This window comes from Taudactylus pleione, unplaced genomic scaffold, assembly GCF_031769625.1.
Source record: "Taudactylus pleione unplaced genomic scaffold, aTauple2 ptg000522l, whole genome shotgun sequence".
NCBI lineage: Eukaryota > Metazoa > Chordata > Amphibia > Anura > Myobatrachidae > Taudactylus > Taudactylus pleione.
Window position 1 is genome coordinate 4,844,575 of NW_028284924.1, and position 72,089 is coordinate 4,916,663.

A 72,089-nucleotide genomic window follows, 5' to 3' on the forward strand; every position below is an offset into this window, starting at 1 on the left:
TACATAGTACAAAGTGGTGCATATAACACCACAATAATTAATGGAAATAACATTGTGCTACATAAAAATAAATTATATTCTGAAGCCGGGAAAAAATTGCATCATATTCCTGTAAATGTAAAATGCACCTTTTCACAGTAATACATATATACTATCATAAATAAATCCATGCGTGTAATTCTAGAGTCATAAATTGGGATTATTGTCCCAGTCTCCTCAGACCATCAGAAATAATCAAATTAACCAGCAAAGCACATTGCAATTATACAAAAGAACATAGTACGACTTATGTAACAGATGTTTTTAAAGGCCGTAATTGCATAAAGTACAGACATCTCTGTATCACATATTAATGTTATGTGTCTTCATAGCAAAGATAAAGTAGTTGTATGGTCGTAACCAAAAGCCCAAGTCTGGCTGTGTGCCCGAAGGCAGGGAACAGGCAGCTCAAGGGGTCAGGTAGACGGCAGTTACAAATGGAAGACAGATAGGTCACCTCTGCTGTCCATGTAAAAGTTAACCGGAATGGTCCCTGATACCGAGCATTGCAGGGTACCGCCACCAGGCTGGATGAGAGGGTGACTAGCGAGGAGAAGAGGAGTAACTGTGTGTAGCAATGTCTGCATTACCAGCGGGGTTCTACAAGTGCCAAAGAAGTGTGAGTTCCCGTCAGCGCCGACACGACCTGCTGGACACGTGTTTCACCCTGTATCTGCGGGGCTTGCTCACCAGTATCAGCCTAACCTGCTAATGCATCGGTCTTGGTGGAAGTATAGGTAGTGAGAAAATCATATTTCACATTTCAAAGATAGGCATTTCTAGTGACCAATAAGAGACTCCTGCAACTAAACCGGTATTCATGAACCAACATGTCAGCACGTTTAGACAAATAGATAATTGATAATTAATGCCACCATGGCAGCATATGTAACACAAATCACCGTAGTTGGAAAGAACTCAGAAAATGATAAGACAAACATCAAGACCATAAATAACATATAAGATAAGTCAAAGTAAAAAAAAATTACTGGAAGGTGATAAGGATAAACATATAAATAAAAATAAATATAGACGCTGATTACTAATGATGAGTTCAGGGTATATCCATAATGTGAGAGGAAACATACCTGGTAAAGGACACACCAAAACTGTGCTACTGTATGTGGGGAGGAGATAATGAGATAAAAAGAGAAGTAACAGCATAAAATGTGCTGTAACCCATAGCAACCACTATATTTTGATAACTTATTGACCAATGAAAAGGATGTACCTAAATAGTTGCATAGCATAACCGGACAGATGAAAATGAGGGAGGTAAAATAAGTGAACTACAAAATAAGAAAAAGATTAAGGGCCGTATTCAATTAGCCGCAAAAAGTGCCGTTTGGAGAAAAGTTTTCACCGATTTGGGCTTTTTGCCTGTTTTCAACTCATCTCCGTATTCAATTACAGGAGTTTTCGCCTAAGCGGAAAAAAAACAGGAGAAAAGTTTTATCTATGTATAGGCAGGCGAATTGGAAGAGCAAAATCCCTATTTTTGGGTGCAAATGTGGGGATTTGGTCCAGGACCCTTTGGACAACTCCCCTAATGATTACTCAGTCCAAAAAAGTAAAAAATTTTTTGAGAAGACCCCAAAAATAACATGTCATTTTTTGGGGCGAAAATAAAAGTGTTGGAAAATGGCCAAAAAGTGGGGGGCCGGTACTTTGCGGGCTACATGGATGGGACAGGTTTTTTTGGGATTGCATGAGGCTGCAGTAGGTGTCTTTTTAAGATATTTTAAATCTTCGGCTAATCGAATTTGGCCCTCAACGTATTGAATAAAGAGAATTAATTTTAAAAGTAAAATAACATGTTTATTAAAAAAAATTGATGACTTCATACTGTATGATGCTGAAACACCATTATACACTCATAACGGGTGGCTAAAGGTATTATGATGTGCGATACAAAATCCAAAGTAAGAAACAATTTTTCTATATTGGACTTACAAATTGACGGTATCAACTGGATCTAGCTAAATGTAAGTTACCAATAAGTTAAGATGCAGGGAGGGTAAAAGGGAGATAAGGTATTAGTTGGGGCAATTGTGAGAAGGCAGCAAAAGTAAATAAAATATTCAAGACTTACCAACAGTTAGAATAGTGGCATATAGTGATTATGTGCTAATAGAATATAGGCTAATATGTAGACTGTGCAATGACAAAACAAAGGCTAAAGATAAGAATAAAAATAGAAATACAAAATTATAAAAATAAATATAAATATGATGCGCTAACATAATATCCATGCATAAGGATAATAAATGGAATCTCATGAATGTCTAGTGATGAAAAGTAGAGTCAAATAAAGTTAAATAAGAAGCAAGGGATAAGAATGATAAAAAGGGTGAGGGAGGGAAAAGGATAAGGGAGTGATAATATATAAAATAAGTATCAGGGATAATAATTAAAAAAGGAAAATGTAAGTGCAGATAGTGTACTCATCATATTACTGCGTTGAAAACCCCTTGTGAGAGGTAGTGTAAGATAACTAACAATCACGAAAAAATTTAATGATGATAGTGTGTAAAGTGAACATCAGCAGTTTCCTGTATGTAAGATGGTACTGTAATTCAAGCACATGTTGCCTAGGATGTACATCCAGGAAGTTACTAGCATTTTCCAAGAGTCCACCTATCCTGAACACAATGGGTCTGCCAGGTGGTTCAAGCAGGTTCTTGTGTATTTTCGGAAGTAGGTAAAAAGTTGGCATTATTGGGTTATTTACCCTCAAGAAATCATATTCAGATTTATCGATAATGCCATCCTTAAGTTCCTTATCAATAATTCTGGTATAATAGATCCTGAAAATACACAAAAACTTGTCAGTTTAGGTGAGGAAGCACATTATACGATTCGATCACAATCAGGGCATCAAGACTATCAAATATTTTTTGACCATAAAGTATTTTAAAGAATTTCATGAGTCCCTGTTGGAGTTATTACATTGCGTATTATATTTTAACTATTTCACTTTTGATGATAAGTTCTTTGTACAACGCCAGGGCACGGCCATGGGAAGTACCTGCGTTCCACCTTTTTTTAGGTTGGTGGGAGAGAGAGTATGTATTTTGTAATTGAAATAAACCCCATACAAAAAACATCATTACCTGGCTAAGATACACAGACAATGTGTTCCTGATATGGGAGGGTGATGACAACTCTTTTAAAGATTTTGTGAAGATTTTGAATGACGATGTCAACCTGAAGTTGACCTTTCACATCAACAAGGACAAGATATCGGATCTCGATCTCATTTATAGGGGTAAAACAAATACGATCGAAACATCTCTCTACGAAAAAGAAACAGCTACCAATAGTCTTCTACATTATTCTAGTTACATTTCCCCCCCACCTTGCACAACATTCCATAAGTAGCATTCCTCTGGCTGAAGAGGAACTGCTCGTATGAAGGATTGTATAAAATCAAAAGTCAGGACCTCACCTCAAACATTAAAGAACAAGGGTACAGTGGAAGGTCTATCAAAAAGGCTAAAGCCCTCACAGACAATACTGATAGAGAATCTCTCATATTCAGAAAAATGAAACAACCTGCTTACAAGAGCACCACTATCAGATTTGTAGGTGATTTCTGTGAAGAATGGACGACTATACAAGACGTCATACAAAGGCACTGACCCATCTTTCTTACCGACACAGATCTAGCCAAACACAGGACAAAGTGGCCATGAGCTGGAGGAGGTCTTGTAATCTTAGGAATAAACTAGTTCGCAGTCGTTACACAAAAGCTCTCCCAAAAAGCCACTTAGAACAGGCACATTCCCCTGTGGATCCTGCAATGTTTACGAACATATACTCACGAAGAACTCAATATCAGATAAATATGGTAATACCATTCACATCAGACAATTTATGAACTGTCCTGCAATGAATGTGGTGTATTGCATCACCTGTGATTGTCAACAAATGTTATGTGGGAATGACAACTCGCATGCTCAAAGGGCAGTAGAGCATATTGGTTCCATTAGGAACGCTGCCTCTGATTTGTTGAAGAACAAACAAAAATCCACCATGGCGAGTCACTTCCATTATGAACACAAAAACACCTGTAAGGATCTAAAAATATTTAGCCTGGAGAGAATCTATCTAGGAATAAGAGGTGGAAACGTGACCACCGCACTATTTAAAAACGAGAGTATGTGGACTTTCAAACTGGGGGCTTTATCCCCTCATGGTATAAATGAACACATCAATTTTGGAGTTTTTCTCCCTACTTGATACCTTTGTTTTATCCCCTTTTTAGTGACTCTACCTTTTTGAGTTTCAGGCTGGTTTTACCATCTCTTCCTAACCTTGGCTTCTATTTACTATATCATGTGTGCAACATGCGTGCGCGAGCCCCGTAGTGAGTGAGACCTTCACTCGCTCGGGAGCTTGCAGTAAAATGGGTCAGTTGTCGATGTTGATCGACAGCTTGCCCCATTTGTAGGCAGGTAGGGGGGGTGGCTGAACAAACGGAGGCGTTCCCGAAGGAACGCCTGCCGTTTGTGGGTGTCCCTACTGACACTCGTGATATCAGTAGTGGACTTCCGGCTCTATTAGAGCTGGAAGTCCACTCGGCATTGTGAGTGCTGAGACCCTACCTTAGGGTCTCCTCACAATGCCAATGGTTGCAATAATCGCGACCATCTCCTGCCCGCTCGCACTAGCTGTGGGTGGGCACCCACAGCTTAGCAAGCGGACAGGAAAAAATAAAAATAAATACTCCCCATCCTGATTCAGAGCATGCGCTCGCAAATAGCGAGCGGCTCTGAATCAGGCCCTTAGTTTTATGTTATGTTTATTTTTTGTTCTCAAATAAAACTAGCTACTTGTACCAAGGCCCTGAACTGGTGTGCTACTAATTGGCTGCTGCATGCAAGGTGCCCTAACCTGATCTTGGGACATTGGACCTCATTCAGACCTGGTTGCAAGCGCGGAGCGCTCGAAAGCGGGTCAATGTTTAGGCCCTGCGCACGCGCAGCGGCCGCACTGCGCGTGCGCAAGCCCCGGAGCGAGGGAGAAATTCTCTCGCTCTGGAGCACACTACAAAAGGGGAGGCTGTCGATGTTGATCGACAGTTCGACCCATTTTGTAGGCGTGGCGAGGGGGTGGTTTCACAAACGGAGGCATTCCTTAAGGAACGCCTGCCGTTTTGTGGGCGGCCGCACTGACATCAGCAGTGATGTCAGTGGGAGCTTCCTGCTCGATCAGAGCAGGAAGCACCCTGGGGCTTACGGTTGCCGAGACCCAACCTTAGGGTCTCGTCGCAAGCCCCGATGGTCGCGATAAGACCATCGCGACCATCAACCTGGTCGGTCGCTAAAGCTGTGGCTTGCGACCGCCTCTGAATGAGGGCCAACATCTCTATTTATCCTAAGGCTGCATGCATTTTGAAATAAGTTTTCTCGTGGCCACTTATATTGAGCCACTTGTAAAAAATAATTAATGAACCTGAAAAGTATCAGTGTGTTTTAATCAACAAGTGGATATTACAAGCCGTGATCAAATGTGTTGCTTTTACAATATCCTTGAAATGCTTTTTCAAATGTAGGCAAGTATGGTACACTATCTGCCAGACAGTTCCATGTGTACACTATCTGCCTGACATGTTAGCTCTCAGCGTAGGGGTGAAGCAGAATCTGGCTTCCCTAAGCAGCTGATGATACCACCATGGATTTTACAGTATAATAGTCTTTTCTAGTAGCAAAAAAACAAAAACAAATGGGAGTCTGTCACGTGGATTTTTATGGCTGCAATGAAAGTGCAGTGCTCGCATTCTCCACCATGTGTGCCAAGATCAGGGTAAGGATTCCGTCTCCTGGGGGTAGAGGGGTGAACTATATGATCCCTGCAGAATATGTGCATGTTTTCCCTTTGAGAGGAGATGGCTAGTGATAATAAAAAAGATTATTTAACCAGCAGATCTAATAAACTTTGTAAATAAATGTTATTGCTTTTTGGCAACTCTTGTAATAACCCTTATAGATGTGTCACAAATTGTTTTCTTGCTATAATGCATTTTAATTTGTTTTTGAAAGATGCTAATTAACTGCAACAATGCTATATGGTCCTACATGATCCTACGGTTACCTTTACTATGCCCAGCAAATTTTAATAAGGATTCTTCATTATGAAAATCCAGTGGCTGTCTCCAACACTTTATTGCAATGGATGTGACCTTTAAGAATAGTAATAATATTTCCGCTTTAATTGGTGTCAAGTGTACAATAAAGTAGCATTTTTATTTGAGCTTAAAGGAAATATTGATTTCACATAAACATTTACTTTCATTTTCTTTCATTCAGAACGCAAAGGCCAGGGGTGAATTTGTCATAGGCAATGAAGCATGGATTCTTCATTAATAATTACCCAGAAAATCTGACATTTGTTGCCCGGTCCCAGGTTCCACCTGCTAGAGGCAGGAGATGTGACCGAATTTTGGCCCTGATTCAGAGCCGGACGCTCTGACCAGAGCGCTCGCTCTGAATCAGGGCCCTCCTCCATTAATATGGAGCGTCCTCCTGGACGCTCGTATAGCTGTGGGTCACCACCCACAGCATATACGAGCGTGCAAAAAGATGGTCGCGATGGTCATGACCATCGCGACCATCGGACTTGCGAGGGAAACCCTGCGGTCGGGTTTCCCAGCCGCAAGGCCCGGAGTGATTTTGGCTCTATCAGAGCCAAAATCACTCCCACTGACATCACTAGTGATGTCAGTGGGGCCGGCTTCAGACGGGAGACGTTCCCATGGGAACGCCTCCGTCTGGCAGGCACGCCCCCGGCACGCCCACCAAATTGGGCGTGCTGTCAATCAACATCGACAGCACGCCCCCTTTGGTGCTGTATATGCATGTATATATGTATGTGTGATCCTCCCTGTATGTATGTGTCTGTGTGTGCCTCCTTGCCTGCCTGTATGTATGTATGTGTGATCCTCCCTGTATGTATGTGTCTGTGTGTGCCTCATTGCCTGCCTGTATGAATGTGTGATCCTCCCTGTATGTATGTGTCTGTGTGTGCCTCCTTGCCTGCCTGTATGTATGTGTGATCCTCCCTGTATGTATGTGTCTGTGTGTGCCTCCTTGCCTGCCTGTATGTATGCATGTATGTATGTGTGAACCTACCTCCCTGTATGTATGTGTGAGCCTTCCTGTATGTATGTATGTGTCTGTGTGTGCTGCCTGCCTGTATGTATGTATGTGTGATCCTTCCTGTATGTATGTGTCTGTGTGTGCCTCCTTGCCTGCCTGTATGTATGTATGTGTGATCCTACCTCCCTGTATGTATGTGTGAGCCTTCCTGTATGTATGTATGTGTCTGTGTGAGCTGCCTACCTGTATGTATGTATGTATGTGTGATCCTCCCTGTATGTATGTATATGTCTGTGTGAGCTGCCTGCCTGTATGTATGTATGTATGATCCTCCCTGTATGTATGTGTGAGCCTCCTTGCCTGCCTGCCTGCCTGTATGTAAGTATGTGTGATCCTACCTCCCTGTATGTATGTATGTGTGTATGTATGTGTGAGCCTTCATGTATGTATGTGTCTGTGTGAGCCTCCTTGCTTGCCTGCCTGCCTGTATGTATGTATGTGTGATCCTACCTCCCTGTATATATGTATGTATGACTGTCCGTATGTATGTGTCTGTGTGAGCCTCCTTGCCTGTATGTATGTATGTGTGAACCACCCTGCCTCTATGTATGTATGTATGTATGTGCCTATGTGTGAACCACTCTGCCTGTACGTGTATATGTGTGACCCTCCTTGCCTGTATGTATGTATGTGTGAACCACCCTGCCTGTATGTATGTATGTATGTGCCTATGTGTGAACCACCCTGTCTGTACGTGTATATGTGTGACCCTCCTTGTCTGTATGTATGTGTCTATAAGCGACCCTGCTTGCCAGTGTGTGTATGTATGTGTATATGTCTGTCCTCTCCTCCATGTATGTCTGTGTGACCCTGTTTGTATAGGGGATGGGGCAGGTGCAGCGTAGGAGAGGATCGATGGAGCTGTTGAAGCTGCTGCACTACAGTCTATCACCAGTCTCCAGTAAGTACGTAGCCCCCCTGCCCCTGACAACAGCACTGGTCTCCACTGCCCTCACCCCCTCCCCACGTGTGCAACGCCCCCCTCTGCGATCACCACCCGCAGCTGCACCTTCGCTGTCTGATGCCCGCACACCCCCCCGCAATCACAGGATTGCCCAACACTGGTGTTCTCCCCGCCCCCTCGATCACAGGTCTCCATCATAGGTGCACCCCTTCCCCCGCACAAGTTGCCCCCCCATTTTTATGTATGTATGTGTATGTATAAGTGTGTCTAAACATATATATGTACGGGTGTGTGTGTGTATATATATATATATATATATATAAATATAGAGTCCGCAAAAGAGAAAAGTGCGGCGGCACTGAGGGTCTTTAGTATATGCAATAAATTTCTTTAATCCAACGTTTCAGGGCTGGATCGCCCTTTTGTCAAGGTAATAAAAAAGAATTAAATTAACTAAAGAAATTTATTGCATTTACTAAAGACTCTCAGTGTCTCCGTACTTTTCTCTTTTGCTGACTATCCATCAATAATTGAGGACACGAGGGCTATTCAACATTTTGACAGTAGTGCTGGACCATTGGACGTGTGTGTGTGTGTGTGTATGTATATATATATATATGGATGTAGTCAGGATGGATATATATATATATGGATGTAGTCAGGATGCTGGCGGTCGAAATGCCGACCGCCGAAATCCTGACAGTGAATGCCCACCATAACATTTTTGATTTTCACCAACTATTGTGTGTAGGGGGAAAGTTCCCTCGACTGAACGATAAGTAGGCGGACACTGGCCGGCAGTGTCCGCCTACTTTTGTCACACTCACCTTATAGCAGAACAGGGTCCTGTCTCCCTTGTCTTCAGCTCCGTAGGGTCCTCTGTCATCAGCGCCAGGTCCTGTGTGTCTAGCGCCGGCAGCAGCGGGTCCTCAGTCCTCAGCAGCAGGTCCCGTGTTTTCAGCACCAGACTTGTCAGGAGGTGCAGGAGCCGGATCCACCGCAGTAGCGGTGGATCCAGGTGGGTAGCACACCTCTCCGCAGCACCTTCAGTCTCCCATGCCAGCCTGTTATCAGCTCCCCCACCATCACACTCCCCCGTCCCCCTCAGTACAAGTGATACTGACCACTGACCCTCCCCAGTACAAGTGGCACTGATCCCTGACCTCCCCTAGAGGCGGCACCACTGCTCCTGGTACCTCACCGCCTCAATCTCCGATCGATGGATGAAGCCAGTGCACGTCGGACTATCCTCCTGCCACTTCTGTGACACTTGCCGAGGTGCTGCCTGACCGACTTACGATCCCTGTAGTAGAGCCACTGGGGTGCTGTGGATGTCCTCCCTCTTCAGGTTGTTGTACCTGCTGCTCATTGGTACCATATTGTGTGTATATTATATATATCTGTATCAGGCTTGCCTACCCTCCCGATTTGGTCGGGAGCCTCCAGAATATCGGGTGCCGGTCCCGACCCCCCAGAAAGGCAGGCAAGCCTCCCGGCTGCCGCCTACCCCCCCAGACTACTAGTAAAAACCCCCGCTGCCGGGGGGCCCGATGACGCGATTCACGCTGAATCGCGTCATCGAGGCTCCGCCCCCTGCTTTAAAATGCCTTTTTTCCGGCATTGTGAAGAGGGGGCAGGGCCACGATGACGCGATTGGACGGTCACGCCCCCAGCCCCGCCCCCAAAATGGCATCACAGTCCGGCCACGCCCCCCACAGAATGCAGGCATTCAGCTCCCTCCCGGAAGGAGGGAGCTGAATGTCGGCAAGTATGATCTGTATATATAGATATATATAATATATGGATCGGAATGGAATTGAAATGCCAGCAGCTGAAATCCTGACAGCAGATGCCCGATGGAGGAGATCCCGACTGGAGTAGGTAAGTATACTAACCCTCCCCTCTCCTTCCCCTAACTCTCCCCGACGGGTGCCTAACCCTGATCTCCCCCCCTAGTGCCTAACCCTAACCTCCCCCACATGGGTGCATAAACCTAACCCCACCTCCCTGCACCCTAACCCTCCTGGGGGGGGGGTTTCCTAACCCTAATCTTGCCCGGGGGGGTGCATAACCCTAACCTTGAGTTACCTTTGCGGTTCTCACCATTTACTTCAACGGTGAGAGCCATTCATTGGCTGAGAGGCGGAGGGCTCACGTCTCAGCCAATGAATGCTCAGCATCGGGGTTTCCATGGTGAAATCCCGCCGCTAAGCTCTCATTCGGGAAGTACCGTTCCTAAAGAACGGTACTTTAGTTCGTGGCTCCGTGATTTCTGGAATGCCTGCTTTGGAACGAAGAGGACCGAACTTCGCATAGGAGATTGTGCGTGTGTTTTTTTTAACAGGTCCCCTATGGATACTCTACTGGACAAGTGGACCGATGCTATAGGGATACATAGGGGAGTATGAGTACATGTATGTGTACATGTGAGTGCATGTATGTTTAATAAACTTATACTTTGTATGGTGTGTGTGTGTCCTGTGTTTATTTTAATATTGCTTTTGCAGTGGAACTACAGGTACGAGCGGGACCTGTAATGATCCGAATGCTGGCACTTGTGGTTCTCCAAGTACCAGAATGCCGAGGAGGCTTGCTGGGACCTGCAGTTCCACAGCAAAAGACAATATTAGTTAATCTATTTTTTACACACGCTATACACAATCAACCCGGCACCCACCACCCAGGTGTGCTGGGGATAGCCCCGGGCTATCAGCCTGTGCCTGGGGTGCCCTGGAGAGGGGGACCCCTTTATTGGGGGTGTCCCCAGCTCCCCAGGGATCCCTGGCCTGGGCTGACTAGCGGTCAGGGTTAATGCTTTGGCTGGGTGGCCCGGTCAAAGGGCTCCCCCGGCTGTGGCATTAGCCCCCCGCTAGAAAAAGTCCGGTGCTGGTTCTGGATAATACAAGGGGACCCTACTCATTTTTCCCCCTGTATTTCCAGAACCAGCACCGGATCACAGCCCAGTGCTGGTTGCACACAATACGGGGGACCCCTACGTCGTTTGGCTACCATATTTTGCGCAACCAGCACTGGGTCACTAAAGCCCGGGGGCTGGTTGCTCTTTTGGGGGAGGGGGTCACGCCATTTTTTTTTTTTTACACAGGTCTTCATTTTTTTAAACGGCACTGTTCCCGTCCGTGCATCTATGTTTTATTTCTTTACAGACAGATACATGCATCACGGATATCCCTGATCCGTGCAAGCATCTGTTTGCTATCCTGCACGATCTAAAGATCGACAAATCTTTAGATCGTGCACGATAGATCTTGTGACACATCATGCAGCTTTTGCTGCACATAATGTCCTGGAGTGCCGGGGAAAGTTCAAGGGAAATCGGACATGATATCAGATCGTGACCACATTGCCTAGTGTGTAAGCACCTTAAGTCCCCCCAAGTGGTTCCTAAACCTAACCCCCCATCCCCGGGCTAAGTATTGTACTTAACCGGCAGGAGGGCGAATGGTCCGGCGTTGGGATTAACATAGGCGTCGGAATTTTGCCGCCTATGTTAAATCTCCTGCCGGGATTCCGCAGTTGGAATTGAGACCGCCGGTCTCATAATTATATCCCTATGTGTGTGTATATATATGTGTGTGTGTGGCCCATTTAGTAATGATCGCATTTGAAATGCGATCTGGGCACCATATTAGCACCCATGATCGCATTGCAGGATGTGATCATACTGCCTGGATGTATGAAGTTCCACCTTTAGAGACAGCGGTCACTTCACTACTGTGCTTGGATCCTGCGCATGTGTGGTCTGCAGATCACGCATGCGCTGTGGCCATTGCCAAGGGATGTTTCCTATGGAACCCTCTTCCAGACAGATTTGTGATGTGTAGCCCATAGGCTATAGTGGCTTACGCCATTTTCAGAAGGCTCATGCTGCGTGCATCAAGGTTTCAGAATGTTTTGCATTCTGGAACTTAATAAATCTGTCAGCATTGCATCCCCTATAGAAACTAATGGGGGTTGCGTTGCCGACGGAAATGGAGGGATAGCAACAGATATCGAAGAATACTTAATATTTGTGGCTATACCCCGAAAATGGTTTTCGGGGAATACAGCGCAAATATTGAATGATAAATAGGCCTCTATATATTTTATGACCATCTGACTTCTACTGCATCTGGCCACCCTCCCCCCGACCATCACGGATCCATACCCGCCGATCCACCCAACTCTCCTCCCCTCATTCCACTGTCCAATGTCACACATATATATTTTATGTGTGTATATATATATATATATAGTTATACATGCACAGATGTGTGTGTGTGTGTGTGTATTTATATATATATATATAAAATATATTTGTGTGTGTTCAATGTATTTATTCAAAACATGCAGAAGTAGGCAGGCAGTATCTGCCTACTTCTGTGACATCACAAGTTGGACAGAAGTTGGCTGGTCTTTTGAAAAAGTTGTCAGGTTGCCTGGTTGGATGAAAAGTTGGTTAGATGTGTGGGGAAGCGTTTTAGTTGGACAGACAAGTTGGACGGTTGGTCAGTTGGCTGGTTGGACAGATAATCTTTAGATGTGTGGCCAGCTTTAGAATCAGCCAGAGATATGGAAAGATGAACATGTTCGCTAAAGTACGTGCGTAAAATTCACTAGGTGCGGCCGCATGTGGAGCTCCCTGTGGATTAGAATCAGGCCTGGTATATACACTGCTTTGTGCTGCTTGCCCTGACCAGTTTGCTGAGTTGCTTTTCCTGTTTGGCACACATTGTCAATATACTTATATCTCTTCCCTCTCTTGCTGTGTGTATGCAGTGAACGCCTTCCCATAAAAGTAAACTAAAAACTGGAATTGGAAAGAAAAAGTGGCTTCAACACTAGTTAAAGTTCCATACATGCCTACCCTCCCAGTTTTCGCGGGAGGCTTCCGATTTTTTGGGTAACCCCCCCACACCCCCGGAAGGGTAGGCACTTCTCCCGCATTCTGCCCACTTCACTAGGAATGGGGAGAATTTCCATGGCGATCGCAGGTCCCCATGTAGGAGGCAGGGCTTAATGACGCGATTCCTCATGAATTGCGTCATTTAGCCCCGCCTCTATGTAAAAGTGCGCCAATTGCGGCTATTTACTGCGATGGGGCAGGGCTTAATGATGCGAACCGTCAGGCCCCGCCCCCGTCACAACTCACTTGCTTCTCCCCCCCCGAAATCTCCTGGGGAGGAGAAATTAAAGGTAGGTAACTATGAGTTAAACCCGTCTTTCCTAATAGCGGAATGGTAGAGTCTGTATTTGAAATCCTTCGGTGTGAGGCTGGATAGTCAGCGATTACATGAGTAAAATATCAGTCAGTGAATTGTTAGGTATTTCCATTTGCTTCATTAGTTTGCAAATTTCACACAATTGGTGTTAATTGACCGAAATAATGCTCACATTACAATGACAACAGCGATTACAACATTATGACAGTCTATGAATATTCTGTTACAGACCTTAAAGCTGGAACGCAGTAGCCAATCAATTCACTAGAAGCCCTGGCAGCACACACAGCGTAATGGTTAGCATTACTGCCTTACAGTGCTGAGATTGTGGGTTCGATTCCCACTACGGCCCTAACTGTGTGGAGTTTGTATATTCTCCCTGAACTTGCGTGGGTTTCCTCTGGGTGCTCCAGTTTCCTCCCCCACCCCAAAAATATACGGGTAGATTAATTGGTTCCCTAGTGTGTATGCGTTAGGAAATATAGATTGGAAGCACCACTGGGGCAGGGACTGATGCGACTGGCCAAATATTCTCTGTACAGCGCTGCTGAATATGTCTGTGCTATATAGATATCTGATAATAAATAATAATAAAATATATAATAAATAAATGAGGCAACTAATACGAAACTGGGAAAACTTTGGCTAAAGACTAAGCTGACAAAGGGCCTGATTGAGAGGTGGACATTGGTGCGTCTGTTGCTGGAGTTGTGCACCTCTGAGTATGCAGCAAATGTTGCAGATGGAATGTACTGAGGCCTATGGCATCTGCGTACAAAGATGAAGCATCTGTCGCAGATCTTTCTATAATCAGCCACCTGAGTAAACCTACGGGCGCATATATTGAGATGCTGGAGCCATGCAGGATGTGAAATGATTGCGATACGCCTGCTTTCTTTGCTGTTACTTCATCTTTCCTCCCTCAAATGCTCCCTGACTGTCAATCACAATAGTCACTGTGAGCAACTACTGTAACGTACCTGGATGCAGGTGTAGTGTTACTTTGGTGCATGTGCAATTTACCATTGATTGCTCAACTGCAAAAATATCGGCCTAGCGTGCATCTCTCAATCAGGCCTAGCGTACGGACATGCTATAGGTCCTTTGTGATGACACTGCATCTGGCTAGTAGGGTGCATGGAATGGCACCCTGCAGCCAGAATCAATGCTGCAGTTCCACCCGGAGAGTCCTTTGAACAGTATAGCCTAGCAAACTGCAATATATACAGCCCCCCCCCCGAAGCATCCTGGACAGGGCTGTTCTTACCGCTGTTGGGAGACGCGCCCCTTCCGCATGACGTAATGCACTCACGGAGCGTGGCTGGCAGAGGGCACTAGTCAAACTTGTTATGCCACTGTGTACATGCATCCTTATGATTACCACCATGAAGTCCTTCACTTTGGCATTTTCATAAAGACAGTCACGCTGCGGCAAAGGAAACAGTTGTGGCTGCAATAGCGTGTACTTCTGAAATAGGCCCAGGACCTGTTAATTGAAGAATTCAAACCCACCAACCTTTACTAAATACAAACAAGACAACAGCTTTAATTTATTCTGAATGATAAAGTTATGGTTTGATATATATATATATCCAACACAATGTATGTCACTCAGGACCTTAAGGTACACAGCAGCCCGACTCGTGCGGTAGTGTTGTCAATTTTCAGGGCACAAACCCCAAGGGAAAGTTGTTGTTATGATAAGGATGATTAAGATATATATATATATTTTGTGACGTTCAGTCGGGTTAGGGGTCCCTCTCCTGGGGTAGATGGACTCCTTCCTTACACACACAGCAGCCGGGAAACAGCACACCAGTCTGGATGCGAGTACAAGCTGGTTGGTGCCAGTCTTTATTGTACAATATCAGAAATTACATAAAGAAAACAAACATAAATCCTAGCCCTGTCTGGGCACTAACTTTACAAGTGATTTTCTCACTACAAGAACCTGGCAGGACCGAATACCCTCACCAGCAACAAAACACAGGACAGTACTCACTGCTAGGATTCCAAGTGTCTCTGAACAAACTCCCTGGCTGCTCTCCCAGGTAAGACACTCAGCCCCAAACAAACCAAGCATATCTTGGCCACTCTCAGCTGGAAGCCCAAATGAGCCTGTTGCCAGGCTGAAAGGCCCAAAACCTGGAGTGGCCGTGGGTGGAGCTCACCCTCTCCTCACACCCACACCCCCAGGTCCCAAACCGGCTTTTCCAAAAGCCGACATTCTAGTCTGCTCACAACACAGACTTCTCCTGTTTTTTTTTTTAGAACACATAGGACAGGAATCTGGGACAAATGTACCTGCCACAGATCACTTTACCAGTGATCCTATCACATATCCCCCCCCCCTTTGTTTCGACCTGTGGAGCAGAACAACTGAAGCCCCCAAACAATGAACGCGTAACAGAGTATCTGCATTGACCAGCTGGTGCCCTGTCCAGCTGTGGCTTTATTATACCTCTGCCAACGGTGTAACCAAGACACTTTGCTTCCTCCATCCCTAGGCAACATTTCTCTGGGCTGGCTGTCAATCCTGCCCTATGGATGGAACCCAACACTGCTTGCACCCTGGACAAATGAGACTGCCAATCAGGACTATGAAGGACTACAACACCTAGACAAGCAGCAGCATACCATCTATGGGGTCTTAGAACTCTGACTAACATCCTTTGGAAGGTCGCTGGTGCCCCACGTAACCCAAAGGGCAACATCTTATATTGGAACAACCCTTCTGGCGTCGGCAAACCGGTCTTTTCTTTGGCACCCTCAGCCAGCGGCACTTGTCAATACTCTTTGGATAAGTCTAGCATGGTAAAATACCTGGCTGTTCCTAGCCTTTCAATTAGCTCATCCACCCTTGGCATTGGGTTGGCATCGAATTTTGACACACTGTTCAACTTTCGAAAATCATTGGCGAAACTTACACTCCCGTCAGGCTTTGGAATAGCACAACAGGACTTCACCACTCACTATGCAACTTTTCAATTACAGTGTCAAATTTTTTTTAATTTCTCTAGACACTGATTCCCTTTGGGCTTCTGTGAACCTACAGTGCTTTAGGTTAATCTTAACCCCTGGGTCAGTGATTATGTCATGTTTAACGACTGTGATTTTGCCTGGTACATTTGAGAACAAAACCATATTCTGCTAAGAAATTCGTTTACTTCCTGCTGTTGAACTGCTGACAGGGTTTTTGCTAATGTCACTTCAGGAACCAAAGGCCATAAGTTTACTGGCTTTCTTCTCCTAGGCTTAGTGACAGTTTCATAGGGACGGGACTGCTCCCCTGCCAAGATCTCTTTTCTGACCTCAAGACCAGTCAGACAACCAACTGGTTTAACAATACTACCCATCTCAGTAATCTCTGGTTCAAAAATCTCGCTAGAAACAGGGAACTTCTCGGACTCGGAAGAAACTTCCCTTGCTACTGCGTCAGCAACCTTCTCAAATGGGTCGGGGTTAGTTACTTCGGTAACAAATCGGCTTTCACACAACTTCCAGAAGTGAGTAAAGTCTCTCCCCAACATTATATCATACTTCAAGCCAGGTACCAAACCTACAGAGACTATAGTGGAACCACACTGTGTTTCTATGTTCACTTCTGCAGTAACATAATGCTGAGTATCCCCATGTATGCAGGTCACACCAACAGCTCCTCCCTTGCGCTTTAAGGGGTTCACTAACTCAGCTTTCATAAGCGTAACCAGGCTGCGAGAATCTAACAGAGCCGCTACTTGTTTGCCTTCTACAGTCACCTTACACATTTGCGTATCTATCTCAGCCTGACGGTCAGTAGTACAGGCAGGCTGTGCAAAGAAAGACATTCTGCGATGGACATAAGCAGTATCACATTGCATAGGTTCAGAAGTGAGTGGACAATTAGCAGCAATATGGCCCAATTCACTACATCAGAAACATTGTATCGTTTTATTATCAAGTCTCTTATGGGGTAAGAGCCTTCCTGGCCTGGCAGGCCTGTCTCCAGGTTCTACATCCCCAGTCTTAAGTTCATTCCACTGCCCAGCACCCTTCTACCCAGGAACAGTCTTACCGATAATCACGGCATATCCCCGTTGCAGAATCGGGGCTCGGTGGGATACACTCAACAGTTCCTCAGCCGCCACATACCTCTCCACCAGCTCGACCAACTGGTCTGCGGATTTAGGGTCTGCATGGCTCACCCACTTGCGCAGAGATGCAGGTAGCGATCGCAGATACTGGTCCATCACGACTCTTTCCACGATCTGCGGTCCCGTCAGCGTCTCAGGCTGTAGCCATTTTGTGGTCAGATTGACGAGGTCATGCATCTGTGAGCGTGGAGGTTTTTCTATTTGGAACTCCCAGCGGTGGACTCGTTGGGCCCGAACAAATGAGGTGACTCCCAAGCGATCTCCCGTTTTAGCTTTGCATAATCCTTGGCATCAGCCAGGCATAAATCATAATAAGCCTTTTGTGGTTCTCCAGACAGTAAGGGTGCCACAAGACTTGCCCACTGTTCCTTCGGCCAACTCTCCCTTTCTGCGGTTCTCTCAAAGGCCACAAGATACGCTTCCACATCATCACTCTCGGTCATCTTTTGAAGAAAGTGACTGGCGCGTATGGAGTGAGTTTTGGTTGGAGGGTCAGCGGATGCATCTCCAGACCGGACTACTAACTGTTGTACCACGTCTTTTAAGGCCTGGCGGGTTTCCTCTATGACGACTTGTTGAGTCCTGTTTGTTTCCTGCTGAGCTCTGATAGCTTCTTGCAGAGTTTTGTTAGACTGGAGCAAGGCCTTAACTATGTCCTCCATGCTGTCCTTAGGTGTAAGTTTGTAGCAAAACCTGGCTTCTCTCAGCATCTGCCGACAACACCACTATGGACCTCAAAGGACACAGTTTTTATCCACACTGAGGAACTGGTGTCTGTCCCTAAATTTTAAACGTAAAATTGTTTCTTGCTGCACCTTTCAGTGTGTAGTTGCCCGCAATCTCCACCATATGTGACGTTCAGTCGGGTTAGGGGGCCCTCTCCTGGGGTAGATGGACTCCTTCCTTACACACACAGCAGCCGGGAAACAGCACACCAGTCTGGATGCAAGTACAAGCTGGTCGGTGCCAGTCTTTATTGTACAATATCAGAAATGACATAAAGAAAACATAAACATAAATCCTAGTCCTGTCTGGGCACTAACTTTACAAGTGATTCCCTCACTACAAGAACCTGGCAGGACCTAATACCCTCACCAACAACAAAACACAGGACAGTACTCACTGCTAGGATTCCAAGTGTCGCTGAGCAAACTTCCTGGCTGCTCTCCCAGGTGAGACACTCAGCCCCAAACAAACCAAGCATATCTTGGCCACACTCAGCTGGAAGCCCTAATGAGCCTGTTACCAGGCTGAAAGGACCAAAACCTGGAGTGGCCGTGGATGGAGCCCACCCTCTCCTCACACCCACACCCCCAGGTCCCAAACCGGCTTTTCCAAAAGCCAATATTCTAGTCTGCTCACAACACAGACTAGTCCAGGGTTTTTCTAGAACACATAGGACAGGAATCTGGGACAAATGTACCTGCCACAGACCACATTACCAGTGATCCTATCACAATATATTAGGGGTGTGCACCGGCCACTTTTTGTTTTTTGGTTTTGGATCTGGATCTTTCTTCGTGTTTTGGATCAGGATTGGTTTTGCCAAAACCACCCTTCCGTGTTTTGGCAACATAAAAACAGCTAAAATAACAGAATTTGTGTGTTTTTCTGCTCCTGTGCTATTATCAACCTCAATAACCTTAATTTCCACTAATTTCCAGTCTATTCTGAACACCTCACATCTCACAATAGTCTTTTATGTCCAAAAGGTTGCACCGAGGTAGCTGGATGACTATCCTAAGCGACACGACTGGGCGGCACAAACACGTGGCCTATCTAGGAGTGACACTGCAGTGGCAGACAGGATGGCAGTTTGAAAAACTAGGCCCAAACAGTACATAATGCAAAGAAAAAAAAGAGGTGCAAGATGGAATTATCCGTGGGCCCTCCCACCCACCCTTATATTGTATAAACAGGACATGCACACTTTAACAAACCAATCATTTCAGTGCCAGGGTCTGCCACACGACTGTGGCTGAAATGATTGGTTCATTTGGGCCCCCACAAAACAAGCTGGCAATTAATCTGTCCCTGCACAAACTGGCTCTACGGAGGCAAGATGTCGTCCTCATCCACCGATTCCTCACCCTCTTCAGTGTTGTGTAAATCCTCATCCTCACAGAGTATTAAATTGTCCCCGCTGGAATCCACCACCACAGGTCCCTCTGTACGTTCTGAAGGCTCCCTGGAAGAGTTGATAATTCATTTTTATGAACAACATCTTCTCCACATTTTGTGGAAGCAATCTCCTAAGCCTTTCGCTGACAAGGTTCCCGGCTGCACTAAACACTCTTTCGGAGTACACACTAGAGGGGGGGGGCAACTCAGGTAAAATAGAGCCAGTTTGTACAGGGGCCTCCAAATTGCCTCTTTTTCCTGCCAGTACAGGTACAGACTGTCTGACATGCCTACTTGGATGCTGTCACCGAGGTAATCCTCCACCATTCTGTCAATGGTGACAGTATCATATGCAGTGACAGTAGACATGTCAGAAATTGTTGCCAGGTCCTTCAGTCTGGACCAGATGTCCAAAATTGGTCCTGCCTGCCCTGCATTACCGCCAGTGGGTTGCTTAGGATACCTACGTTTTTTCCTGGCAGCCCCAGTTGCGGGAGAAAATGAAGAAGGAGCTGTTGACGTGTCACGTTCCACTTCAGCTGACAGTGTTTTCACCAGCAGGTTGAAAACACTGTCAGCACCTCTGCAGGCTTGTGTCGGCTGGAAAGAGAGCACCTCTGCAGGCTTGTGTCGGCCGGAAAGAGACACACCACATAGGCTTTAAACACAGGATCGAGCATGGTGGCCAAAATGTAGTGGTCTGATTTCAACAGATTGACCACCCTGGAATCCTAGCAAAGCGAATGAAGGGCTTTATCCACAAGTCCCACATGCCGAGCGGAATCGCTCCGACTTAGCTCCTCCTTCACTTTCTCCAGCTGCTTCTGCAAAAGCCTAATGAGGGGAATGACCTGACTCAAGCTGGCAGTGTCTGAACTGACTTCACGTGTGGCAAGTTCGAAGAGATGGAGAACCTTGCACAACACGGAAATCATTCTCCACTGCGCTTGAGTCAGGTGCATACCCCCTCCTTTGCCTATGTCATAGGTGGATGTATAGGCTTTAATGGCCTTTCGCTGCTCCTCCATCCTCTAAAGCATATAGAGGGTTGAGTTCTACTGTGTCATAACCTCTTGCCTCAGGTGATGGCGGGGCAGGTTCAAGAGTGTTTGCTGGCGCTCCAGTCTTCGGCACGCAGTCGCTGAATGGCGAAAGTGGCCAGAAATTTTTCGGGCCACCCAAAGCGTCTCCTGCACGCCCCTATCGCTTTTCAGAAAATTCTGCACCACCAAATTTATTGTGTGAGCAAAACATGGGACGTGCTGGAATTTGCCCAGATGTAATGCCCGCACAATATTGGTGGCGTTGTCAGATATCACAAATCCCCAGGAGAGTCTAAGTTGGGTAAGGCACTGGGCGATGATTTCCCTCAGTTTCTCTAAGAGGTTGTCAGTGGTGTGCCTCTTACTGAAACCGGTGATACACAGCGTAGCCTGCCTTGGAACGAGCTGGCGTTTCTGAGATGCTGCTACTGGTGACGCTGCTGTTGTTGCTGCGTAAGGTGATACATCTACCCAGTGGGCTGTCACAGTCATATAGTCCTTAGTCTGCCCTGTTCCACTTGGCCACATGTCCGTGGTTAAGTGGACATTGGGTACAACTGCATTTTTCAGGACACTGAGGACACCTTTTCTGACGTTTCTGTACAGTCTCGGTATCGCCTGCCTAGTGAAGTGGAATCTAGACGGGATTTGGAACCGGGGACACACTACCTCCATCAATTGTCTAAATCCCACTGCACTAATGGCGGATACCTGACACACGTCTAACACCAACATAGCAGTCAAGGCCTCAGTTATACGTTTTGCTTCAGGATGACTGCTGTCGTACTTCATACTCCTCGCTAAGGACTGTTGGAGGGTCAATTGTTTAGTAAAAGTAGTGGTGTTCCTACTTCCTCTCTGGGATGATGAACGACTCCCAGCAGCAACAGCAGCAGTGGCAGCAGTAGGCAGCAGTAGGCGTAGCAATGCAGGATCCTCCGGATTGACATGGCCTGCAGGACTACTTCCGATCCTGACTAAGGAAGAAATTGACGAGGAGGGAGTGGACGTGTGGTTTGCAGGCGCTTGGATACAACATGACAAAGGGATTTAGGTGTCCCTGGACTGCTTATGGTCATAGAAAAAGGTTCTGAACTTGACAGTAACTTTTTATGAACACGCTGCAGGTGACGTATAAGGGAGGATGTTCCTAGGTGGTTAACGTCCCTACCCCTACTTATTTCACCTTTACATATGGTACATATGGCAAGACAGCTGTTGTCCGGATTTGGATAGAAATATTGCCAGACCAATGAGGTGGAATGTTTGGTCTTCTGCCCAGGCATGACCGTGATGGTCTTTTTCATCCCACGGACAACAACTGTCTCCCCTGGAGCCTGATTTAAACAAACCACATCACCATCAGAATCCTCCTCGCCAACTTCCTCCTCAGCGCCAACTACACCAGTATCCTCATCCTGTTGTACTTCAACAGTGACATCTTCAACTTGCATATCAGCAAGTGGACTGTGGGTGCTCCTTTCAGCACTTGCAGGGGCGTGCAAATGGTGGAAAGAGCCACCTCTTCCCGTCCAGTGCTGGGAAGGTCAGGCATCGCAACCGCCACCACACTTGGACTCTCCTTGGGGATTTGTGATATCTTCTTAGAACGCACAGTTCATCGCTGTGCTTTTGCCAGCTTAACTCGTTTGATTTTTTTAGCGGGAGGAGAACTTCCATTGTCATGTGAAGCTGAACCACTAGTCATTAACATAGGGAAAGACCTTAGCCGTTCCTTGCCACTCCGTTTCGTAACTGGCATATTGGCAAGTTTACGTTTCTCCTCAGATGATTTAAATGTTTTTTTTAAGGTCATTTTCCTGAACTTTGTCATTTGGGATTGTATATGCCCTCTACTATGACATTGGGCATCGGCCTTGGCAGACAACGTTGATGGCATGTTATCGTCTATGTCATGACTAGTGGCAGCAGCTTCAGCACTAGGAGGAAGTGGTTCTTGATCTTTCCCTATTTTATTTTTATCGGAGAAAGTTTGGTCCTCCATTTATGTTATATTGATATATACGTGCGGCTAAGGCAGTAAATAATTTTTTATTTTTGTTGGAGACTAATGCACTTTGTGGGTTACACCACCCTTTAAGAAATGAGCCAGCCAGCTCTTTACTTATGGGACACAGGCGAACGCTTGGCGCTGCTCCTTTGTTGATGCACGTGCAGCTACAGTGCACACAATTCACAAAGACAGAACAAAAAGTAGAATTTTTTATTTTTTGTTGGAGTGCACTTTGGAGGTTACACCACCCTTTAACAGACAGACGCACGCTTGTTGCTGCTGCTTTGAGGATGCACTTACAGTTCACACAATTCACAAACACAGAAAAAAAAAATATATTTTTTGCAGTGCACTTTGGTGGGTTACCGCACCCTTTAACGGACAAGCCAACCGGCCCTGTACTTATGACACAGGCGCACACTTGGCGCTACTCCTTTGTTGATGCACGTGCAGCCACAGTGCACACAATTCACAAACAGAGAGAATCATTTTTTATTTTGTTTGGAGTGCACTTTGGGGGTTACACCACCCTTTAACAGACGAGCCAGCCGGCTTTTACTTATGACACAGGCGCACGCTTGGCGCTACTTTGTTGATGCACGTGCGGCCACAGTGCACACAATTCACAAACACAGAAAATTATTTTTTATTTTGTTTGGAGTGCTGCACTTTGGGTGTTACATCACCCTTTAACAGATGAGCCAGGCGGCCCTTTACTTATGACACAGGCTCACGCTTGGCGCTACTTTGTTGATGCACATGCGGCTACTGCGCACACAATTCACAAACACAGAAAAAAATAGGTATTATTTAGAGTGCACTTTGGGGGATACTGCACCCTTTAATGGACGAGCAAGCCGACCCTTTACTTTTGACACAGGCGCACGCTTGGCGCTACTTTGTTGATGCACGTGCGGCTACTGCGCACACAATTCACAAACACAGATTTTTTTTTTTTTCGCACTTGGGGGGAGCACCCCTGATGGACAGAGCACCCCCTGGACAACACTACAGCACCCCTTTAGGACTGGGATACTGCACAGGACTTTGGAGTGGACACAGCCCCTATGGACAACTGACTGCACAACACAGCCCAGCCAGCCCCTATGGACTTTGGAGGAGTGGACACAGCCCCTATGGACAACAGCAGCACAGCACAACACAGCCAGCCCCTATGGACTTTGGAGGAGTGGACACAGCCCCTATGGACAACAGCAGCACAGCGCAGCACAGCACAACACTACACTGCACTACACTACACTACACAGCCAGCCCTAACTCCCACCCTCCCTCTTCACTGTCCACAGCCAAGTGAGAAAATGGCGCTGACGCGGGTACCTTATATAGGATCCAAAACCCGTGAGACCCGGAAGGCGGGATGATGACGTTTTGCCTCGATTTCAGATCTGAGTCAGGCGGGAAAAGTCGAGCCTGACTCGGATCGGCCTCGGATCGGGGGGGGCTCAGGGGGGTTCGGATTTCAGAAATCCGAACCCGCTCACCCCTACTATATATATAGGTATCTGGGATCTGCCTGTTTGTCTGAGCTAATCTCTTTAACCACTGGATGGATTTTGATTAGTTTTTTACTGTTCTATACAACATTGGTCGAGGAAAGTTTAGGTGTATGAATCATTCATCTGTGACAAATGGGAGCCCATCAAGCTGTTGTATAGCAGCTGGCAATGGTTCTAAATCAGCAAGAGAGCATCTGAAACTGAGTCAATCAGAGATATGTGCTCTGTTGCTTAGCAGCAGTCTGGAGTGGGGGGGAGAGGGGGTCAGGGACTGAGCAGAGTCACATCTGAGGCAGACAGAGAGTTTGAGACAGCCTACACCGAACCCGTGAAGATGCCCTGATGCAGTCACAGGAACCATTAAGTAGCCAGTGGAGGCATAGCTATCAGGAATTGAATAAAAACAAACAATCCTCCAAACAACATTGAATGATTTCCATTTGATGGTGGCAAACATTGGACTACCACCGTCAAATGGTAAAAACACTGCCATTGGAACCAAAACATTGATGGTTAGTAACCATTGGATTCCAATGTCCATACCTACGGTGAACCTGCAGGCAGACTCCGACCACCACTCCTCCATCCTGAAGTGCTCCCTCTCCAGTGTGATGTTCCTGTTCAGCCACATGCCCTCTGAGAACATGAGTTACCTTCCGTTTAAGTCAGCTCTGTTCTTGGACAGGGGCACCACAATGAGGAAGCTCAACAGGAAGCCCAGGAAACACAGGGTACATTGTGCAAAGAGGACATTGCTCATCGCAATGTACACAGCCAGGGAGGGATGCACATGGAAGCTGCAGAAATATGCACACTTTGTACAAGTGTCCCAACCCTGGGGGCATGCTGCTGATAATGCTTACAGTAGCTGAAATACAAATCACTAATACATGAACATCCTGCCCTTCCAGCACATCCCAGTGGTCAGACCCCAGCCAACTGTAGGGCAGTAGCAGGGGGGGTTGTGGTGAGACTGGTGAGATGCCGTGGAGTAAGAAGCAGGAGGCTGTTGTGAGATGCAGGGGCCAGGAGTGAGAGGCAGGAGGCTGTTGCGAGATGCAGGGGGCAGGAGTGAGAAGCAGGAGGCTGTTGTGAGATGCAGGGGGCAGGAGTAAGAAGCAGGAGGCTGTTGTGAGATGCAGGGGGCAGGAGTAAGAAGCAGGAGGCTGTTGTGAGATGCAGGGGGCAGGAGTAAGAAGCAGGAGGCTGTTGTGAGATGCAGGGGGCAGTAGTGAGAAGCAGGAGGCTGTTGTGAGATGTTTGGGGGCAGGAGTGAGAAGCAGGTGGTTGTTGTGAGATGCAGGGGGCAGGAGAAAGAAGCAGGAGGGCTGTTGTGAGATGCAGGGGGCAGGAGTAAGAAGCAGGAGTTGTGAGATGCAGGGGGCAGGAGTGAGAAGCAGGAGGCTGTTGTGAGATGCAGGGGGGCAGGAGTGAGAAGCAGGTGGTTGTTGTGAGATGCAGGGGGCAGGAGTAAGAAGCAGGAGGCTGCTGTGAGATACAGGTGGCCGGGGGTAAGAAGCAGGAGGTTGTTGTGAGATGCAGGGGGCAGGTGTAAGAAGCAGGAGGCTGCTGTGAGATGCAGGGGGCCGGGGGTAAGAAGCAGGAGGTTGTTGTGAGATGCAGGGGGCAGGTGTAAGAAGCAGGAGGCTGTTGTGAAATCTAGGGGCCGGGGGTAAAAAGCAGGAGGCTGTTGTGAGATGCAGGGGGCAGGAGTAAGAAGCAGGAGGCTGTTGTGAAATGCAGGGGGGCAGGAGTGAGAAGCAGGTGGTTGTTGTGAGATGCAGGGGGCAGGAGTAAGAAGCAGGAGGCTGCTGTGAGATGCAGGGGGGCAGGAGTGAGAAGCAGGTGGTTGTTGTGATATGCAGGGGGCAGGAGTGAGAAGCAGGTGGTTGTTGTGAGATGCAGGGGGCAGGAGTAAGAAGCAGGAGGCTGCTGTGAGATGCAGGGGGCCCGGGGTAAGAAGCAGGAGGTTGTTGTGAGATGCAGGGGGCAGGTGTAAGAAGCAGGAGGCTGCTGTGAGATGCAGGGGGCCGGGGGTAAGAAGCAGGAGGCTGTTGTGAAATCTAGGGGCCGGGGGTAAAAAGCAGGAGGCTGTTGTGAGATGCAGGGGGCAGGAGTAAGAAGCAGGAGGATGTTGTGAGATGCAGGGGGCAGGAGTAAGAAGCAGGAGGCTGTTGTGAGATGCAGGGGGCAGGAGTAAGAAGCAGGAGGATGTTGTGAGATGCAGGGGGCAGGAGTAAGAAGCAGGAGGCTGTTGTGAGATGCAGGGGGCAGGAGTGAGAAGCAGGAGGCTGTTGTGAGATGCAGGGGGCAGGAGTAAGAAGCAGGAGGATGGTGTAAGATGCAGGGGGCTGTGGTGAAATGATATTGCTCCTGTGCGAACCTGGGGCGGATCTCTAGTGTGTATGTATATGTATATATATATATATATATATATATATTTTTTTTTTTTTTTTTTTTTTTTTGAGAAAATTATTTCACACTAATGAAAATATAAGCTAAAATAGTTATCAGCAGGCAGTAATACATCACAAGAATAATCACACCAAGTATTTAGCAATGCATGCCGCTCTGCAGTGACAAGCATGCTGATTAAAGGCTCTTACTGTTAGACATATATGACTTCAAAACCGTCAGCTATCCAACAGCACTGAGTACAGTGTATTAATAGGATATTAAACAATAAGAGATTTCAAAGGAAACTAACAACCAACATTTCCTTTGCTTCTACATGACAAAGTTACTTTCTTGAAGAAGTAAGATGTGCACTACAACAAATAGATATCTTTCGCCAATTTACAATTAGATGCATTTACATACCGAGCGTACGTAAGATAGGACGCATGCCATAAAAAGTGTATGTACTGTTCAGGTGCATAAATATTGGGACATTGACAGAATTTTCATATTTTGGCCTCTATTCACCACCACAATGGCTTTGAAATGAAACAAACAAGATGTGCTTTAACTGCAGACTTTCAGATTTAATTTGAGGGTAATTACATCCAAATTAGGTGAACGGTGTAGGAATTACAACGGTTTCTATATGTACCTCCCACTTTTTAAGGGGCCAAAAGTAATGGGACAAACTAAACAATCCTAAATCTAACTTTCACTTTTTAATACTTTGCTGCAAATCCTTTGCAGGCAATTACAGCCTGAAGTCTGGAACGCATAGACATCACCAGACGCTGGGTTTCATCCCTGGTGATGCTCTGCCAGGCCTCTACTGCAAATGTCTTCAGTTCTTGCTTGTTCTTGGGGCATTTTCCCTTCAGTTTTGTCTTCATTAAGTGAAATGCATGCTCAATCGGATTCAGGTCAGGGGATTGACTTGGCCATTGCATAACATTCCACTTTTTAGCCTTAAAAAACTCTTTGGTTGCTTTTGCAGTATGCTTTGGGTCATTGTCCATCTGCACTGTGAAGCGCTGTCCAATGAGTTCTGAAGCATTTGACTGAATATGAGCATATAATATTGCCCGAAACACTTCAGAATTCATTCTGCTGCTTTTGTCAGCAGTCACATCATCAATAAATACAAGGGAACCAGTTCCATTGGCAGCCATACATGCCCACGCCATGACACTACCACCAACATGCTTCACTGATGAGGTGGTATGTTTTGGATCATGAGCAGTTCCTTTCCTTCTCCATACTCTTCTCTTCCCATCACTCTGGTACAAGTTGATCTTTGTCTCATCTGTCCATAGGATGTTGTTCCAGAACTGCAATGGCTTTTTTAGATGTTGTTTGGCAAACTCTAATCTGGTCTTCCTGTTTTTGTGGCTCACCAATGGTTTACATCTTGTGGTGAACCCTTTATATTCACTCTTGTGAAGTTTTCTCTTGATTGTTGACTTTGACACATATACACCTACCTCCAGGAGAGTGTTCTTGATTTGGCCAACTGTTGTGAAGGGGTTTTTCTTCACCAGGGAAATAATTCTTCTGTCATCCACCACAGTTGTTTTCCGTGGTCTTCTGGGTCTTTTGGTGTTGCTGAGCTCTCCGGTGCGTTCTTTCTTTTTAAGACTGTTCCAAACAGTTGATTTGGCCACACCTAATGTTTTTGCTATCTCTGATGGATTTGTTTTGATTTTTCAGCCTAATGATGGCTTGCTTCACTGATAGTTACAGCTCTTTGGATCTCATATTGAGAGTCGACAGCAACTGATTCCAAATGCAAATGTCACACCTAGAATCAACTCCAGACCTTTTACCTGCTTAATTGATAATGAAATAACGAGGGAATAGCCCACACTTGTCCATGAAATAGCTTTTCAGTTGATAGTCCCATTACTTTTGGCCCCTTAAAAAGTGGGAGGCACATATAGAAACCGTTGTAATTCCTACACCGTTCACCTGATTTGGATGTAATTACCCTCAAATTAAATCTGAAAGTCTGCAGTTAAAGCACATCTTGTTTGTTTCATTTCAAAGCCATTGTGGTGGTGAATAGAGGCCAAAATATGAAAATTCTGTCAATGTCCCAATATTTATGGACCTGACTGTATGTTGTGCCAGACATACATCATGAGCACTGCAGGAGGTCAAAGAGGAAAACAGCGGTGAGTTTCTGACACTGGGAGCCGGAATCAGGGATTGATGATGTCATCATACAGGGGTTACGATTACATATTAAGCTCTGACCCTCCAAACTATGGACCTGATTCAGACCTGCTCGCTAGCAAGCGATTGCTCGTTGCTGGTGATGTTTGCAAATGTGCGTGCCCAATGTTCGCAGTGCGTGTGCGCAAACCAGTACGAGCGATCGGGATGTGCTCGCTCGCCTTACAAAGACAGCCCAATGGAATGTTACAGGAGAGGCCGTTTGTGGGTAGTAACAAGCAGGGCAGTAGTAACAGGGGAGTGGAGTTGCGGATGCAGGCGTGCCTGAGTGTTCCAATGCCGTTTCTGAGGTGTGCATAATTAACCGGTAGCGTCATAGTACACGTCACCTGGTTGAATTATACACTGAAGTGCTTGCAATGCTTGTGGTAGGGTACAGTCAACCACAAGCGCTGCGGTCAGTTTCCGATGGAACCCGATGTACCGATGGTTGTATATACTTCCTGGAGATGACATACGCTAGTGGGCGGCTAAAGACAGGCTAGTGGGCGTCTGAAAACACAAAGTGATCGCTCGCCAATACATAGTGGGCGTGCTTATACCTTGCCGTGCGAGCGCCTGCCTGACGTCACTTAGAGGAATTTCCATACACTGGGAGCGAGCGTCCGCATCTAGCGAGCGGGTCTGAATCAGGCCCTATGTCTCTACAGTTAATTGTAAAACAGGGCATTTAAAGCCTACTCTCTCCCCCTTCCTGGAAATTAGAGACTCTGGTTTAAAAGAAGGAAGTCCCCACTTTCAAACTATTAAAGTCCATGTGTATTCAATAGGGAAGCCCCTCTGCCCGCTGGTTTGCTACTGACTAATGTTATTTACTTTTATAATAATTCTATTTGTATGATTTTGAAATGAAAGTGTAGCTATCAGAGCCATAACTAGACTTTTTGGTGCCCTGTGCCAGAAAGAGTATTGGCGCCCCCTTAATTTTTCAAAGGGACATAATGCACCCAAAAAAGGGCCATGGCCTCATGGGGAAGGGCCAGGGAAGAGATGGGAGAGGCCAGGAGATGCTGGGGATGAAATAATAGGAAGCTACAAGTGAGAATGATAATAAACAGAAATTTGACAGGCCCAAACAGCGCCCCTTGTGCGATGGCACCGGCCGCACTACCCTAGCTACGGCCCTGGTAGCTATGATCTCAAAAGCATTTTGTCTGATAAGCTTGTTCCAGTACAAATGGGATGAGCTGATTAGCAATACTTGTTCAGTTAAAAAAAAAAACCTTATTTAAAAACTTGTAATAATTCTTTTTTTTTTTTTTTTTACAAGTCCTGGTCAGTGTTGGACCGGCTCACAGGTGTACAGGGAAAATTCCCAATGGACCCCAGTGCCAGAGGGGCAACCCACTCCACTAGTGGTCAGATTCCAGACTGTGCACTCAAATTATACATTGTTCCTCTACTAGAGGGTCAGGAACTTGGTGGAGCAGGACCACTGATGAATTTGAATGCTTGCTTTGTTTATATGGAAACTACATCAAGATAAGCTCTCCTGCGTATCAAAGTAGGTAGGCCTGACACACCAATTTTCCTTCCCTAATACAGGAACCCTGTTCTTTGTGGGCTGACAATTTCCTCTCTATCGGCTGGCCACATCCCATCTGGTGGCTGGCTACACCCCTTAGTTTGGGCCCTTATCACTGTATACACTGGTGGTCTTGGCTACATTTCTCATTATAAATTCACCCCTGCACCCCTGTACTAAATTAAATTCATTTAAATAAATTATTACATTAGATCAATATACCACTAATGTAATGAAACCATTTTATTGTACAATAGTGACTAGTGTAATAAAGCCTTTCTGAAGCCTTTCTGATTCCTCCAATGCCAATTACTTATTTAAAACATCAGTGAAGCCTGATATAGCAATATTTTCGGTAGAGTTGTGCGCGGATCCACGTTTGTTTTGGTTTTGGTTCTAATTCATCATCATATTTTGGTTTTGGTTCTGTCAAACACACCCTCAAGTGTTTTTGTTCAGATTCGATTTTGGTTCGATTTTGGATTCCTTTAAAATTGATAAAAATCATTAACAAACGTAAATAAACAGTTAAAATCATATAATTTGGACCTGTTTACATGCAAACCAAAACCCAAAGTTCAGTTTTTAATTCCGAGTGCCGAACTTACAGCAGACCCAAGCCGGGACTCGGTTGCACTCGGAACCCCAAAGTGATTCCAAACTAGGACTCGATTCTACTTCGTGTGTGTTAGTTTTCCAGGAAAACTGAATTGCCCATCTCTAGTTTCAGGAGACAAAAATAACAAGTGTAAATTAATAAAGGGTATGGTCCCAAAGTTATAGGTAGCACAGGCTGCAAAGCAGAATTGTGCTATAGACCTATGTATTTTCTAGTTAAACACGACTGTTTTTCGCATGGACAACTTTATGTGGCCCCTTTTGCGTGTCACATCAAAGCTAAATCAATTTGCGTTGACGTCAGGAGGAAAAAATGACTAATGTCGTCTACACGGCGATCTTATAAGACGTCGGTTAAAAAATTCTATTGCCGTCTATTCAAAATTGCATCAGTGCAAAGCTGGGGTGGGTCGCTAATATATATATTAATTGTGCACATTAATAGCTATCAGGTTTATTTGTTTGTTCATTATTTACCTTTACCTTCTGCTACATACATATGTGTGTGTTTGTGTGTATGTATTTCAATAAAACTTGGCGGGAGGCACATGCTGTGCACATTACGTTTGAGATGACATTTTTTTTTATCAGCACTTGATTTTTATATATAGAAAAAGCAATACTACAATATATGAAGGTTCAACTTACTTCTCCAGTTGGTCAGCACTTTGTGGTTTTCCAAATGAGGGGCAAGGACGGCTATTCGGGAAATGTTTAGTTTAGGTGTAGTTCTCCTTTAAATCCTTTCTTAATTGCCGGCATTCTTCCTGGTGTCAAGATAAAGTAATACATTGTAAGCAGTATAGTAAGCAGTTTTAAACAGCCATGTCTGTTTATGCAATTGATTTACATACTATACATTCTTTTCAGCATGTTTAGCAACTAGAATGATACAGTGGCACATTATAATTTTTAGCTCCATTTTCCATGCAGTCGTGTTAATGCCTGGGAGCTGAATAGGGTGCTAATTCCAACGCTTATTGATAGTCTTGCATTCAAAAGATTAAAGGATAAACGTGGGGTTTGCATATGCTCTGCTTCTGAATTCTAAAACATTAACAAATGTGGCCACATGCTGATAGGATCATATAAACAAACATAAACAAATCTGTAATTGATTTGATGAAAATAGATCACCGCCATGCATCACTGTGATTACAGGGCCTGTTTTCATCCAAAGTAAAAAGATAGTTACATAATGTTATATAATCTTTTTTTTTTTCCTACCCACTTCCATTGTAAAAGATAACAGACACTATTGGTTAATACAGACAGGGGCGTATCTATAATGGGTGCAGGGTGTGTGGGGAACACGGGTCCCTGAGTCCAGGGGGGCCCCGCACCGCACACCCTGCACCCATAATATTACTTACCTGTCCGGAGTCCCCCGTTGGTGCTGGGGTCTGGTGCTGTAAAACGACTGAAAAATGGCCGCAGCGGCCATTTTCCCGGTGACCTGTGCATACACTATAGACTCTTTGCACACTCTAGTGCCCAGAGTCTATAACTGGCACTGGCCCTGCACATCTCAGCGCGCTGCCGGCCGCCGGGCGGAGAGGAGGGGGCCCGTGTCGTAGATTCTTTGCACACTCTAGTGCCCAGAGTCTATAACTGGCACTGGCCCTGCACATCTCAGTGCGCTGCCGGCCGCCGGGCGGAGAGGAGGGGGCCCGTATCGGAGACTACACATGGCCCCCTCCTCTCTAGAAATGCATCCGAATACTTGAATAAGTTTGAGGATAGATAAGCACCCTGTTTGATATGTAATTTTGTTAGGTCAAGGGTTAAAAGCTGGAGGGGGGTGCGGTTAGTTATTGGTCATTTGAGGAGTATAAGCCTATGGTAGGATTTCTGGGAGGGCTTAGAGGTCCCATATAAATAGTCTGGGGAAGGGAGCCATCTTCCTCTTTCCAGTTTATTCAACCAGGCTGGCTAAGTGTCATTTATATATTATATTTAATCTGCCTGTCTTTCCCTTGCCCATCTGCATTTTACACCTCATTTATCTACCCTTTTCTTACACCCTCTCTAGCTCCTGTCAGTATTTCTTTTATTGTTTATCTATTTTGCTTCCTTTCAGACTCTGTTCCACATTTTCCTCCTCCCTCCCCTGCTTTTGTGTTCATCCATCTCCTGTCCCCTGCCAGTATCTTCTCAGCCATGCCCAGCAGTTCAGCCGCCCCCCACCCGCCGCCTTATGGAAGCTCCCAGGCCTCTCGCCCTGCGGCCCCCTCGTCCCCTTCCAGTACCCCCCTCAGTTACTCCCAGGCCCCGCCGTTCAGCCAACGCCCTCCCCCCCTGCCGCCTCTCAGCACAGTGGCTTCCTCTTAGCGGGGCGCGCCCTGCTATAGGCCGCGACCGCGCGCCTGTCTGCGCTCCCGCACATGGCCCAGATCATGGCTGTCTGGCTCTCCGGCGGCGCCGCGAGTAGCTCAGGCGGCCACAGCCCCCCGTCCCAGCACCGCAGATCACGGCCAGCCCGCTCCCTGCGCCGGCGGTTGGCCCTGGCCACAGGGTCACGGTGGCCATTTTATATATTTTTGGCCTACGCATTGAGCCCTGCTTGGTCCTGTTCCCCCCTTCATTCGCCCCCTCTGCTCCAGGAGCAGGGCCCCACCAGCACTCCCCGCTGTTCTTTAGTAACAGGGTTTTCCAAGGCCCCAGGTGCCCCACCCAGCAATCTTTCCCCTGTTGTTTGCCGGCACCCAGGGGCGGGAGTTATACCCCTTCGCCCCGTTTCTGGCTCAGCAGTAGGACAGGTCCCCATATTTATACACCACCACACTACACGCAGTATCCCCTTGAAATATACTGCCCCTTACCATCCTGCCCCTTCCGTGTACCATCAGCCCCCCCCTGCTGCAACTCCAGACCCTAACCCCCTTTTACAAGGTTTTTGCACCTTCCTATCAGGTTTTTTCACCCCTTTTCCCTGCCTCATGCCCCCGCACCTGCATATTCCCAAACTACACATATGTTGCAACCCTCCCCTCTTCTGTCCCCCCTGCCTTCCCCGCAATCTGCCTACGCTGCCTACGCCCCCCCTGTCCCCCATTCCGCAGGCACAGTTGCTGTGCAGTCCAATTCACCAGTTACTGTTTCAAGCCCCCAGGTAGGAGTTTCTGATCTTTCCAGTCGCGTTATCGAGGTCCAGCAGACGGATGATGCAGTGGTATCAGCGAGTCAAATCGTGGTGGGCACACCGCGCAGCGAGGGACAGTTGGTGAATGCTCAGGAGGAAATGTCTGGTCCTTCGGCGGAAATTTCTGGTGAGCATGGTTTTTCTACATTTCGCAGCGCACATTCATCTTCCACTGATTCTAGTGATTCTTCCAGTTCATCTGATAGGCCGTGCAATTTCAGGCGTTACTTTGCGCAAAAAATAAATAAATAAATAAATAAAAATTAAGGCAAAGCGGGGGAGCCATAAGAGGTCTAACACAGTGTCGGCAACTAAGGTGCCGGATGCATCGGGAGATTAGGTTCACTGCGCGAATATGGCTATCCTTAAGGGTTTAAGTTCTAAATTTAGGGAGCAGATCAAGAAGAGTAAATTTGTGCATATGTTTGCGGTTGCGGATTACGCAAGTAGGTCTTTGGATCGGACTTAGTCAGCTGGGGTAGTTGCGGAGGCGACATGTCGTTCTTACCAGAATTCGGTGGCGCGTGTATATGTTTTTGCGGCACGCCCCTTGAATCCAGGCCTGGGGAGTATTATGAATGTGCTAAAATACATGCACATGGTACACGGCTTAAACTAGTCAGCTAAAGGTACCGCTTGGCGGCAATACGACGCATTTAGGACACAGCAGTAGGGGTAGGCAGTGTTTTAATTTGGTTTTAAGGACGTCGAGGTTTGGCTTGCAGTCAAGCGGATTCCTCGGCTGGTCTGAAGCAGCCTTTTCTGATCCGCCCTGGATCTGCAGGCATCAGTTGCGTGTCGTGCTACACGTGTAATAACACGCAGCATCATGAGGGGCAGGCTGTGGATATTGGCATATCTGCATGCTCTGCGGGAGTGGTCACCCAGCCAAGATGTGCAGGGGGTCTGCGGCGCAGGAACAGGTTGAGGAGAATAGGGCAACGAGCATCGCGGAGGTGTTCAATGAAGCGCCGTTGCTGAGTAATTTGGGGATTTTGAGGAGTTGGTTGGGTCGTTATCCCCTTGGGGAGGAAGCAGCCTTTTTTTTTTTTTTTTTTGGGGGGGGGGGGCAAGGTTTTGGCGTGGGTTGGTGTTTACCTTTGACATGGGCGATATCTGGGTTTTCTAGGAGGATTCTGAAATCAGTGCATGTCCATCTGGAAGTCGTTAGGTGTACGGTGGAGGCGGAAGCCAGGTTAGGGCGCATGTGCGGCCACCTTTTTGCATCCCCCCCTTTTCTGAAAGTCTAGGTGCACCGCCTTTAAGGCGGCACCATAGAGGGAACCGAGTAGATTTGGGTTGATACAGCATCTCTCTTGCCCAGATAGAAGGGTTGGGCTCCCACGCATGATGTCCATCAGATTGTCGTGTCGTTTGCCAATCTGTTTATATATAAAAAAAAAACGCCCTGGAGATAGTACAAGGTTTCGGGGGGAGGGCTCTACTAGCTAAGGCGGATATAGAATCCGCTTTACGGCTGTTGCCCATTCACCCCGAGTCCTTTAGATATGTGGGAATTAAAGTAGTAGAGCTCTATTACGTAGACTGATGTCTGTCGATGGGCTGTTTTCATTTCGTGTACTTTTCGAGGGTTTAGTTACTTTTTTGCTTGCCGGCCTTGTTCGTCATTAGTAAGGTCTACTTATGCGCATATATTACTTGGATGTAGAAACCGATACCTTGATAGGGTTATGCCACTTGTCTATGGAGAGGGCGTGGCATTTCAGGGGAGTTGCTAGAAGCGTTCATTTCGGTAAAGAAGGTTTAGTTAATGTAGTTGCAATCGCTATTGGATCCCCTCAGTTTCGCGTTTAGAGTCATACCTAGGAGTTGGTTTTTTTTTTCAGCAGATGGCTAGGAGGAACCTCAGCGGGGGTTAGGAAGCCTCATAACCTCATTCTGCATCTCTTTGGAGCTGAGTGAGGTTCTGCGTTTTTGGTTGGTTGTTTATGTGCGAATTCAATGGCGTAAAGATATGGCCTCCGGCATCTGTAGCCAATTCGAACTTCAACTGTTTACAGATGTGTCCGGTTCCTTAAGTTTTGGTGCATTTTGTAAGGGTGTGGTGCATGGAGCCTGGGCCGGTTACTTATGGGTTTCAGGGCCTAAACAAGAGCATCCTTCTTTTAGAGAGTGCTCCCAATGGTAGGTAGCTGTAGGAGAGCAAGATTTGCAATAGGCGAATTCCCTTTTGGATAACTTAAGCGTGGTGTAGGTCGGTGCTAATCAGGGACGGACTTAGATCCGGCCTTACGGTTGTTGATGTATTTTACACTGCTAAGTGGGTAAGGAATATTGAATTTAGGGCATGGCAGGTTTCAGGCGCTGCAAACGGTATGGCGGACGCCTAAAATCTTTTTCAGTGGGACAGGTTCATTTTATCGTGCCTCCTGTTTAAACGGCGGTTTGGTACGATGGGCAGGGTCTTAGCTTCCAAGAGCGGGTGAGGTAGGTCGATTGATGATTATATAGCAGAGTTTGTCTGGGGCATGCCACGAAAGGGGTCATTCCAAGGCGGTTTGTCTTCAGCATTATCAAGTATCTCTAAATTTTTCCAGGCACGCCGTGGGCGGATCTGGCCAATTACATTATACTAAGCATGGGCAAGCTAGTTCCTGCTAATAAGCTTTATGCGCTAGCAGGTTTAAGGTTTAATAAGGTGGTTATTAAGCAGGTATTGATCTTATGCTAATTACATAGGTTTAAGACAGATTAGCTGGCCAAGGGGCGTTGCATTTCTATTCAGGCGCTTGCATATCTCGTGATTTTGTCCAGTTGCTCAGGCAGGGTGCTTTAATAATGTTCGCCCTCCAGGTGGCGGGCACTGGTTTATCCTTGCTAATCTAACCCCCTTTGTCCAGGTGGCAGTTTATGAGGATATTTCAGAATTATCTTATTGCTTTAGGTATAGCTACGGAGCTTTGCAGGACTCATTAATTTAGTTAGGGGCAGCAGCTTGCGCAGCGGGGGCAGGTGTTTCAGTCGACTTATTAAAAACAGTTAGGGTGGTGAAGTCATATTTAAAGGAGGATAAGTTGCACTAGGTAGTTGCGCTCCTTGCGAGTTTGTTGGGAAACCTAGGGGCCTTATGCCTACTGCTGCTAGGGATTCTGAAAGGATTTTCAGCTTTTGCCCTCAAAGAGGTTTTGCTGTTTTTCATCTTCAGATGGGTCACCCAACTATTTTGTTTCCCTTTCCTTGGGGTTAAATTGTTGTTGTTATTATTACATACCAATTTCTGTCTGTATTAAATTCCAATATCTGTCTGTATAAATGCCAATTTATGTCTACGTGAACTCTCGGACAGGTTTGTCTGGGAATGCTAATTGTCGGGTGTGGGTAAATTCCTATTTTTTACTGGGCTAGCCAGCACCCCTTGGATTTGCAGGTCCAATTTTTTGTTGTGAGTGGGTAAGTTGCAATTGTTAGGATTACGAGAAATGCATTGGAAGCGCCTGCTAGATGCCCTATGGGCAGCAGACGAGACGTTTGGGGCCCCACTTGGGAGGCAATGATTTGGGCGCATGCATGGGTATTGAGCGGATATGGTCATTGCACACTTGTCATTTAGCGTTGGCGGACGCGTCATGCAATACCCAAGTTTTTTTACGTTACAGGGCGGAGAGCTTTCATAGACCCAATGGGGCTAAACTCCTGGGCGCGGGGCTAGTGTGGTTGATCAGTGACCTCTGCAGTTTCCCTTTATTTTCAGGAAGGTCACAGTTTGGTGGCGGTCCTGGTTCTGCGAACCGGGCTTTGGCGGGAAGCAGTGCTCACGGTTGGCCTATTATTAGTGCAGGAGTGCCTGTGGTAGCATCTTTCCTTTGAGAGCGGCCAGTTTGTCACCGCCTAAAGGGGGGACATGGTCTTTGTTCCAAGGGAGGGGCCAATGCTGTGCCAATTAGGGGAGGATGGTACTGCCCCAGGTCAGTCTGCACAGGGCCGGGATCCGCCCCTATTATTTAGTATTGGTATCCATCGGGCTGTGGCCTTGGAGCACTGCTTTCTTCTTGCCACCTATTCTAAAATTTCAATTTGATCAATAAATTCTGGCTGTGACCTCTTTTAATTCCATACAAGTGTCAGTGTGTTTATTCCTAGGTTTAGGATTAAGTTAAATTAACAAAAGGGAATAATAAAACAAATGGGTGACTTAATGCCCCTGAATACAGATGTTCCCAAACTCTGCCATTACAGTCCAGGTTTTAAGGATATCCATGCTTGATTCCAGATGGTTTAATCAAATTGACTCGGGTTCTGATTAAGTCACCTGTGCTCAAGCACGTCTATCCTTAGAACATGGACTGTGCAGAGTTTGGGAATCTCTGGCTTAATACAATCTGTGCTGGACTGTGAAGCAGCGCCTTATGGGGCACACTGAGCAGTATGTGATTCTAAGTAACCTTCCTTGTTCCCACTCGCCTCCTTCTCTTCCTGTCTGACCCACCCACAATGATAAACTTGGACTTTTGCTAAGCTGAATCTTCACACTATATAGAATCACATTTAAGCAAAGGTATTACATCTGCTTGAAGGGGAGATGTATCAAATTGTCTAAAGAGGACAAGTGGAGGTGTTCCCCCTACCAACCAATCAGCTACTAGTCATCACTTATCAAGAGCATTCTATAAAATGATAGCTAGAAGCTGGTTGGTTGAATACAGGCAACACCTCCATTTCTCCTCTTTAAAAGCTTTGATGCATCTACCTCTAAAGTAGGGGTGTGCACCAGACACTTTTCGTGTTTTGTGTTTGGATCTGGATTGGTTTTGCCAAAACCACCCTTCGGTGTTTTGGGTTCTGGGTTTTGTGTTTTGGATCTGTATTTTTTTTTTAAAAAAGCATAAAAACAGCTAAAATCACAGAAGGTGTTGATATTTCTGCTCCTATGCTATTATTAACCTCAAAAACTTTAATTTCCACTCATTTCCAGTCTATTCTGAACACCTCACACCTCACAATAGTGTTTTTATGTCCAAAAGGTTGCACCGAGGTAGATGGATGACTATGCTAAGCGACACGACTGGGCGGCACAAACACGTGGCCCATCTAGGAGTGACACTGCAGTGGCAGACAGGATGGCAGTTTGAAAAACTAGGCCCCAAAGAGTACATAATGCAAAGAAAAAAAAGAGGTGCAAGATGGAATTGTCCTTGGGCCCTCCCACCCACCCTTATGTTGTATAAACAGGACATGCACACTTTAACAAACCAATCATTTCAGCGCCAGGGTCTGCCACACGACTGTGGCTGAAATGATTGGTTCGTTTGGGCCCCCACAAAACAAGCTGGCAATTAATCTGTCCCTGCACAAACTGGCTCTACGGAGGCAAGATGTCGTCCTCATCCTCCTCATCCACCGATTCCTCACCCTCTTCAGTGTTGTGAACATCCTCATCCTCACAGAATATTAACTCGTCCACGCTGGAATCCACCACCACAGGTCCCTCTGTACGTTCTGGAGGCTGGTCTCCCTGGAAGAGTTGATAATTCATTTTTATGAACATCATCTTCTCCACATTTTGTGGAAGCAACCTCCTATGCCTTTCGCTGACAAGGTTCCCGGCTGCACTAAACACTCTTTCGGAGTACACACTGGAGGGGGGGGCAACTCAGGTAAAATAGAGCCAGTTTGTACAGGGGCCTCCAAATTGCCTCTTTTTCCTGCCAGTACAAGTACGAACTCTCTGACATGCCTACTTGGATGCTGTCACCGAGGTAATCCTCCACCTTTCTGTCAATGGTGACAGTATCATATGCAGTGACAGTAGACATGTCAGAAATTGTTGCCAGGTCCTTCAGTCCGGACCAGATGTCCAAACTTGGTCCTGCCTGCCCTGCATCACCGCCAGCGGGTTGCTTAGGATACCTAAGTTTTTTCCTGGCAGCCCCAGTTGCGGGAGAAAATGAAGAAGGAGCTGTTGACGTGTCACGTTCCGCATCAGCTGACAGTGTTTTCACCAGCAGGTCTTTGCACCTCTGCAGGCTTGTGTCGGCCGGAAAGAGAGACACCACATAGGCTTTAAACCTAGGATCGAGCACGGTGGCCAAAATGTAGTGGTCAGATTTCAACAGATTGACCACCCTGGAATCCTGGCAAAGCGAATGAAGGGCTTCATCCACAAGTCCCACATGCCGAGTGGAATCGCTCCATCTTAGCTCCTCCTTCACTTTCTCCAGCTGCTTCTGAAAAAGCCTGATGAGGGGAATGACCTGACTCAAGCTGGCAGTGTCTGAACTGACTTCACGTGTGGCAAGTTCGAAGGGCTGGAGAACCTTGCACAACACGGAAATCATTCTCCACTGCGCTTTAGTCAGGTGCATACCCCCTCCTTTGCCTATGTCATAGGTGGATGTATAGGCTTGAATGGCCTTTTGCTGCTCCTCCATCCGCTGAAGCATATAAAGGGTTGAGTTCCACCACGTCACAACCTCTTGCTTCAGGTGATGGCGGGGCAGGTTCAAGAGTGTTTGCTGGCACTCCAGTCTTCGGCACGCAGTTGCTGAATGGCGAAAGTGGCCAGAAATTTTTCGGGCCACCCAAAGCGTCTCCTGTTGCATTTCAGAAAATTCTGCACCACCAAGTTTATTGTGTGAGCAAAACATGGGACGTGCTGGAATTTGCCCAGATGTAATGCCCGCACATTGGTGGCGTTGTCAGATATCACAAATCCACAGAAGAGTCTAAGTGGGGTAAGCCACTGGGCGATGATTTCCCTCAGTTTCTCTAAGAGGTTGTCAGTGGTGTGCCTCTTACTGAAACCGATGCTACACAGCTTAGCCTGCCTTGGAACGAGCTGGCGTTTCTGAGATGCTGCTACTGGTGACGCTGCTGTTGTTGCTGCGTAAGGTGATACATCTACCCAGTGGGCTGTCACAGTCATATAGTCCTTAGTCTGCCCTGTTCCACTTGTCCACATGTCCGTGGTTAAGTGGACATTGGGTACAACCGCATTTTTCAGGACACTGAGGACACTTTTTCTGACGTTTCTGTACAGTCTCGGTATCACCTGCCTAGTGAAGTGGAATCTAGATGGGATTTGGAACCGGGGACACACTACCTCCATCAATTGTCTAAATCCCACTGCACTAATGGCGGATACCGGACGCACGTCTAACACCAACATAGCAGTCAAGGCCTCAGTTATACGTTTTGCTTCAGGATGACTGCTGTCGTACTTCATCCTCCTCGCTAAGGACTGTTGGAGGGTCAATTGTTTAGTAAAAGTAGTGGTGTTCCTACTTCCTCTCTGGGATGATGAACGACTCCCAGCAGCAGCAACAACAGCAGCGGCAGCAGGAGGCGTAGCAATGCAGGATCCTCCGGAGGAATACCGGATAGGAGAGTCAATCATGCCAGTGACATGGCCTGCAGGACTACTTCCGATGCTGACTAAGGAGGAAATTGACGAGGAGGGAGTTGACGGTGTGGTTTGCAGGAGCTTGGATACAACAGGACAACGGGATTTAGGTGTCCCTGGACTGATACGGTCTTAGCCAAAGTTTCTGAACTTGACAGTAACTTTTTATGAACGCGCTGCAGGTGCCGTATAAGGGAGGATGTTCCTAGGTGGTTAACATCCCTACCCCTACTTATTTCACCTTTACATATGGTACATATGGCAAGACAGTTGTTGTCCGGATTTGGATAGAAATATCGCCAGACCAAAGAGGTGGAATGTTTGGTCTTCTGCCCAGGCATGACGGTGATGGGCTTTTTCATCCCACGGACAACAACTGTCTCCCCCGGAGCCTGATTTAAACAAACCACATCACCATCAGAATCCTCCTAGCCAACTTCCTCCTCTGCGCCAACTACACCAGTATCCTCATCCTGTTGTACTTCAACAGTGACATCTTCAATTTGCATATCAGCAAGTGGACTGTAGGTGCTCCTTTCAGCACTTGCAGGGGGCGTGCAAATGGTGGAAAGAGCCACCTCTTCCCGTCCAATGCTGGGAAGGTCAGGCATCGCAACCGCCACCACACTTGGACTCTCCTTGGGGATTTGTGATATCTTCTTAGAACGCACAGTTCTTCGCTATGCTTTTGCCAGCTTAACTCGTTTGATTTTTTTTTAGCGGGAGGAGGGCTTCCATCATCATGTGAAGCTGAACCACTAGTCATGAACATAGGGAAAGACCTTAGCCGTTCCTTGCCACTCCGTGTCGTAAATGGCATATTGGCAAGTTTACGTTTCTCTTCAGATGATTTAAATGTCCCTCTACTATGACATTGGGCATCGGCCTTGGCAGACGACGTTGATGGCATGTCATTGTCTATGTCATGACTAGTGGCAGCAGCATCAGCACTAGGAGGAAGTGGTTCTTGATCTTTCCCTATTTTATTTTTATCGGAGAAAGTTTGGTCCTCCATTTATGTTATATTGATATATACGTGCGGCTAAGGCGCACACAAACACAGAAATTTTTTTATTTTTGTTTGAGACTAGTGCACTTTGTGGGTTACACCACCCTTTAACAGACAGACGCACGCTTGGCGCTGCTCCTTTGTTGATGCACGTGCAGCCACAGTGCACACAATTCACAAACACAAAAAAAAATATTTTTTTATTTTGTTTGGAGTGCCCTTTGGGGGTTAGAGCACCCTTTAACGGTCAAGCCATCCGGCCTTTTACTTATGAGACAGGCGCATGCTTGGCACTACTTTGTTGATGCACGTGCGGCTACTGCGCACACAATTCACAAACACAAAAAAATATATATATTTTTTTTTTTTGGTGTGCACTTTGGGGGTTACAGCACCCTTTAACGGTCAAGCCAGCCGGCCCTTTACCTATGACACAGGCGCTACGCTTGGCACTACTTTGTTGATGCACGTGCGGCTACTGTGCACACAATTCACAAACACAAAAAAAAATATATTTTTATTTTGTTTGGAGTGCCCTTTGGGGGTTACAGCACCCTTTAACGGACAATCCAGCCGGCCCTTTACTTATGGGACACAGGCGCACGCTTGGCGCTGCTCCTTTGTTGATGCACGTGCAGCCACAGTGCACACAATTCACAAACACAGAAAATATTTTTTTATTTTGTTTGGAGTGCACTTTGGAGGTTACAGCACCCTTTAACGGTCAAGCCAGCCGGTCCATTACTTATAACACAGGCGCACGCTTGGCACTACTTTGTTGATGCACCTGCGGCTACTGCGCACACACTTCACAAACACAGGAAAAAATATATATTTTTTTGCACTTTGGGGTAGCACCCCTGATGGACAGAGCACCCCCTGGACAACACTACAGCACGCCTTTAGGACTGGGACACTGCACAGGACTTTGGAGTGGACACAGCCCCTATGGACAACTGACTGCAACACTGACTGCACAACACATTGAGCAGAAACATGACCATCCTATACTTGAGATCCATTCACATAATGGGAGCTAGGAGGCTTGTCCCCACATTGCTGCCAGCAGGCCTTTGTCACGTCACTGAGGTTTTGTAGATTAAGGTGAGGACCCTTGGGGATAGCTTTGAAAGTAAGAAAGAAGTGGAGGCTTGAGGCCTTGATAAAACTCCTATTTATCATACCACTACTAGATGGTAGTGTATACAGTACCTGGTTGCTTGAGAATGAACAGATATACTATATTGTTTTTAGTAGAGATGTGCGCCGACCCCCGTGTTTTGGTTTTGGATCTGGATCTCCCCTGGTTTTGGATCTGTATTGGTTTGCCAAAACCTCACCTCCGTGTTTTGTTTTTGGGTTTTGGATCTGGATTTTTTCTTAAAAAAAAAAACTGATAAAATCACATAAAATGGGCCTTTTTTTGTTCCTACAGTATTAATAACCTCAATAACATTTATTTGCACTCGTTTCCAGTCAATTTTGACCACCTCACAGCTCGCAAAATTGATTTTTTTCATCTAGTTGAAGGGCCAAAAGGTTGCATCCAGCTTGCTGGCTCAAAACTGATTGATATAATTATTAATAGAGTTGAGGACAGTGCAAAGTTGATGGTTGGGATACCCTTGAGGATTGATGAATTGATAGTTGGTGCAGCCCCTGGCTGTAAAATTAATAAAAAGAAATTAATTGGTGCAGCCCCTGGCTGTAAAATTGATAATAAATTAATTAAAAAACAATTCATTGGTGCAGAGCCTGGCTATAAAATTGATAATATATAAAAAAAAAAAAAATTCATTGGTGCAGCCCCGGTCTGAATAATTAATAATAAAAAGAAATTCATTGGTGCAGCCCCTGGCTGTAAAATTGATAATAAATTAATTTAAAAACAAATCATTGGTTCCTAAACCAACCATAACATTAATTTAAAATGTCAGGCAGCAATGCCCCAACCAGCACATAATGGAAAGAAAAAAGGTGCAAGATGGAATAATCCTTGGGCCCTCCCACTCACCCTTATGTTGTATGTGAAACAGGACATTCACAGTTTAACAACCAATCATTAGGATGTTATCTCTGAAATAGTCCTCCACCATTCTGTGAATGGAGACCGTATCACACATAGTCACGGTAGACATGTCACTAGTAGGCAGTTCTCTCAGGCCCGACCAGATGTAATTTTTCGGTGAACGATCTGCATGACCAGCAGGCATTCTGTAAGGAAAATTTAGTTTTTCCCTGGCAGCTGCAGAAACTGAAGGAGGAGATGATGGCGTTTCACGTGCGGCTGCAGCAGACAATTTTTTTACCAACAGCTCTTTGCATAGTTTTAGATATCGGTCTGTTGGAAAAAAAGGTAGAACTTAAACCTACTGTAGGATCCAGAATGGTCACAAAAATATATTTTTCAGATTTCAATAGATTGATGACTCTTGGATCCTGGTGAAGTGAATCAAGGGCTTGATCCACTAGTCCGACATACCTTGCGCAATCGCTCCATTTCAGCTCCTCCTTCAGTTTCTCCAGCTGTTTTTGCAAAAGCCTGATGAGGGGAATGACCTGACTCAAGCTGGCAGTGTCTGAACTAACTTCACGTGTGGCAAGTTCAAAGGGTTTGAGAACCTTGCACAACACGGAAATTATTCTCCACTGCGCTTGAGTAAGGTGCATTCCCCCTCCACGGCCTATGTCACAGGCCGTTGTATAGCCCTGGATGGCCTTTGCTGTTCCTCCATCCGCATATAGAGGGAGGAATTCCACCAAGTTACTAATTATTGCTTCAGCTGATGGCAGGGTAAATTTAACAGTACCTGCTGGTCATGCAATCTTCAAATGTCTAAAATGTCCGGATATTTTGCGGGCCACCGAAAGCATCTCCTGCACGCCCCTGTCGTTTTTAAAAAAATGTTGCACCACCAAATTAATTGTGTGAGCAAAACATGGGACATGCTGGAATTCGCCCACACGTAATGCTTTCACAATATTGGTGGCATTGTCCGAAATCATAAATCCTGAGGAGAGTCCAAGTGGGGTAAGCCTTTTAGCAATGATTTCCCTGAGTTTCTAAGAGATTCTCAGCGGTATGCCTCTTAGTATACATTTATACAAAGAGTAGCCTGCCTCTGTATCAGCTGTCTTTTGGTAGATGTTGCTGCTGCTGTTGCTGTTGTAGGTAATACACCTACCCAGTGGGCTGTCACAGTCATGTAATCCTTAGTTTGCCCTGTCCCACTTGTCCACATATCATTGGTCAAGTGGACAGTGGGTACAACGGCATTTCTGAGGACATTAATAAGGTTTTTTTTAATGTCCTTGTACAGACTTGAAATTGCTGTTCTAGCGAAGTGGAATCTAGAAGGGATCTGGTAGCGAGGATACAGGACCTCAAATAACTGTTGAAAACCCACTGTAGTAATGGCGGATACTGGACACACATCTAATACCAGCATAGCTGTTATGGTGTCAGTAATCTGCTGTGCAACTGGGTGATTGCTGTCATACTTGTTTGCCCTTGCAAACGATTGTTTGACAGTTAATTGTTTTTTGGAGGATACACTACAAGTAGTCTTCCTCCTGGTCCCCTTCTGGGATGAAGATCCACTCACAGCAACAGCAGCAGCAACAGGCGTAGTCATAAAGGATCCTTCTGAGGAATCACGGATAGGAGAGGAGTCAATCATGCTTCGAATAACAACATTGGATGCAGCAGGACTACTCCCGATGACGAATGATGATGTTGATGATACAGGTGTTGGTGGTGGAGATCAAAGGCGCTTGGATCCCACAGAGAGGGAGCAGGTAGGTGACACTGGACTTGTTACGTTTTGAGTTTTGGAACTTGGCGACTTACACTTTGATATTTGATGAATGCGCTCCAAGTGTCGTAACAAGGAGGAGGTTCCCAGGTGGTTTAGGTCCCTCCTTCTACTCACTCTTGCTTGGCAATGGTTACATATGGCTTGACAACTGTTGTCCGGATTGGGGGTGGAAATAATTCCACACGTGAGAAGAGGATTTTTTTGTCTTTTGCCCTGGCATGACAACAATGGGCTTTGGCTTTTTCAATCCATGGGCAACAGCTGTTGCCTTACTTACACAAAGGACATCCTCGGCATCAACATCCTCATCACCAACATCTTCATCATTAACATCCTCATCATCCTTAGCGCCTTCAACTACCAAAATATCCTCCTCCTCCATGTGCAATTCCACAGAAGCATCCTCACTGACTACATCTGCAAGATGTTGACTGCCCTTCCCCACATTTACAGAGGGCACACAAATGTTGGAACTTGGAGGATCCTCCAGTAGACTAGTATTTAGGTCTGGCATACACATGGCAACCACGGACACACTTGCACTCTACTCGGGGATTTGTGATTTTGATTTTTCAGGGCACACAGTTGGTTTTCCGGAGCTGTCTTACTCTTCTTAACAACTTTCAATTTTTTAATGGTACCACCATCACTACTAATACAAGCAGAAGGGCTATCAGAACCAGCAGTCATCATAAATAAAAGCAAAGGCCTTATCCTTGCCACTTCGTGTAGTGAATGGCATATTGCCAATTTTTTGTTTATCTAAAGGCAACTTGCCTTTTGATTTTTTTTCTTTACTATAGTAAAAGTCGCTTTACCATATCCATGGCGTGACTTAAGCCTTGGGGCATGGGCCTTCATAGAGGACGAGGAAGTTGATGGCCTTGCATTATCATGATGACTGCTGGCGGCAGCTACAACATGTGGTTCTTGGCCTTGCTCTCCTGTCATGTGACAGCCCTCCATATTTTCTGCAGTCTTGAAGCAGTGTCACAAGCACCAATAGTGTAGCCAATGTTCGGGTCCAAAACTTGGGCCCAGAGCACAGATTGATGACGACTGGAGTCGGGCAGCACTGGGTTGCAATTTGCGTTGCTGTATCTTGTGCAGCTAAGCCTAACATGCACACACAGAAAAAAAATAGACAAAAGACACTTTTTTTTTTCTTTGGGTCCAGAGCACAGATTGATGACAACTGGAGTCGGGCAGCACTAGATTGCGTTGCTGTATCTTGTGCGGCAAAGCCTAACACGCACACACAGAAAAAAAATTAAAAGACAATATATATATATTTTTTTTGGGTCCATAACTTGGGCCCAGATGGACGCAGCAGACAGCACAGCACCAGCCCAGATGGATCAGTACCAGCCCAGATGGATGTAGCGGACAGCCCAGCACCAGCCCAGATGGGTCAGCAACAACACCAGCCCAGATGGACAGCAGACAGCACAGCAAGTGACAGCACCAGATGGATCAGCAGTGCACCAGTCCAGGACACAGCAGACACCACAGCACAGCACCAGCACAGGTAAGTACTACCTCTCTCAGCCCTACACTACCCACCCTTCCCTGTTCAGTTTCCACAGCCGGAGTGAAATGGCGGCCGCCACATGGTCCCTTATATACATAGAGACGAAAGCTTGCGAACCGCGAGATTTCGTCTCTATGGTTTGCCTCGGTTTGAGATCCAGGGCCGGTGGGGAAACCGAACGCACGTTCTGTTATCGCCCCGGATCTCAAAATTCGGGTGGGTTCGAATCTCTGAGATCCGAACCCGCTCATCTCTAGTTTATAGGAAAATACTCGATTGTGTGCCAGAAGCATGACAGTTATAGTTTCTTGATGATACTGTGCTCAGAACTGTATTAGTAAGCAGAGACAGACAGTACATGTGACCACAGTGAAGTGGTATGAAGCCTATAGTAACAGTGTCAGCCTGCAGGAGATGATGATACTGGAGTCCTGCACAATACTGATAGTGTAATGTAGATGGATGCACAAGCATGTAGTAGGACACCTGCTGGAATGGGTGTGAAGTGCAGAACAGTTCAGATGGTAGATGCTTCGAATGAACGTGGACTGAATGGATGCAGGAAGCACATATATGCAGGTAGCTGGTGATAGAGTCTAAGTCAGTATGCGCTATTCAGAGTGCAGATGCATTTTGTAGATGCAGGACACTGGAGGTTGAGTCAGATGCATTTTGTAGATGCAGGACACTGGAGGTTGAGTCAGATGCACTTTGTAAATGTAAGACACTGGAGTCAGATGCAGGTGCACTTTGGAAGTACAGGACACTGGAGGCTGAACTAGAACAGAGCTGAAAGCCGCTGAAGCCATGAGCCAGGAAAATGTTCTCAGGGAGAAAACTGCTGTTCTGGCAATTAGCTGGACACAGGTGATGGTTTAAATAGGGCATTCCCAGCATCAATCGGCTGAGCAGGTCATGTGAGCACAGCTGCTGGAATGCGGTTAGTAGATGCAGTCATGTGGAAATATCCAAGATGACTGAGACCATGCTCTGCCACCGCAGAAACTGATAGGAGAGTAAACAACAGGCACACAGCAGTAGTGCCAGTGCAGGTCTCAGGGATGCTAGAAGTGACCATCAAGGGAAGAGAGGACAGCGTCATGACACCACCGGACCCCGTAACTGGTGCTAAGAGCCTGATGTGTGATAGCTCTATACAACTGTGCAGTGTCTGCTGTAAGCAAAGAGCCTAAAGAGTCTCCTAATGTATGACATCAATACTACAATGGATTTGAAGCCAAGAGACAGGATTCTGAGGCTCGAAAGCTAAGTTATAAGAAGGTATAAGAGACATAAGAGATGTCTGGTTTTCCCATCATCTCTGAGGGGAAGTGAAGTGCAGATTGCCTTGTGGTGTGTGAAGATGAGGTGACTGGTGGCTTAAGACTACATTTAATAAGGAGGCTACATATTTCCTTTAGTATCACTGTATTTGCTGATAAATTACATCACTTACCCGGTTAATGAGGTCTCTGTCTCCTTTCCTGTGTTGCCTGCAGCCAAACACTGCAGGACGATATGTTAATGTCAAACGTTCATACATAGTGCTTCAACCCCGCTGGGATTCAGCAAAGCTGGGAAGGCTGAGTTTCCATTGCTGGGTTCCCACTGCTATGTACGTCGGCTGACCAATCAGTTGCACAATTTATTTCACATTTCTATGTCTGTTATGGGTGGGAAAGTATTAATAACAGGAACTGGCTGAAAGGAATATCTCCAAAACCTGCGGCTCACATGACTGTCATAGTACTGCTGGAAGAGTTGGGTAACAAGAAAATAAAAGCAAAAAATCCAGGACAACAACATTATAGTGTTACATTATAAAGCACAGATGGGGAGCCGGGGAATGGAGATGAGGACTATCTGGAGCAAACATGAAAGTTATTATTTTTATCATTCGAAAAAATTTCCTCACACATTTCTCTTTTCCTGTATGTAACTGAGAGTTTGAAAGATGATTTAGGGGCCATTTATCAATGATCACATACTCAATGAGATCTGGGCGCGATATTAGCGTCCATGATCGCAGTGTAGTATGAGATTATACTGGCCAAATGTATTAAAGAGCACCAGTAGGTCTATTCACTTCTGTGCAGGGACTCTACAGACTACTCATGCACAGCGGCCATTGCTGAGGGAGGAGTTATTTCTCCCGAACTCTCTCCTGGTAATTTTTGTGATGTGTAGCTCATTGAAGCAGGGGCGCGGAGAGGGGGGGGCAGGTACAAATTACCCGGGCCCAGGCTTGCTGGAGGGGCCCTGATCTGGCACCGCCCCCCCCTCCCTCCTACATAACAGCAGCCCAGCACACGCTGCTGTGTGCTGGGCTTCAGTGGGAGACTGCTCGCAGCAGCTGGAGCAGTCTCCTATGCCTATGGGGGGAGCGATCATGCTGATCGTGACCCCCACTGGCTGTGCGCCAGGCTGAGGGGCTCACAGTGCCCCCTCCCAGTGAAGCGGCGCTGCTAAAATGTTTTTTTTTCTGTGTTTTTTTCCTAAGGGGACGTGGCCACGCCTCCCCTGATTAGGCCACGCCCCGTCACCCGGGCCCGCCGCGGCTCTTGGCGGCCCTGCATAGAAGGCATTAGCTGCAGGGGCCAAGTTCTGGAATGCAAAGTGAATCTGACAGCATCTATGGGGCTTGTGACTACTGTCGGATATGGAGGGACTGGAGCAGATAGTGGAGATATCTGCTGTGATCCCTCCATAATACGTCTGAGGGATACTACTTATATGAGGTTATCCCCCGAAAACAGGTGTTTTTGGGGAATATGCCGCAAATATTTCATGATAAATGGGCCCCCTAATGACTATACTGATTGCAAAGATCTATTAAACCACAGGTTCTCAAACTCGGTCCTCAGGACCCCTAACAGTGCATGTTTTCCAGGTCTCCTCACAGAATCACAAGTGAAATAATTAGCTCCACCTGTGGGTCTTTTAAAATGTGTCAGTGAGTAATGAATATACTGTGTCAGTGAGTAATGAATGCACTGTTAGGGGTCCTCAGGACCCCTAACAGTGCATGTTTTCCAGGTCTCCTCACAGAATCACAAGTGAAATAATTAGCTCCACCTGTGGGTCTTTTAAAATGTGTCAGTGAGAATGCACCTGCTGGGTGACCTGGGAAATGTGAACCATACATGCCTACACTCCCGGATGTCGCGGGAGGCTCCTGATTTTTCGGGTAGCCCCTCCCCGCACCCTCGAAGGTGTAGGCAGATTTCCCACATCCTGCCCACTTCTCTGTGAAGTGGGCAGTATGGGGACCTTTGCCTAGGAATTCACGGGTACGTCGGGAGGGGGAGCTGTGCTAAAATGTTGCGAATCGCGTAATGTCGTCTACAGTTGGCCCCGCCCCATGGAGAGGTTTACAGAATCTCTTTTCCGGGCTGCTCCTGGGGAGGAGTTGTGCAAAGTCATGTGAACTGTGTGTGTGGGGTCCTGAGGACCGACTTTGATAACCCCTGTATTAAACAATAGAACCTGGAATCATACGTTCTCCATCAATTTTTGGATCCCCAAACACTATACCCGGATGTTTTTAGTTTTTCTGTGTGCAGTCCTTTCTAATGAGTACTAAATTATAATTAACTGTAAATAAATGACAGCATGTCACAGGTCCTCCAGTGCAAGGGTGCTCCTATATTTAGCCATATTATGTGTTCTACTAGAATACACACATCACAATACCGTGTCACTGAGCATGATTTAATTCAGTAGAGCTTCTATCTGAAAAGCTAAATATTAATTACAATAAAATAGTGCACAAAGCTTAATGCTAAATTGTTAGATTATAATATATGAGACCATGACCCTGTGAACGAGTCTCCACTGAACAGGTAATCAATCAGACTAAAACAAAGTGATTGCATCCTCCAATTAACGCACAATTATCTGCATTTTCCCTAGAAGTCAGCAAACCTGCATGGCCTTAATTGCCTCTCTACTTTACTGACTTTTCTACTTTTGCTGTGATGTTTTCCATTCAGTGTAAATTAGAATTTTCTTCACAAATCTTAAAGGCAATCTGTCACAATTCAGGTGACATTTGTTTTACATATTTACACTTTGAAAGTGTTCAAGAAAATTGCAGTATATACAGTATACAGGATGTAGTCAGCATCCCGCCGTCGGTGAAAATCCTGGCGCCGGAATCCCGACAGCAGTCAGAATCCCAGCTCAGGAATCCCAAAAACTGAGATCCCGACAGTAAGTATCAGGGTTAGGGTTAGGAACTAGGAGAAGGATAAGGGTTAGGCTGCAGGAGGGGAGGGTTAGGGCCAGACTGGTTCAAAATTACATCAAATTACATAGATTTTCACTGTTTAAAGAAAACCAACAAGGAATCTGACCCAAAATACTTGAGGGTGGATTTGCCAAAACTAAAACTAAAACATTTGAAAGTAATTTTGGCAAAATATAACAAAAAACACCGGGGTGCGTGCATATCTCTGTGACACACTCTCTCTGCACTATATGCTTCTGGGTGGCCATTTATAACCTACTGTAGATAGTTGTGCTACAAAATTTTGACATTTAGAATGTCAACATGGATGTTATGTTGACATGTTAAATGTCACCGTTCACAATGTAAACATAGTGCTTTCAGCTGATTTTAGCCCTAACACTAAACCGATCCTAACCCTTACCGCAGCCTAACCCTAATCCCAAACCTAACACTAAATTGATTTTAACCCTTACCACAGTCTAACCCTACTCCCAACCCTAACACTAACTCGATCCTAACCCTTACCGCAGCCTAACCCTAATCCCAACCCTAACGTTAATCCGACCCTTACCGCAGCCTAACCCTAATCCCTACCCTAACATTAACCCGATCCTAACCCTTACAGCAGCCTAACTCTAACCCGATCTTAACCCTTACCGCAGCCTAACCCTAATCCCAACCCTAACCCGAACCTAACCCTAATCCCAACCCTAACATTAACCTGAACCTAACCCTTACTGCAGCCTAACCCTAATTCCAGCCCTAACACTAACCCAACCGTAACCCTTACCGCAGCCTAACCCTAATCACAACCCTAACACCAACCCAATCCTAACCCTTACTGCAGCCTAACCCTAATCCCAGCCCTAATACAAACCTGACCCTAACCCTTACCGCAGCCTAACCCTAATCCCAGCCCTAACACTAACCGACCCTAACCCTTACTGCAGCCTAACCCTAATTCCAGCCCTAACACTAACCAGATCATAACCCTTACTGCAACCTAACCCTAATTCCAGCCCTAACACTAACCCGACCCTAACCCTTACCGCAGCCTAACCCTAATCACAACCCTAACACCAACCCAATCCTAACCCTTACTGCAGCCTAACACTAATCCCAGCCCTAACACAAACCTGACCCTAACCCTTACCGCAGCCTAACCCTAATCACAACCCTAACACCAACCCAATCCTAACCCTTACTGCAGCCTAACCCTAATCCCAGCCCTAACACAAACCTGACCCTAACCCTTACCGCAGCCTAACCCTAATCCCAGCCCTAACACAAACCCGACACTAACCCTTACCGCAGCCTAACCCTAATCGACCCTAACCCTTACTGCAGCCTAACCCTAATTCCAGCCCTAACACTAACCAGATCATAACCCTTACTGCAGCCTAACCCTAATCCCAGCCCTAACACTAACCCGACCCTAACCCTTACCGCAGCCTAACCCTAATCCCAGCCCTAACACTAACCCGACCATAACCCTTACCGCAGCCTAACCCTAATCACAACCCTAACACCAACCCAATCCTAACCCTTACTGCAGCCTAACCCTAATCCCAGCCCTAACACAAACCTGACCCTAACCCTTACCGCAGCCTAACCCTAATCCCAGCCCTAACACTAACCTGAACCTAACCCTTACCGCAGCCTAATCCTAATCCCAGCTCTAACACTAAAATGGACTGGTGACATTCACACTGTAGACATCATGACAATGTAGATGTACATGACGACATTGTAAATGTTGACATTTTGAATACCGATATTTTATCCATGTCAACTTCTGAATGCCGACATATTAACTGCATATCCTTGTATACTGTCTCTTGAGCTGAAGTCTCATACAAAAAGTGTTTTGTTTTCTTTACTTTCATAGCGAATAACCTAAAATGTGACATGTTGTTTTTCATAATGATTTACTGGCCTTATCATGAGAAAGAAAATAGGCATGCACACACACAGGAGGGGTTTCTAAGTACCCAGAAACCCCCCTGAGGGACCACATTTGTTTTTCAGATAAGGAGACAGCCTTGTCACCATCTCTGCACTGGCCATGGGCCATTCACGGCCACGATGGACCTGCCTCTCCACAGACAGAGAGCTCTGATTGGTAGAGCACTCAGCACAGGATACTGGTATGGCCGAGGGAGTTGCTATGTATGCCGAGCAGCAGCAGCAGCTCCGCTCACATGGGCTCTGGCGGTGACCTTCCTCCTCCCTTCTCTGCCCTCAGCTTTTATAAGTTTGCTGATGTTTTTGTGTGTATGTGTGTGTATGTATGCTATGTGTGTGTGTATATGTATGTATGTATGCTGTGTGTGCATGTATGTTGTGTGTGTATGTACTGTATGCATGTATGTATGCTGTGTGTATGTATGTATGTATGCCGAGTGTGTATGTATATATGTATGTATGCTGTGCAGTGGCGTAACAATTGTTTTTGGAGCCCAGGGCAAGTTTAAGAATGGCGCCCCCCCACACACAAATAAACACCCCAAAAAAGTGTGCGCGACAAAAAATGGGTGTGGTCACATGCCGAAGGGGCGTGGTCACATAACGAATGGGCGTGGCCACATGCCGAATGTGGTGTGCCGACATGACACACCACCCATTTCTAGTCACTCTGGGAACATTCCTTTCCATTCCATATGCACCTTACCTATGCGGTGGTTTCTCACAATGTGGTACCTCTGAAGAGATGTATCCTCCCTGGGACGACGGCGTCTTCAGTCGGTATTCAATATTCATGTACTATAGGTCACATCGTCTGGAAGATGCCTGTTTGTGTACGAACATTAACAAGGTCATCATTATACAACAGCGGTTCAACGAGACACCTTCCCCCTGCATCTCCCAGCCACACAATCTCCCCCTTGTGTCGTCTCTCAGCCACACCATCACCTCCCTCCCTGCATCGTCTCTCAGCACACCATCGCCTCCCCCCCTGCGTCATCTCTCAGCACGCCATCACCTCCCCCTGCGTCGTCTCTCAGCAACACCACCTCCTACCCCCCTGCGTCATCTCTCAGCACACCATCTCCCCCCCTGCATCGTCTCACAGGCACACCATCACCTCCTCCCTCTGTCATCTCTCAGCCACACCATCCCTCCCCTCCGTGTCGTCTCTCAGCACATCATCACAGATACACACACACACTGACAGACACACACTGACACAGATACACATACACACTAACACAGACACACATACACTGACAGATACACACACACACTGATACAGATACACACAGTGACATGCACACTGACACACATACACACTGATATACACACACAGTGACACGCACACTGACACACACACACACACAGTGACACGCACACTGACACATACACTCACAGATACTGACACACATACACACACACTGACACAGACACACAGTGACACGCACACTGACACACATACACACTGACACAGATACACAGTGACACACACATACACTCTGATACAGATACACACAGTGACACACACACACATACACTGACACACAGTGACACATACACTGACACAGTGACACACACACACAGACAGGGCCGCCATCGTGGGGGACTGCCGGGACTGGAATCCCGGGCCCGTACACTCAGACAGTGAGGAAGGGCCCGCCGTCCGCTCCTACACCTTCCCTCTGTGCCGGGCCCCTCAGTTGTCTGCCATGCTGCAACAGACACAGGCTGTCTCTCACTGCCTGGTCCCATACAAGCATGCTCCGTTTGGGCAGTGTTTAGCCAATTTGAGCATCTGCGCATAAGCAGGGCTGTAGCGAGGATGCTCCAGCCCAGCTTCTCTGCCCATCCAACTGCCTTCAGGTGCCGGGCGACTTACAAATATACGACTGACCGCCAGCACCTGGCTGTCCCTGTTGGCCTCCTTCCTCCGGTGATGATGACAGCGCCGCACCACCTTGGGACCCCAAGAAGACAACGGGCCAGAAGTAGGCTGGCTGCTGGAGCTCAGCTGCCCAAGTAGGAATGTTGGGGCCCGGGAGGACTGAGCAGAACCCAGACCACCCATTACCGTAGGTGCTATAAATCATTATATATATTATTTAAGGAGTGGGGTGAGGGGGGAGAAACTAATCCAACATATTTTATAACGGGAGGGGGTGAGGGGGAGAGAAACATTAAACCTATAAGGGGTGGGGGTGAAGTGTTGTTCGGACAGGGAAGAGGCTGTGTGTGTGTGTGTGTGTGTCTGTGTGTGTGTGTGTGTGTGTGTGTGTATATATATATATATATATACACACACACACACAGGATTAACCACACTGTGGTTGCCGGGCTCAATTAGGGAGTTTCCCTTCCCCTCCTCAAACACCGCCCCTCAACACACCCACCCCCATATTAGGGCTGCTCTCAGAAATTTCCCCTGGGGAGCAGGGGGCGCTGTCTATTACATCAGTCCCGGGCCCCACACTTTCTGATGGCAGCCCTGCACACAGATACACACATACAGTGACACAGATACAAACACACAGTGACACACAGACACACACACACTGACAGTGATACGCACACACACAGTTACACACATACACTGACACAGTGATACACACACACATGCTGACACACATAGTGACACACATACACTGATACAGTGATACACACACACACATGCTGACACACATAGTGACACACATACACTGACACAGTGATACACACACACACATGCTGACACACATAGTGACACACATACACTGACACAGTGATACACACACACATGCTGACACACATAGTGATACACACACACATGCTGACACACATAGTGAAACACATACACTGACACAGTGACACACACACACATGCTGACACACTGACACAGATACACACACCTTTCACACAGAATAGATGCAGCCAGCCAAGTAAAAACAAGGCTGACATCAATTGAAAGTTACCCCTCCCCCCACTGGCAGCTCGACCCCCACCAGCAAAAAAAATAATAATACTTACTTACCTGGCTGCAGTGGCTGGTCCGGAGCAGAGACAGCGCTGGGGAAGGAGATTCATCCTGGCCTCCGGCGTCAGCTCTGAATAGCAACACTGCCTGGGAGGGGCTGCGCCCTTCTGCTGCAGCTCCCCCTACAGTTCCCAGCAGCAATAGCAGGCAGTGCTCTTCACAGTAATAAAGTCATCCGGGACCTGGTGCAATGGTGGTGGGGGGGCGGTGCGGGGATGATGTCCTGGCCAGCGGCGCCCCCCTCTGCTGGGCCTGCCACGGCGCCCAGGGCACGTACCCCGCTCGCCCTGCCCTAGTTACGCCACTGAAGCTGTGTGTATGTATGCTATGTGTGTGCATATATGCTATGTGTGTGTGTATATGTATGTACTGTATGTATGTATGTATGCCGTGTGTGCATGTATGTATGTATGCTGTGTGTGTGTATGTATGCATATATGTGTGATACCCCCAAACCAGCAGTGTTTTCTCCAGCATGGGAGGGGTTAATGGGCAGGAGTTAGGACCCTGCTGATCCCCTGGAGATTGTTCTGCCAGCCTTAAGGAGGGAAACTAGAGAGACGCTGTTGGGGGTGGAGCTAGGGTTGGGACATCGAAACAAAACATTGGAAGTACTGATGTATTTTACATTGAATCCAAAACATTATTTAGATATAAACATTGGTTCTCTGGAACTGATGTTTACCGATGTTTCTGTTTTTTTATGCAAAGTCTGTACTTAAACATAAAATAGGCTAATAAACATTTAAAGTAATTGATTTACTATGTCTATCTTCATTGAAGCAAACAGAGAACATAAATGGTGCACACATACACACACAAATGGTGCAAAAAGTAGAAGGATATATGCATTTGTAAAAGTAAAACATGTTTTGTGGTGAATCAATATTTTTAAAGAAATAAAATGTGATGCATTAACTAATGAAACTTTAATCATCTCACTGCTGCTTACCATATTGCCAATAGCTGCAGCAGCCAGAAACCCCAGCACACAATCAGTATTCACTGAGAGCAGCACCAGTGACAGTGAGCCATGGGTGGGACTGTCCTATGTGCTGCTGCTAATTGGCTAACCAGAGTGTCTTTCACTCTGCCAGCCACAACCCACACCAGTAGTAACCCAGTCAGTGTGTTTTGAACACTCTTGTCTTACTTTGCGATTGACTAAAAAACATGAGAGAGTCAGCTGGCAGCCCAAAGCAGTCCTGCACCACACATTGTCACAAAAAAAAAAAACATTGGAAAAGTAGGGAAAAACATCGGGGGAGAAATCTAGCGATGGTAATGAAACATTGGATGCTAAACATTGCAGGGTTAAACATCGAACATCGAAACCATCTGACCGATGTTTCCGATGAAACATCAAATGATTCCCATGCCTAGGTGGAGCTAGAGAAGCTCAGTGAGTCCTGCACAAGACTGGGAGAGGAGCAGCACACTGAGCAGAGGCTGAGTTTCTGGGCACACGTGGTGCCTGAGGAAAGCTGCAGTAGTGGTAGGAGCTGCACTGCCTGTGAGGATCCCCAGAGACAGACTGGCACATGCTGAGAGCAGACAGAGGAAACAGCCTCCTACAGAGTCTGACAATTGTAACTGTCAGCACCAGAGAGCCTGCTATTGCTGCCAGGGACACAGTGAGTAACCAATGCAAAGACTGACAGCGAGTGACCACATAGAGAAGAGAGCTCAAGAGCTGATTGTTTCTGCAACAAGGACAATCCTAGTGCACACAAGTGCAAGACAGAACAGTTCCAGTGTGTCAGTGTACCTTCTGCATCAGTGACAGCTATCCAGGTACAGCAGCAAGCTATATTGTACCCATTGCAGTGAGGGAGACCTAATCATACTGCGAACACCACTGTACCACAGTATTTATTCTAAGTGACCACAGTTACAGGGACAGCACCCCTGCATCTCAGTATACAGCGATTACCTGCACCTCCTTTGTATTTATGTGCACCGATGAGAGCCTGTACAGGGAAGATTAAGTGACAATACCTCAAGGACACACAGAGAGGGACATTGTGCACCTTATTGGCAATTTGCAGTAAGACCTTACACCAGAGCAGTTGGGTGTAATTATACTCAGAGACATTGTATTGTAATGCGCTTAGTGTTACTGATAAGTTAAACTACAATTATTCATTGCCAGTTAGTAATAGCAAAAGTGAAACAGGTATTATAAATGTATATTGAGCAAGTTATAGTGAGCTTTGGAAAGTGATCATAAGTTAATTCAAGTAACTGTATATATTTTTGGTATTGTCGTATCCTTGCATACATTACCTTTACTCCGAACAGTACAAGCGTGACTAAGTGTCTTAGCATAATAAAATTAATGTCACTTTCCCCAAAGTGTGTTTACTCTGCTGGGTTCTTGGGGGTCTCCTGTCTCTCTGTTGTGATAGGAGGAGCCTGAAAGAGGAACTGCACTGATCTATGCCCAAGCAGGTTCCAGAAGAAAAGCAGGTACGATCCACTCACTGACATCCCACCAAATTGGGGGTGTTACATATGTATGCTGTGTGCATGTATGTATGTATGCATGTATGTATGCTGTGTGTGTGTGTGTATGTATGTATGCTGTGTGTATGTATGTATGTATGCTGTGTGTGTATGTATGTATGCTGTGTGTGTATGTATGTATGCTGTGTGTGTATGTATGTATGTATGCTGTGTGTGTGTATGCATGTATGTATGCTGTGTGCATGTATGTATGTATGCTGAGTGTGTATGTATGCTGTGTGTGTATGTATGCCGTGTGTGCATGTGTGTATGCTATGTGTGTATGTATGCATGCTGTGTGGGTGTGTATGTATGTACTGTATGTTTTATGTATGTATGTGTGTGTGTGTATGTATGCTGTGTGGGTGTGTTTGTGTACTGTATGTATGCATGCTGTGTGTAATTATGCTTATGTGTGTGTCTGTATGTATGCTGTACGTAAGCATGTGCTACGTGTGTATGCTGTGCCTAAGTATGCTAATAATTTGTGTGTATGCTGTGTGTGTGTATGTATATATATATATATATATATATATATGTGTATGGCATGGAACCCCCCACCTTAAAAATCCAATGTTTGCTGCTGATAGGGGTCCTCTACATACTGCTGGGCCTGTGAGTGTTGGGTGGAAATTAATTTTAAATACACACATGCACACACACATATACAGTATGCACACACACACACAAATATACACACATATACACACACACACACATATGTGCACACACGGGGTGATTCAAAGATGGCTGCATGTAAGCCATTGAGTATAAATGTATGAAAGTTTAACTCTGCGCAAGCATACAGGCCGCATTGCGCATGTACTGCGATGGTTACCGCACAGATGCGCAGATCAAAATGGCATCGAGAACCATGTAATTTTGATGGCCAATTTTGAGTGGTAACCAAGATGATACTGTAACTTTCAGTCACGGGTGTGTGGGTGTCGGCGACTGTGCCTAAGGAAACACTTTCGTTGCCCCCGGCTGCCAATGTCAGTTGGGCATTCTGCACCAGTCTTAGGCAAGTGCAATCTCCGATGGTCCGGCTGATGGTGCGCCGATACTGCATTTTTGTTTACATATCGGTGCAATTGCGCCTAGGATGGTAGGCGTCTCAACAGGACGCCCAACGGCCATGGCATTGCCATAAAGATGCTGAAGAGGATGCGCCAAAAGATAAAGCTGCTACTGCGACTGCGTCCACCTCTGAATCACCTCCTCCCACACACGCACATGCATGTACACATACTGTTTTCACACATACACACACACTTATACTATAGACACACATTCACACACATATACTGTATACACATATATACTGTACACACACAAACATACTGTACGCACACACACACATATACTGTACACACAAACTACACACATACTGTATACTGTGCTCACACATATACACTACGCACACAAATACTGTACACACACTCACACACATATACTGCACACACACATACATATACTGTACACACATATACACTACGCACACAAATACTGTACACACCCTCACACACATATACTGCACACACACATATATACTGTACACACATATACACTACGCACACAAATACTGTACACACACTCACACACATATACTGCACACACACATACATATACTGTACACACATATATACTGTACACACATATACACTTCGCACACAAATACTGTACACACACTCACACACATATACTGCACACACACATATATACTGTACACAAACATACAGTATGCACACTCATATACTGTACACACCCATACTATACATACACACATACTGTACATACACACATACTGTACATTCACATATACTGTACACACACATACTGTACACACACACATACTGTACACACACGTACAGATGTGTCCTCATACACCTTTCCTTTTTACTTCATTTGGCACATGATGCCATCACGGCTAAGATGCACCACGACGAGTAGCAATTATTTATATTTTCCTGCAAAAGTATTCGTATAAGGTATCAGATTAAAGTAGCAAATTTTAAGAAAAATCTCAAGGCATGGATAATACACAAATTCAAAGGCATGGCAAATTTGGTGACACGGTTCGATTTTAGGAAAGGTGTATGTGGACACATCTGTATGCTGTACACACATATACTATACATACACATACTGTACACACATATACACTACACACACAAATACTGTACACACACTCACACACATATACTGTACACATACATATATACTGTACACACTCACACACATATACTGTACACACTCACACACATATACTCAGGGCCGGATTAAGGTCTGTGGGGGCCCCAGGGCAACCAACATATGGGGGCCCCTAACTGGGGGTATGCGCAATGGGGACCTTATGCAGAGCTCCCAGTAGTGTCAGTGCCCACAGTGGTAGTGCCCCATATGCAGTGCACCCAGTAGTAGTGCCCCTTATGCAGTGCCCCCTATGCAATGCTCCCATTAGTAGTGCCCCCTGTAGTAATGCCCCCAGTAGTAATATCCCTGTATTTGTGTCCCAAATAGTAATGCCCCCTACATGTGCCCAATAGTAATGCCCCCTGTATAAATCCCCCAGTAGTAATACCCCTGTAGTTGTGCCCCCCAATAGTAATGCCCCCAGTAGTTATGCCCCCTGTAGTAGAGCCCCCAGTAGTAATGCCCCTCTATTAGTGCCCCAATACTAATGCTCCCTCTGTAGTAAAGCCCCCAATAGTAATGCCCCCTGATTAATGCCCCCAGTAGTAATACCATCCCCTCCGAGTAATGCCCCCTCCCCAGTAATAATGCCCCCCAGTAATGCCCCCAGTAGTAATGCCTCCCCCTGAGTAGTGCCCCCTGTAGTAATGCCTCCCCACCACGAATAATGCCCCAGTAGTAATGCCTCCCCCCAAGTAATGCCCCCTGTAGTAATGCCTCCCCCCCACGAATAATGCCCCAGTAGTAATGCCTCCCCCCAAGTAATGCCCCCTGTAGTAATGCCTCCCCCCCATGAATAATGCCCCAGTAGTAATGTGCCCCACCGAGATGCTCTCAGTAAGCCGCTTGCACTAAAAACAAAATATATAAAGCTCATACTTACCTTAAGCTAAGCCCCGCTTAACTGCTGCAATCCGCTCGGCTGCTCCACTGCACTATGGGAGAGACATCATGACGTCTCTCCCATAGTGCACTGCGTGAGCCGGAAGTCGGAGCTCAGGAGTGAGCTCCGTCCTCCGACTCCAGCTGCCGCTGCGGGGTGGGAGCCAGGCGCCCGCTGCTTACAATCTCAGCAGGCGTCTGGCAAATGAAGCCTCCCTGCGGTGCTGGGGTTAGGTTGGCCGGAGGAGGCGGAACTGGTTCCGTCTCCTCCGGTCCACTTTAACCCCAATAGGTGTGGGGACCCTTAACGTGTGGGGGCCCAGGGTCGATCACCCCTGTTGCCCCCCGTTAATCCGGCCCTGCAGTTACTGTACACACACTCATACATATATACTGTACACACTCACACACATATACTGTACACACATATATACTATACACATTCACACACATATACTGTACACACACACACTCACTCATATATACTACACACACTCACACACATATACTGTACACGCAAATATACTGTACACCATACTTGCCTACCCTCCCCGGAATTGCAGGAGGCTCCCGATTTTTCGGGTAACCCCCTGCACCACCAGAAGGGTATGGCACTTTTACCGCATTCCGCCTAGTTTCTACTGAAGTGGACAGAATGGGGAGAATGTTGCTGGAGATCTGCGGGTCCGTGCGTAGGCAGCGGGTTTTTATGATGCGATTCTATGAGAATTACGGCATTTAGTCCTGCCCCCTAATTAAATATGCGGTGTTTGCAGCGAATTCCCGCAAGGGGATGGGGCTTAATGACGCAACCCATATGCCCCCGTCGCCAACACCACCCACCTGCTTCTCCTCCCCAGGCTTCTCCCGGGAAGAGAATGTCAGATGTCAGTAAGTATGCTGTACACACACCTATGCTGTACCATACCTGACGACTTTATGGCTGCTTCTTCCTGGAGGGAGCAGCCAGATTGGCAGGATGGGGGGGCTTGGCCAGGACAAGGGGGAGTGGCCGGTGAGATAGAAGAGGTCGGCAGCAGCCGGGAGGATTGTCTGCCTTCCCAGGGGGCCTCCCGGGAAGGGGGGATAGGCAAGTATGTGCTGTACACATATATAATGTACACACACAGGTATACTGTACACAGTGCACACACTGTGTGCCTGATTCAGACCCGCTCGCGAGCGCTATGCGCTCGTGAGCGGGTCAATGTTTGGCCACTGCGCATGCGGGAGCCGACTCCGACGTGCGCAAGTGCGAGACCTGGCTAGCGTCGGTCGCTCCGGGTCTCGCACCAAAAGGGGGCGGCTGTCAATTTTGATCAACAGCTCACACCGTTTAGCAGGCGGGCAGGGGGGGGTGGCTGGTCAAACGGAGGCGTTCCCGACGGAGTGATGTCAGTGGTGAGCTTCCAGCTCTATTAAGAGCCAGAAGCTCACTGGGGCTTGCGGGAACAAGACTTCACCGCAAGGGTCCTGTTGGAAGTCGCGATGGTCTCGACCATCGCGACCATCACCTGGCCGCTCGCAATAGCTGTGGGTGGTCACCCACAGCTATGCGAGCGGCCAGGATGCCGCACAAACCCCCCCCCCGCAAAAAACGCCCTGATTCAGAGCGAGCGCTCTTTCAGAGCGTTCGGCTCTGAATCAGGCCCTGTGTACAGTATATCTGTACTGTACACTCACACATAAACTACACACAGACCCTCACTTACATATTGTACACACACACGCACACTGTACGCATTCTTTCTCTATTATGGGTTATTGTCTCTTTGGCTGATGATCACTATTCCTTTGATTCTTGTTTTATTTCTAAAAAAAAAAAACCCATCATAACTAGATTAGAAACTGAGAGGAGATCTAATTTAATTTGCATTGAATATCTCCACAAATGCAAGCTATAAGTCACAGCTTGGGCAGCCTTTACCTACAAAAAATAATCAGTATTACAGTGAATTTTTTATGTATAAATCACTGAGTCTTAATCGGTAGATGTTTTCACAAGAATAAAATATCACTTAAGTCTAGTCCTCTATGCCAGCATATTATTATAGGCATAGCAGTCAGGCATGTATAAATCACAAATCCATCCTATTTTTGCCGAGCACAAAATAGTACAGCTGGAATATATATGCTTATTAACGCTGCCTCTACTCGGCAGCTTATATATACAGTATAAAGTCTATCCTGATTATACGTAATAAAACAATGTAGTTCTGCATTTGGGCATTAACTGTTAGTGCCCAATAGGATTTCAATTACCAAAAACAATATAATATATACTTTCCACTAGGTACCGAAATGCATAGGCCATGTAGTGAGGGCTTTAAGTACAAGTTTTTAAAGCTATATGGCAAACGAGAAATACACTTTACCATTAGTGTAATCTTCTGTACAGCTAAATCAATGTGTTCTTTATGTTGTCCCATACATTTTATACATCTTATACATCTGAGCATCCATATGTGCTTATTGCAATTTTCAAGGCTTTTATATACTCTGTAATACTGTAGGTGTAAAAGTATTGTTAAGGGAAGTGACGTTAAGGTAATGGAATATTGGAACATTAAACAGGGTTCATAGATTAATTAAGCTTCTGTGCAGAATGAAGGTGATAATCGCCCTACCGTCTGATGTACATGGTAGCAATAAAATAACAGCCCTATGCACAGTTTTTGCCATCTGTTCATAAACACCATAAAACAGGTCTAGATAGGGGCCAATTGCCAGCCCATCACACAAACAATTAAGGCATCTAAACTCCCCTCTCAAATGACACACAAGAAACCCACCTGGACAGGAGGTGCTGCTGTCCCCAGTAGGGTAGAAGCAGCCAAACCATGTATTGGCAGTGAGAGCACCTCAAGACCTACAGCAAGACAGCTACCGATCCTTCCTGCAAACAAGTTTTTCCTCAGTAACTGCAAACGCCAACATTCTAACTTAAAGAGACACCACACCGAACATCTTGCTCCAAATCCTTCATAAGCAAAAGCAATCCTTCATCCATGAGGTGAATATCATCCGGCCTGTCAAAAATGGAAATCCTTAAAACAAATTAGAATGGCAAATAATGCTCCCTTCAAAACTTTATACACTATGGCCAACCACAGACTTGATCCTCTTCCACACTAAATCAACACCCCATACCCAATGATGTTTAACCACATAAGATGGTAAAAAACCTCGGAGAATGTGGGCCGATGAAATAAATTAGATGAAGCAAACAAAACCGGACAAATCCCAGAATCACTGCAAACCATCAGAGACACTAAACAGCTGCTTCCCACTTGGTTAATCTTGGAATGATGTATTCGACATAAAACAGAAACATCACTAACAAAAACATGAGAAATGGGGAAAGAATGAGCTGCCTACTGTACCACCCAAGAGCCACCAATTTTGAAACTCTACAGGCTCCATGAAATCCATGAAAGACCAAATGAAAAAAAATCAAAATCTCCTAAATAGAACTGCAAATGGAGTCAACTACATCAATGAGATGCCCAGAATCCGGAGTGGGGTTGGGTACGGGATGCCGGTGTTTAGGGTCACGGCGGTCAGAATACAGACTCTGGCATCCCGACAGGGTTAGGATACCGACACCTGTCGGTAAGTATCCTAACCCTACACTTAACCCTCCCTCCACGCACCCTAAATCCCCCTCTAGTGCCTAAACATAACCCTCCCCCAGTGTCTAGCCTAGTGCCTAACCGTAACCCCTAACCCTTCTCTGAGTCCTAACCCCACTACTTACTGTTGGGATGCCGACGGTCGCAATGCTGGCACCGTAATTTTTTAAGTTTGAGGATATTATCGACAGCTTTGTCCTTGTAAACAATGGACCCCTCCGGAGGAATATAGTTGAAATCCCAGCTGTCAGGATGCCACTGCTCAGAATGCCATCGCCAGAATCTTGACAGCCGGAGGGGGCCATTTTTTACAAGGACAAAGCTGTTGATAATATCCTCAATACCTCTCAAACATAAAAAATATGAAGCCCTGGATTTTCCTGCCGAATGCAAATCCCAAACGAAGGAAAGAATCAGTTGCTGACTGCTCTATCCTCTATTACTGCTGCAGTTTATGAACAATTCCATCTGCTATTCCAACCAAGTAACGTGGTAAGTCTGATATGATCTAGGTGCAAGTGCACAGTGGGCTAAGCCCTCCATGCTGGCCTGACAACCTACCAGAGCTGTTGAGGAGAAGATTCGTCCCTCTGGTGATTTGCATTCTGATTCCGATATGGTTTGGTGTCTGAGCATGGCTCTATCTGCGATTATTAGTAGCCCTGAAATGCCTTCTATATCTTCATTGGCATATCCTAAGTGAGTTAGGACTCCTGGGGTTCGCACAAGCATTGTAAGCGCATGAGCTACGCTCATGATGGTCTGTCCAGTAATCGTATCCAAGTCCACATATAGTTCCACAGATTCTAGAGTAAAACTGCTACAGTTGCTCAATGTGTAAGGCGCATCATTGATCGTGCAGCAGTAGTGTATCTGAGTAGTGAACAAGCCAAAGTGGTGCATTACGTCAACACACCTGTGTTTAAGAATATTAGGAACAGGGAATGAAGATTAGGGAATGAATTCGGAGAGGCCATTATGTGGCTGTTTTTGCTTCAAAAAGAATAGCCTCATCTATTGCTTGGGTATGCTTATTAATTTGTGGTCTGCTGTAGACAATGCAGATATTAAGGAAAAGGTCACAAACAACGTGTGAATTGGCCACATGTTTGGACCTTTCCCTTGTTGGATTGGTCCCTAAGAAAACTCCAGGGAAATTAGTCTAATAAAGCATTTGTCTTATCCTGAGGGAGTTGGGTACAGGACACCGGCTGTCAGAAACCCGATGACCACAATACTGGCTCTGGAATCCCAGCCTAATCATAACCGTCCCCCTAGTGTCTAACCCTAAACCTAACCCTAATACTCACCATGGGGATTCTGACTGTCGGGATTCTGGAGCCAGTATTCTGACCTCTGGGATCCTGATCTCCAGGATCCTGACTACATCATTCCTGAAAGCCTATCAGTTAATGATGAGGTAGGTCCCTGAAGATCTTTTCTGGGTTTGTTATATGTCTTCTGATGACGCTTTGAGCTTTTGAAATGTTTTGTGGGTTGGAGCTCTCATATGTAAGATTGATGTGGTTCAGTTGTTGCCCCTACATCCTAATCCCTTCAGGTTTTGTTATTGTTATTTGATTATTGTTGATCTATTCTCCTCAAAACTTGATTTTTTGTTTATATTTTAATCAAAGAAAAAACAAAATATATTCATATAAAAAAAATTCAATAAAATAAAGATTGTAAAAAAAGATTTGAGTGATGGTCAATTAAAAACAAAACTTGTCAGTTTAATTGCTTTAAATTAATTAGCAAATTATAATGTGAATGGTTATTTCTAGAATTTAAATGCATTATTATATTGCCACAAGGAAAATCTCTATTTCATTGCATTTATTTATACAGTTTGTTCGTGACCAAACTTCTCAGTCTGCATTTCTACACCTTTTGGTACTAGAGAATGACATCAGCTTTGTATTCAATAAATACTCTACTATAGTTTACGGTATTTTAGTTTTTTGAAATACAGTAAGCTCAGTTTTGTTAGTTCAATCACTGTATTATCTATGAATGTTATTTAGAGTGTTCATTTATTTATTACCATCCTTTTGTTAGAGATCTATAATCCAAACATCGGTACATTGATAATCTGACCTACAGTACTATATAGTAGTTGAGCTATGTATTTTATTTTCACTGTAGTTCATGCCTTTATTTTCACCTCAATTAAACCCAAGTGATACAGTTAAACAGCCGTTATTATTATTATTACATTTTATTTATAGGGCGCCGTACGTACGCTATTGTTATTAAGCACATAAATAATCTTAATCCTGTTTTGCTCAGGAGGTTACAATCATTGCGTAAATAATTGCCAAGATAGGTGGCTGTTTTGTCAGATGACTTAGGGCCTGATTCACTACGGAACGCAAATGCGAATGCAATAGCGATTACACACGCAGTTCAACGGCGTTAGTATGCTAACTCATTGCAATCGCTATGCCGCAGTTGCACTTCATAAGGACGCCCACTTTACTTTACACACAACCGTAATGTTTAGCAAGACTGCAAAAACATCGGTACAATCAAGTACCATTGCAGCCTCCTCGCACACTTGCACAAGCCCTGACCTCACTCAGAAATTCCTAACTTCATGGCATGCTATGAGTCCTCAAGCAGCGTACGGCATCGCAGTGGATAATTTATGCACGTCCCTGCACGGCATTAAAATGCACTGGCACTTCCTCTCAATCACTCTGTGGTGGGTCTGCGTAGTCACTACGATCGCAGTCCCGATCGCAGTGCTAGTTCACGCACGCGCACTGCGATACATACATTTCCCATGGAAATTTGATTGTTTCTGTGACCGGATGACCTTCCTCCCACCAAGCGGCCACAGATTAGTTTTGATCCCACTGGATCTTGGGATATTAGGAATTCCTTCTTACTGTCAGTAACCGTCTGTTACTGACTCCGCTCACTGCGCTGTAGGCGTGTAACGTCGCTGCCACCACCAAGCTCCTACACTTGGATCCGCTTATGTACAACTAAGCTTCTACCACCGGCACCTGGAACCACTTCTCCAGGGCTTCTACCGTTGGCACCTGGAACTGCCTCTGCTGAGTATGCGTAGACAAGCTGCAGCCACACCTCCTGATTGGCGTCAGCTGATCCCTCACAATGAACCAAGCCTTTCACGGTAGCTGGCAGAGGGCTTGAGATTGGAGACACTGGGCTCAATCCAAAACAGCCGGAGAACGGAATAGTGTTTGCCTTCAAAAAGACTCTTCCCCTTGCCTTAGAGGGAACAGCATACAGATGTTCAAAGCAGTACAATCTTTCTTGATGTTCGAAAAGATACACACATACACAGGGCTCATATGCCCTCTTTATATCCCATTCTTACACACAATACCACGGGGTAAATCCGCCCTGTGCTCCTTAACCAATCATGCTATCTCACAAAATATAAAAAATATTAGAGATGTGCTCCGGGCCATGTTTGCTGCTTTTGGATCTGTATCTCCTTCGTGTTTTGAATCTGAATTTGGTTTTGCAAAACCGCCCATGCGTGTTTTGGTTTTGGATCTGTAATTTTTCTAAAAGATCATAACAACAGCTGAAATCATATAATTTGGGCCTGTTTTTGTTCCTACAGTATTATTAACCTCAATAACATTTATTTCCAGTCAGATTTGACCACTTCACAGCTCACAATATTGATTTCATCCACTTTAGGCCGAAAGGTTGCACAGAGCTAGCTGGCTGACTAAGCTAAGTGACAGCAGTGGAAGTCACAAACATGTGGCAGTTCAGCTTCCAACACGGCACATCTAAGAAACAGAGTGGCACTACAGTAGCAGACAGTATGGCAGTTTAATAAACTATATGACCCCATAGAGCAGGGTTGGGGAACTTTTTTTCTGCTGAGAGCCATTTTGATATATATAACATTCACGGGCCTGGTGCAGGCCATGCCCCTCAGTGTGACGTCACACGGGGGTGGGCCACAATAGCCAGTGATTACTGTCACGTTTGGTGTCTGAGAGTTACCTGACTCAGGTGATGAACTAGATTCAGCGGAGACCAGCATGACAGGAATCACAGATGAGGTAAATAGCTCTATTGCAAAGACTTATGTGGCAGTGAGAACTGCCTTTGATGATAAATGACAGGAACTTGGAACCAGTGGAAAACTTGGAGGAACTGGACTGGGACCAGCAGGAAGACTTGCTGAGTTGAACTGGTGAACTTGGAACTTGACTCTGACTACGGACTGGAGTAGAGTGGAACGGGTAACTGAAGAACTTGGGCTTTGACTCCGGACTGGAGTGACGTGGATTGAACTGAAGTACTTGGGCTTTGACTCCGGAGTGATGTGACAATGGCTAAAGGGAAATCAGGTAATGCTGAGATGAGGGCTAAACAGGGTAATCCGGAAATGCTGTGACAAAGGCTGGAACTCAGGTGCAGGCTGGATTGGGTAATTGGGAATAACAGGTTCAGGAAGGAATAGGTAGGTTTGGGAATTTAAGGTTCAGGGAGGAGTGGGTAGGTAGAAGGAGCAGGAGTTGATCCACAGCAGGAAGCAGGGCAGGGTAACATGGTGCAGGTTTGCAGGGAGCCAGGGACCAACCAGGAGCAGGGCAAGCAGCGGAGCACAAGACTAAGGTCAGGGTCACAGGAACTCACTTATAGCTGATGCTGAAACACATGAGTTGCACTGGCCTGGGAACTAGCAGGATTTCTGGATGCTCCAGGTATTGCTGTAAGCAGGACTTCTGGATTTGCCAGGTATTGTTGTAGCAGGACTTCTGGGTTTGCCAGGTATTGCTGTAAGCAGGATTTCTGGGTTTGCCAGGTATTGCTGTAAGCAGGATTTCTAGATTGCCAGGTATTGCTGTAAGCAGGATTTCTGGATTGCCAGGTATTGCTATAAGCAGGATTTCCAGATGAACTGGTCTAGGAACCAACACTTGTTGGGATACACTTGTACTCAGAAGTAGCACAAACTATACACCATGGGAAGTAACGAGATGTTCAGGCCCAGAAAGCTATCAGAGGAGGGTGTTTATGCTCTGGGTTTCGCAGGAATTGGTGGATACGGACAGGTGGTCTGGTAGTAGCACTCTGAGTGGTGGAGGCACAACATGCAGAGGGAGCAATCATCTCTGCAGTACTGAGAGTCAGAACTACACCTGCGATTCCAATCAAGGCTAGCAGTGTTCACAGACAGAGGAGGGTCCAGGTGAATAATCACTGTGGAAAGGAATGCACACAGAGATGTGCTGCAGCCAGCATGATCAGAGCAGATCTCCCAGGCAGATTACACTCACAGATCCATGAGACAGTTGGCAAGGATAAGTCTACAGGCAAAAAGGTGAAAACTAGAAAGGGTCGTGACAATTACAGCAATGCCCGGAGCATCCTCAGGATGCTTCGGGTAGCTGTAAGGGCAGCGGTGTGACCGTCTGAAGCATCCTAAGGGCGCTCCAGGTGGCACTGCTGCATAGATTCTGGCTGCAGGGTGCTCATACTGGCAGATGCGTAAGGAGATATTACCTAAAAGATTAAAAATACACCATCAAAGTCAGGGCAAATGGCAGCACCCTTGTGTGCAACTCTATAGCCCTATAGTGTGAGGAAATGGGTTGTCCCAATGGGATACGGTCATAATACCAACAGTCGGGACGCCGGTGCCGGCTTCCCGACGGTAAGTACTGGGGTTAGAGAGAGGGTTAGGGTTTAGGGGGGATAGGTTTAGGCACTAAGAGGAGTTTAGGTTTAGGCAGCGGGGAGGGAGGGTTAGGAGTAGGGGGAGGGTTAGGATACTGACCGTCAGGCAGAGCCGTAACTAGACCTTTCTACTTCAGGGTCCATAGGGTATCCACAGGATACCTTGGGGTATAGGTGTGACGTCAGTCGCAGGGCACC